Genomic DNA, 72,089 nt, shown 5'->3' on the forward strand with positions numbered 1-72,089 from the left:
GACCATGTGCATGGCTCCTGCACATCAGGAAGTTATTCGCTTTTTGGTACTGCATAATTTGCATGATGTGGTCGTGTTGGGGTTGCCATGGCTACAAACCCATAATCCAGTATTGGATTGGAACTCTATGTCGGTAACCAGCTGGGGTTGTCAGGGAGTACATGGTGATGTTCCATTTTTGTCTATTTCGTCATCCATTCCTTCTGACATCCCAGAGTTCTTGTCGGACTTTCAGGATGTATTTGAAGAGTCCAAGTCTGATGCCCTACCTCCGCATAGGAATTGTGATTGTGCTATCGATTTGATTCCTGGTAGTAAATTCCCTAAGGGTCGTTTATTTAATTTGTCCGTACCTGAACACACCGCTATGCGCAGTTATGTGAAGGAGTCCCTGGAGAAGGGACATATTCGCCCATCGTCGTCACCATTGGGAGCAGGGTTCTTTTTTGTAGCCAAGAAGGATGGTTCGCTAAGACCGTGTATTGATTACCGCCTTCTTAATAAGATCACTGTTAAGTTTCAGTATCCCTTGCCATTGATTTCTGACTTGTTTGCTCGGATTAAGGGGGCTAGTTGGTTTACTAAGATTGATCTTCGTGGTGCGTATAATCTGGTGAGAATCAGGCAGGGAGATGAATGGAAAACGGCATTTAATACGCCCGAGGGTCATTTTGAGTATCTGGTGATGCCGTTCGGACTTGCCAATGCTCCATCTGTTTTTCAGTCTTTTATGCATGACATTTTCCGTGAGTATCTGGATAAATTCTTGATTGTTTACTTGGATGACATTTTGATCTTCTCAGATGATTGGGAGTCTCATGTGAAGCAAGTCAGAATGGTTTTCCAGGTACTGCGTGCTAATTCCTTGTTCGTGAAGGGATCAAAGTGTCTCTTCGGTGTGCAGAAAGTTTCATTTTTGGGGTTCATCTTTTCCCCTTCTACTATCGAGATGGATCCGGTTAAGGTTCAGGCCATCCAGGATTGGACTCAGCCGACATCTCTAAAAAGTCTGCAGAAATTCCTGGGCTTTGCTAATTTTTATCGTCGCTTCATCTGTAATTTTTCTAGCATTGCCAGACCATTGACCGATTTGACCAAGAAGGGTGCTGATTTGGTTAATTGGTCTTCTGCTGCCGTGGAAGCTTTTCAGGAGTTGAAGCGTCGTTTTTGCTGTGCCCCTGTGTTGTGTCAACCTGATGTTTCTCTTCCGTTCCAGGTCGAGGTTGATGCTTCTGAGATTGGTGCAGGGGCGGTTTTGTCACAGAGAGGTTCTGGTTGCTCAGTGTTCAAACCATGTGCTTTCTTTTCCAGGAAATTTTCTGCTGCTGAGCGTAATTATGATGTGGGCAACCGAGAGTTGCTGGCCATGAAGTGGGCATTCGAGGAGTGGCGTCATTGGCTTGAGGGTGCTAAGCATCGCGTGGTGGTTTTGACTGATCATAAGAACCTTACTTATCTTGAGTCTGCCAAGCGCTTGAATCCTAGACAGGCCCGTTGGTCGTTATTTTTTGCTCGTTTTGATTTTGTGATTTCATACCTTCCGGGCTCTAAAAATGTGAAGGCGGATGCTCTGTCTAGGAGATTTGTGCCCGACTCTCCGGGGTTATCTGAGCCGGCGAGTATCCTCAAGGAAGGAGTCATTGTGTCTGCCATCTCCCCTGATTTGCGGAGAGTGTTGCAGAAATTTCAGGCTAATAAACCTGATCGTTGTCCGGCCGAGAAACTGTTCGTCCCTGATAGGTGGACTAGTAAAGTTATCTCTGAACTTCATTGTTCGGTGCTGGCCGGTCATCCAGGAATCTTTGGTACCAGGGAGTTGGTTGCTAGATCCTTCTGGTGGCCATCTCTGTCACGGGATGTGCGTGCTTTTGTGCAGTCCTGTGGAATTTGTGCTAGGGCTAAGCCCTGCTGTTCACGTGCCAGTGGGTTGCTTTTGCCCTTGCCGGTCCCGAAGAGGCCTTGGACACATATTTCGATGGATTTCATTTCTGACCTTCCCGTTTCTCAAAAAATGTCGGTCATTTGGGTGGTCTGTGATCGCTTTTCTAAAATGGTCCATCTGGTGCCCTTGGTTAAATTGCCTTCCTCCTCTGATTTGGTGCCTTTGTTCTTCCAGCATGTGGTTCGTTTACATGGCATTCCTGAGAATATTGTTTCTGACAGAGGTTCCCAGTTTGTCTCGAGGTTCTGGCGAGCCTTTTGTGGTAGGATGGGCATTGACCTATCTTTTTCCTCGGCCTTCCATCCTCAGACTAATGGCCAGACCGAACGAACCAATCAGACCTTGGAAACATATCTGAGATGTTTTGTTTCTGCAGACCAGGATGATTGGGTGTCCTTTTTGCCGTTGGCTGAGTTCGCCCTTAATAATCGGGCCAGCTCGGCTACCTTGGTCTCTCCATTTTTCTGCAATTCTGGGTTCCATCCTCGTTTCTCTTCAGGACAGGTTGAGTCTTCGGACTGTCCTGGTGTGGATTATGTGGTGGACAGGTTGCAGCAGATCTGGACTCAGGTAGTGGACAATTTGACCTTGTCCCAGGAGAAGGCTCAGCTTTTCGCTAATCGCAGACGCCGTGTGGGACCCCGACTTCGTGTTGGGGATCTGGTTTGGTTATCTTCTCGTCATATTCCTATGAAGGTTTCCTCTCCTAAATTTAAACCTCGTTTTATTGGTCCGTATAGGATTTCTGAGATTCTCAATCCGGTGTCTTTTCGTCTGACCCTCCCAGACTCCTTTTCCATACATAATGTATTCCATAGGTCGTTGTTGAGGAGATACGTGGCACCTATGGTTCCATCTGTGGAGCCTCCTGCCCCTGTTTTGGTGGAGGGGGAATTGGAGTATATTGTGGAGAAGATTTTGGATTCTCGTGTCTCTAGACGGAAACTCCAGTATCTGGTCAAATGGAAGGGTTATGCTCAGGAAGATAATTCCTGGGTTTTTGCCTCTGATGTCCATGCCCCAGATCTTGTTCGTGCCTTTCATGTGGCTCATCCTGGTCGGCCTGGGGGTTCTGGTGAGGGTTCGGTGACCCCTCCTCAAGGGGGGGGTACTGTTGTGAATTCTGTGGCTGAGTTCACTTCTGTGGTCACAAGTGGTATTGCAGTCTCTGGGCTTCCTCCCTCAGGTGTTTTGGTGAGCTCGTTGGCTGCCTTGCTATTTAGCTCCACCTGAGTCTGTCTTCCTTGCTCCTTGTCAATGTTCCAGTGTTGGATCTGAGCTACTGCATCTTTCCTTGGGCCTGCTGCTCTGCTAGATAAGTGCTTCTAGTTTGTTTTCTGTTTTTTCTGTCCAGCTTGCTATTAACTTTTGCTGGAAGCTCTGAGAAGCAAAGGGGTGCACCGCCGTGCTGTTAGTTCGGCACGGTGGGTCTTTTTGCCCCTTTGCGTGGTTTTCGTTTTAGGGTTTTTTGTAGACTGCATAGTTCTCTTTGCTATCCTCGCTCTGTCTAGAATATCGGGCCTCACTTTGCTGAATCTATTTCATTCCTACGTTTGTCTTTTCATCTTGCTAACAGTCATTATATGTGGGGGGCTGCCTATTCCTTTGGGGTATTTCTCTGAGGTAAGTCAGGCTTGTATTTCTATCTTCAGGCTAGTCAGCTCCTCAGGCAGTGCCGAGTTGCATAGGTAGTTGATAGGCGCAATCCACTGCTGCTTATAGTTGTGTGAGGATAGATCAGGTACTGCAGTCTACAGAGATTCCACGTCTCAGAGCTCGTCCTATTGTTTTTGGTTATTGCCAGATCTCTGTATGTGCGCTGATTACTGCACGCTGTGTTGCCTGATTGCCTGCCATAACACCTTTATCAATATCTGCATCAGCCCAGTACCTCTTATAAAGGATATACGGTATAGATGAAATCTGGGAACCTGTGTCCAGCAAAGCGTTGAGGGGAATTCCGTCCAGCACGATAGGGATAATGGGTCGTCCTCCGATGTACCTGTCGTGCCAGGGTGTTGGGCCTTGAAAGTTCATTCCTGCGAAGCGGCCCGCATTCCCAGGGGATTCCCGTTTAAATCACAATCTCGTGCAAAGTGGCCCGGCTGCTGGCAACGGCGGCAAATGGGCTGTCCATGGGCTGTCTTGTTTCACAGAATTTTATAAGATTGAGATGTGGAAATATGACATTTTAGTAGAAGAAATTAAATTTTTGTATTTGCTGCAAATTTGTCAGGTACAAAAGGGTTAATAGGTGAAATTAGGCCCCGCAATTTATTGCACAATTTCTCCCGAAGGCGGTGCTGTCCCATATGTTTTCAGAAATTACTGTTGGGCCACACATCAGGGCTGAGCAGGAAAGAGCGCTATTTGGCTTTTGGAGCACAGATTTAGTGTGTACCGTAATTTGTGGATGATATTTGTGGAGCCCCTAAAGCGCTACAACATCAGAAAAATCGCAAAAGTGACCCCATTGTAAAAATTGCACCTCTCAATGAATTATTCTACTGCTGCAGTGACTACAGTTATATGAAAACAGCCCATGATGCCACTCTTCAGAGGAGATTCAAACAGGAGAACAACTTGCAAGAGCTTTTCTCATGATTGCATACACCTGGCTATGAAGTTCAAAGCTCAATGAGGTTAGAAAACCAAAAAAAGTGCTTTAGTAAGTCAGTAAAAAGTAGGTAGGAGTATTTCAAACAAGAAAATGATAAGGGTGCCCAAACTTATGCACCTGTCAAATTTTGTTTGAATGCAGATTGCACATTTTCTGTTAGTACAATAAACCTCATTTCAAGGCAGAAACATTACTGTGTCCAACAGTTATTAGATATATGAAACGGAAATAGATGTGCAAAAAAAACAATTTTTATAAAACATTAAGCTTAAGATTAATAGGGGTGCCCAAACGTTTTCATATAACTGTATATTGTACCATCCATGCTGGGCATTTTTTCCAGAGAATTGCAAATATGCCAGTTTAGTGCCCATACATTGTGTCCCCATAAAGTGTAGAGCTCCCAAACATTGTAGCGCCCCCATACATTGTTCCCAACTTGCGATACTGGTGATACGCAACCCATAAATAGTTAATTGCTTTGTCTCCGCTACAATAATGCCAAATATGTGGCCGCTTACTGTGGTTTAGGCACAGTGGGGCTTGGGAAGGGGCGAATTTGAATTTGGGAGCACAGGATTCACTGGATTTTATTTGAGGGGCAGGAGCCATGTCACTTTTCCAGAGACTTTGTTCTACCAGTAACGTGTAAACCTCTATATTTCCAGTGACAGGTGACAGACCTGAGTGGGGGCTGGTTTTCTGAGAGATAAATTAGGGTTTTTATTGAAAAAATGTTAGGGTACATTATATTTTTCAATCGCTTCCAGAATAAGGCGGGAACACATTCTTGTGTTCTATGCTGAGCACTTACAATGGGGTTTCCGTGTAAATCCCACAAAAATGAGATACAGACGAAATCCCCAATGTAACCACTCACCATAATAAGGCAGATAGAGACACTTTGTACTCTGTTTCGCGTTTGCTCCGCTCAGGCCCGGATTTAGGGGGGCCCAAGGGGCCCGGGCCCTGGGCCACCCACCAAGAGGGGGCCTCCCACCAATATAAGAATAAATATCTCAAAACATGTAAAATACACGTCTCTTTGCTGTGAACCATTTCTAATGATAAGGAACATTGAACAAAAGAGAAACTATTGAAAGTGTAGGGACCTGGCTACGGTCCTACATCTCAGTGGCTGGCGCAGAGCGGCAGAGTCATGGCACCTGACCTGCGTCAGCATCCACTGACCTGCCTAGCCTAGCCAGACTTCCAGGACCCTCCCTGTACCTAATGCTTAGCTTATGGCATGCGGCAGCCTTCTCCAATCCCAACAGAAGCTTCTAGGCCCTTCAGCTATCAGATTAGATCAGATGAGAGTTTGTTCAGCTACCTTCGAAGAAGGAGGCGGAGCCTCGATGTCGGCGTGAGAAGAGGGTTCTCCACAGCGGAGCACGGTAGGACTTCACTCTGGATCTTCAGTCACTAAGATCCAGAGGTGAAGTGGTTCAGTTTTCACAGTGTCGTGGTGGGTGAGTATGATCTCTGTCTGTATGTGTGTCTGTCTGTGTATCTTTCTTGCAGCTCCTGTCCTACACAGGATATACTGTATGTACAGGTCCACACTATATCCTGCATTACAGTGTGTCTGTGTATGCTGTACGTATATAGTGTGGACCTGTTTACAGTATAGTGCTATGTATACACTTTATACAGCCCCTCAGCCTCTATTCTATATACAGCCAGCACAGCAACAGCCTCTGATATATACAGGTAAACAGCCTCTGATATATACAGCCCGGCAGCATCTTCTAATATATACAGCCCAGCAGCAGCTTCTAATATATACAGCCCAGCAGCAGCCCCTTATATATATATACAGCCCAGCGGTGTGAAGCAGAAGGACTGTTAAGACAAATGAATCAGCTTGAAATTGGTATTAACACTACTTTCTGGAATAATATCCTGCAAAGAACAGATGCTACTAGTAAAAATCTACAACATGCAGAACTTGGACTAAGCACTGCTGTGGCGTCACTGACCAGCTTAAAAAACTATGTTGCATCAAAGCGTAACTCCTTCAAAATTTATGAGAAGCAAGGCGAAGAGCTGTCTGGTTCATCTGAGTGTGTTCAGCCGAAAGCTCGACACAGGCCCCGAAAGGTGTGTCTCAATCCATTGGATTATGGCATACGGAAGAAGTACAACTCAGCCCTTCAGAAAAATACAGAACAGAAACTTTCTAGCCGATCATTGATCAGTTTATCGCTTCTCTTGACCAACGTCTTCAAGCATCTAAAGATATATTAAGCAAATTTAGCTTTTTTAGCCATCTGAAAGAACTGTCTTCAGATGAGCTTAAGGCCACAGAAGAGCAACTCGTCAGGCCTTATTCAGATGACTTGGACATTACATTTATCGATGAACTGTGTCAGTTTGTAACATTTGCCAATTTATTTACAGACAAGGAGCCAAAAGATATCAGCACTGAACTTTTCAAGTACAAGCCTATCATGGAAAAGGGTGTGCAGGACACTTTCCCAAATATTGAGATAGCTCTAGGGATATATCTAATTTTGATGGTAACAAACTGCAGTGGTGAGCGTTCCTTCTCAAAACTCAAATTAGCTGAAAACCGATTAAGGACAGCCATGAAGCAGGAACAACTTGTAAATTTGGCTATCATGAGCATCAAATTGGATTTTAGTGACATTATTAATGATTTTGCTGCACGAAAATCAAGGAAAGTGCTTGGATTGAAAAAAATTAATGATTTTACCTGAATTACTCTGCGTAAATGATTTTTGTAAATAAAATTGCGCTCGTTTCATTTTCTGTTTTTGTATTACATATTGCAACACCTTGAAAAATGGGCCTAACTCCAAAATGGGCCCCAGGCCACCCACCTTTTAAATCCGGCCCTGGCTCCGGTGATTTCTATGTTTTTTGTTGTGCACAGATCTGTGGTCGCCCACACTTGTGGACTAAAAAGCTGCGTAAAATGATGAGGCATCGCTGGAACAGAGATCAGTCCAGAGTGACTCCATCTGCGGATCTGCCTCATAAGTGAATGGTTCTGTCTGAACCACGGTTTTGGGGACATTTACACGGAAACCCCAACGTAAGCGCTCAGCAGAGACAGCAGGATATTCCAATTTTCCGAGGTAGAATGAACAAATAGAGTAGTAGTAGTAGTAGTAGTAGTACAAGAATAGATCTTATTTTTATTTTTGCGTGGTTAATCGTGTGGTATAAGTGGTAGCGCAAATTTATTCTTCGGACCTGTACGATACAGCGATACCAGATTTACAAATTTTGTTTAGGTTCTGCTGCTATCACAGTAAAAATGCTTCTTTATAAAAAGTATTTTTTTCTTTGTTTTTCGTTATATTTTACAAGCTGTAGCTTTTTTATTTTTAGTCACTTTTTGGGTACATAATATTTTTTGATTGCTTATTATTCAGATTTTTCAGACACAGAATTAACAAAAACCAGCAATTCAGTTTTTTTTTTTCGTCATTAACCATGTGATAAAAGCGATAAGACTTATTTTTCTGTCAGGTCGGTATGATTACAACGATACCAGGTTTATATACTGTATATACTCGTGTATAAGCCGAGTTTTTCAGCACATTTTTTTGTGCTGAAAACGTCCCCCTCGACTTCTAAACGAGTCACGGTACAGAAAGCGATGGGGGTGGGAGGGAGGGCGGCGGAGCAGCGGGTACCAAGAGCCAGCGCACACATCATACTCACCTACCTGCGCGCCCTCGGTGCTGGTACTGCTTCTCGTTCCGGCCGCTGGTGCCTGCAGCTCTTCCTATGCTCGGGGGTCACGTGGTACCGCTCATTAAGGTGATGAATATGGATGCGTCTCCACTCCCATAGGGACCATCACGTGACCGCTGAGCAGAGGAAGAGCTGCAGGCACCAGCGGCCGGAACGAGATGCAGTGCCAGCACCCAGGGCGTGCAGGTAGGTAAGTATGATGGTTTTTTTACAATAGGAAACATGCACACAGGGATAGGGAATAAAGAGGCATGCAAACAAGGACGGAACTGGGAGGCATGCATACGGGGACTGAACGGGGGAGGCATGCATACAGGCAGTAGCGTAGCTACCCGGGGTGCAGAGAGGGCCATCGCTCCGGGCCCTGCGCAGCCCACCCGGAGCTACACTACTGTAACTGTATAGGCATGTGTATAGCACGCTAATACAGTTACATTCTGCGGAAGAGCAGGGAGAATCGATCTCCCTGCTCTGCCGCTATGGGGCCCCTGAGTAGACAGGGGGCCAGAGACAGCAGTGGGCCCCCCGCCTGTCACAGCTGGTTCAACTGTATTAGCTACATGCCGATACAGCTGACCACATTGATAAGAGAAGGAGCGTTACGCTCCTTCTCCCATCATCCCCCTGTCAGCATCTGATGTCATCGATGCCGACACTGACAGGGGTCACGATGATGTCACTACCTGGTGCCCACTGTCAAGAGATGTGCGGGCGCTCAGAGCAGCGGAGGAACCAGGAAGAAGAGAGGTGTTTATTTATTTTATGGGGGCTGCCTTATCCTACAGAGTCTGCCTATGGGGGGCTGCCTTGTGCTATAGAGTCTGCCTATGGGGGGTGCCTTATACACAGAGTCTGCCTATGGGGGTCTGCCTTATTACAGAGTCTGCCTATAGGGGGATTGCCTTATTATGGAGTCTGCCTATGGGGGCTGCCTTATACTACCGAGTCTGCCTCTGGGGGGATGCCTTATGCTACAGAGTCTGCTATGGGAGCATTCTTATACTACAGAGTCTGCCTATGGGGGCTTCCTTATACTCCAGAGTCTGCCTATGGGGGCTGCCTTATTACGGAGTCTGCCTATGGGGGGGTGCCTTATACACAGAGTCTGCCTATGGGGGGCTGCCTCATTACAGAGTCTGCCTATGAGAGCTTCCTTATACTACAGAGTCTGCCTATGGGGGGGCTGCCTTATCCTACAGAGTCTGCCTCTGGGGATGCCTTATTACAGAGTCAGCCTATGGGGAGCTTCCATTAAACTACAGAGTCTGCCTATGGGGGGGCTGCCTTATACTACAGAGTCTGCCTCTGGGAGGATGCCTTATTACAGAGTCTGCCTATGGGGGGCTGCCTAATGCCACAGAGTTTACCTATGGGGTCTGCATTATTATAGAGTCTGCCTATGGGGACATGCCTTATTACAGAGTTTTCCTATGGAGGCTGCCTTATACTACAGAGTCTGCCTATGGGGGCTGCCTTATATTACAGAGTCTGCCTATGGGGGCTGCCTTATTATAGAGTCTGCCTATGAGGGGATTGGTCTGCCTATGGGGGGAGGCCTTATACTACAGAGTCTGCCTCTGGGGGGATGGCTTATTACAGAGTTTGCCTATGGGGGCTGCCTTATACTACAGAGTCTGCCTATGAGGGCTGCCTTATTACAGAGTCTGTCTATGGGGGGCTGCCTTATGCTAGAAAAAAATGAAGAAAAAAATGAAGATGGAGCGCACTTACCCAGGTAAAAACGTCACAGTTTATTCGGACATACAGCAAAACCAACAGGGAGGGGTGTGGATCAAAGACGGACGACGGCCGTTTCGTGCCCACGGCACTTCAACGGGTCCTAACTAAAAGGACAAACAAAAGCCATCAATTCAATTATTGTTTTTATTTTCTAGTTTTTGGTCAGTTCACAGCCGGGTAAAAATGTTAAGACAGATTTGTTCATCAGGCTGGTACAATTACAGTGATGCCAGATTTATACAATTTTTTTATACTTTGCTAATTTTACACACATTAAAAACAAAATTTAACAAAAACGATTTTATTTTTACATAGTCATATTCTGAGAGCTGTAACTTTTTAATTTTTTTTGCTGAATGAGCCATATTAGTGCTTGTTTTTTGCGAGACAGTTTGGCGTTTTCATTTATACATTTATATATTTATTATATATTTATTTTTTGCATATAACTTTTTGATCTCTTTATATTCAATTATTCAGTATGATGAAAAAGTGACATTTTTGGCATTTATTTTTTACTGTGTTCGCCATATGCAATATACAACATGCCAGTTTTACAGAGTGGGTCGTTCCCAATGCGACGATACCAATTATGTGTACATTTTTTATTTATTTTTGTTTATCACAAACACTGCATTTTGAGTGGCGATATGGGTTTTCGTGATTTGTGTGCTCTTTTTTGTTTATTTTTTTTACTTTTTTACATGCTTTATTGTACTTTTTTTTACTTTTTTACTTAGTCCCACTGTGGAACATACAGCTCTGGCAGAAAATTAAGAGACCACTACAAAATTTTCAGTTTGTCTGATTTTTCTCTTTATAGGTATATTTTTGAGTAAAAATGTAAATTGTTCTTTTACTCTATTAACTACTGACAACATGGCTCAGAATTTCCAAGCAATAAATTTTGTATTTTTTTTCTGACAAAGAAAAATGGCAAAAATAAAAAAAAACTGTGCTTTCAGTACATCTCTGACCTTTCCCGGCACCTGTGCACTGCAGTACTTTGCTCTGCCCTCAACAGGGCAGAGAAAGTACGCCTGCGCAGGAGCCGCAGCAGGAAGACAAGAACAGGACATCATCGCATGAAGATGGGAGGCACCGGACCCAGACCGGACCGCAGCGGGACCGCCCCTAGGTGAGTATAATATAACCTGTTTTTCTTACCTTTCGGGATACATCGGTGGCTTATCTACAGCATTACGGAATGCTGTAGATAAGCCCCTGATACCAGTGGCCTTAGTTTATAGGCCATTTTTGGGGTGACAGATTCCCTTTAATCCAGGTCTGGGAGTAGATACCTCAGGAGAACATGTGCCGCCTCATCAGGAGCATGCCCAGGCGTTGTAGGGAGGTCATACAGGCACGTGGAGCCCACACACTGCTGAGCATCATTTCCTTGTCTTGAGGCATTTCAACTGAAGTAGAATCAGCCTGTAATTTGATTTTCTACTTTGATATTCAGTACCATTCAAAATCCAGACTTCCATCAGATATTAATTTTGATTTACAGAGATCATTTTTATGTTTTATTGTTCTCAACACATTCCACTGTGTAATGGATAAAGATTTACAACTGGAATATTTCCTTCAGTGATATTTAGGATGCAGCACTAACTGCAGCACAGTTCCCTTTATTTTTTTGAGCAGTGTACTTCCTGATGGATGCCCGTCTGCGGGGTGACTGCGAAATATTGCACCTGATGAGGAGGGGGACCGTATAATGTAACCTTAGCAACAGAGCTTTAATGACAGATATCAAATTTATTTCTCCAGAACCCATGCCCCCTTGAAATCAAATTAATTGCTTGAAGATGGAGCTTGCGCAGCCCTCTGTAGAGAATCCGAAACCACACAAGCCTGGCTTGCCTATGGCACAACTCACTGGCCAACTCATGGATCTCCCGCCTTTTGCAATGTTGAGATGACCTGCCTGAGTGCAGCAGCTTCAGGAACTATCCAATGATGACGGCGAACGCCAACGGTAAGAGCTTGAATGGCGAGAACACCTTCTGCTTCTGGATGATCTTGAAGGATAGCGGAAATGATGCTGCAGCACCCCAGGGTCCTGGTCGTTTCAGTAATGTCATTCTTCCACCAGGGGGAGTGATGTTACGTCTGAAGGCAATAAAGGAGATCTCTTTGCCAGGTATCACAAACCACACACCACACTTCACACTCCTGTCCACCAGGGGGAGCTATGCTCCTTTTTAGTAGCGCACTCTTCACAATTAGGTGAAACTGGTGGTCTGTATAGGAAGTTAGGCAGAAGCGAGCTGGGCTTCACCTAGTGAGCTGCTATCTGAGATCCACTCAGGTAGTGGGTCCCTGGCAGAGGTGGGATCCTGTCAGAGGCCTAGACAGAAGGCCACGGAGCTGCGCCTGTCCCACGTGTGGCAGCATCCTAAGAAAGACATTGAAGGAGAATTGTATTGCAGAGAGTGAGAAACGAAGTCAAAGCAAAAGGAGAGGAAACCAGAAGGAGTTCTGCCCTGTAAAAGGCTGCCTCCTTTCTGAGGCGCAGGATCCGGTAGCCGGAACACCGAGGGAGTCATCGTCTCCAAGCCTGGCTCCAGAGACCGGCAGGACAGCTAATTCCATATTAGTTGCCCGACCTTTACCCAGGAGGCACGGTGGCAACTGTGGGGGCCGGGGCGTGCTAGAGTCCCTGTAAAAAGCCTCAGGCCATCAGTCATACGAGTTGTTCCTATCCATCTGGGGGACAGAGAGAAAGACATAACACCAGCATCAGTTGTGAGGACCTTATGAGAAGCTTAGCAGTAAGGTACTACAACATCCTGCATGCTGTGTGTTAGGGAGGGCTGATGAGTTCTCAAAAGCTCACTGCACTGGCAGTTTCCTCTTTTCACACCACTGGGTAGCTGCAGGGGAGCTAGGGCTGAGACGCTACGGTGGGCAGGGACACCGGGCTGACTGTTGGCCGCATGCACTAACCTACACACTTACCTACGCACTAGTTGAAGTATGGGGATCCGGAACACAGAGCTCTATAAGCAGGCTAGGAATGAAATCCTCTATCTGCATGTCTGCCTGCAGGTCAGCCGTCATCACTTTGTTGGCCATCAGTATGCAAGTGTGACATGCTCCACGCTCATTCGGCAGGTACCAGAGAACTGACTACAAAAAAAGCATGAGCGGGAGTTTATAATAGTGTGTACTGTACCACTTTCAAATGAACCAGCAGAAGGGTGGGGGGGATAACTTGGCATAGCAAAAAAAATTCTATAGCCCAGAGGGAGGGGAAGGAGTGCAATGTTAGGAAAACACCCCTCTGAGACTAGTGTGCACAGTTCTAATAACTAACCCTCACAATATCAACCATGAGGAAAAAGCAGGATGCGCTAATGTAAGGAAGGGAGGGGAAAAGGGAGAAAAAGGCATATCGCTTGACATTATGCAGTGCCTCAGCAGTCAAGGTCCCCTTTCCAATGCAGTTTGTGGTCCATAGAACCCCCCCATGTCCATCCCCTTTGATAAAACAAGCACGCGAAACGCGCATCAGGGGTTCGGGGGAAGGCTGTTGTAAGCCCGGACCTACGATGAGTAAGCATTTAACTCACTACAGCAGTATATGTTTGAGCAGCAGATGGGTGCACTTCATAAATTCCGTATAATTACTATTTTGTGATGTCTCTTGAGTACTTTTTTCTTGAGCACTCTAATGTGTTTGCATATTTTTCTCTGCTTGCCCAAGCCTCATGCTAGACCTGCAGCCTCTCCTCAGTATACTGGCATGTTTCCTCCTTTCCCTTACTGATTTTTGCATAATGTCTCATTGTGGTTTTGTCTGAAATTGATGTTGTTCAATGTACAAATAAAGGATATTTTGGTATTTTAATATATAGTGGTCCTTGCTGCTCTCTTCTTGTTGTTCATGGTATTGTTGGAGTGCTCCACTTTCGTAGTTTCATGATTATTATTGGGGGAGCTTAACTTTATCATGCTCCCAGGCTTTATATTTATAACGTGCTTTCGGATTATTGTATCTAAGTGTTTATTTATACCTGGGACAATATTGTACGTGCAGCGATTACATCCCTACCAATCACTTGTTTTTCTATTTTATCTTTTATTTAGGGAGTGATTGCTAAGATAGCAGCTACTTATAAGAAGCACAAGAAAGCTGTGCTGATCCATTTGTGTGAGGAGTGAGTTCTCGATGCGTCAAACAAAACCAAAGAGATGTTGATCTCTGCCTTGGTTGAGGATGATGCCAGGCACAAACACGATGTGGCCCCAGAACTCGGGACCAATGGAGCACATGGATGCCCAATTGTAGATCCTGTTCCAGAACTCAGAAGGGGCCAGCAGCAGCCATAGCTCACAGAGTGCAATGGACTCGTGCTTGCCACTCAATCTTCAGCAACTGGGACGATGTGATCCTCAAGTCCGCATTCAGCTCATGCCACAAGAATGCAAAGCAGAATGTGAGTTTGCTGAGCAACAGGCTGAGAAAGCCGAGTTGCAGGCCCAAGTTGAGAGAGACACACGAGAGCAAGAGGCTAAAAAAAAAACACCAACTAGAGTTAATCCGACTCCAGAAGGAGCAATCTACATCACTGAACACTGAGTCCAGTAATGTTAACACCTTTAAACCTGTCCCGAGCATGGACAAGTGTGCAGATCTGGGCACATTTTTGAGGGGGATCGAAAAGGCCTGCAGACTGTACCAGTTACCTGATGACCAGTGGGCTCGATAACCTCAGGATTTGAGGCAAAGCTCTGGAGGTGTTCGCCACTCCTTGAGATGAAGACTATGGACCATCAAGCAGCCCCTGATAAGGAACTATCGACTGACTCCAGAAGTGTACTGCAAAATGTTACAGACCCTTCAAAGTTGACCCCATGACAGCTACAGTGATATAGTGGACAGGCTCAGAACCATCTTCGAGCATTGGGTCCAGGGACTATCGGTTACAAACTTCTATGAATTGAAGAACCTGATGGTGAAGGAACAATTTATTCACCTTTGACCTGTGGAGTTGCAACACGCTGTAATGGGCCGGTAGGCAAAGGAGGTGGCCAAGCCTGCACAAATTGCCTATACCTATGAGGCCAACCATACACCAGAGGTGTACAAGTCAGCCGTCACCAGCTAGAACGGGGGTAAGCTGACAACCAATGCCCCTGTCAGCCAGCCCTTGCAGTCTTGCTCCATCTTCCAACTTGCATCTGACTACTGCTAGTGTTATACCTCTGACCGTACTGGACATATTAGCATCATCTGTTCAGAGAAGCAGAAGAAGAACCCCCACATCACACAGGCAATCTTGCTTTGCAAAGGCGTGTACTACGGAGCACAGAGAATGAATGAATCCAATATTGCGGCCAGCATGCAGCCAGTGGGTAAGGAAAGGGTGAATCAAACACCCGAAAATTCCGCCCATATGACCGAAAACCGGTCCCGCCAAATTCAGGTGACAGGTTCCCTTTAAGTCCCTTCTGGCTACCTCTAGCTAGGAGTTTAGGACTGCACTACCTCTAGATGCCAGACTTGAGGCGCTAAGTGATCTAACAAAGAAGCCTATCTCCAAGTCCAAGAAGGGATTATGAGAGATTGTGCTGTGAGGTGTGCTTGGGAGACAATCTGTAAATCAGTCTCTCAATCACGAATCTAAAAGGGGGAGGTGTCGTAGAGAAAAATTGTAAAATCCACAAAGACATCTCCGGAGAAGAGACACATCATTCTCACATTGAATTTCCAGATTAAATATATAAAATGTAATAGCTCCATTCCTCTTGCTCTGTACCCCGCACCCCTGAAGCACTACGCTAGCTGTAACGTGTGTGGTTAGTCCCAATGAAGAAGTGTGTCACTTTCAAACGTGTCAACCAATCAACCGTAATTCTACAGTTCTTGTCTCCTGCTCATCACTGGACCACTGGTAACACAGATTTTAACCCATTCATCTCCAGTCTCACAAGTTCCTACACATTGTGGGCTTTTGACTTCACAACCCCCTCACGTGAACAAAACTATTTTTTTTTTTTTCTCCCTGTTCCAACTCGGCTAAGACTCTATCACACTTATTCTCTTTCCACTTTCTTTTGCTCATTTTCAATCCCTGAATTTTAATATGAAGTCGTTCACTCTTTTGCAGCCATAACAGCTTCCACTCTTTCGAGAAGACTTTTTACAAGTTTTGGAGGGTGTTTGTGGAAATTTTTGCCCATTCATCCAGAAGAGCGTTTGTGAAGTCAGACAATGAGGTTAGACAAGAGGCCCTGGCTCAAAATCTCTGCTATAGTTCATCCTGAAAATGTTAGACAGGGTTGAGGTAAAGGCTCTGTGCGACCAGTCATTTATTTCCACACCAAACTCCCCCAACCTTGCCTTTATGCCTTGCTTTGTGCACTGTGGCACAGTTATGGGGAACAGAAAATGGCCTTCCCAAAACTGTTCCCACAAAATTAGAAGCTACAATTGTCCAATATGTTTTGCTTTGCTGAAGCATTAAGATTCCCCATTAATGGAATTAAGGGGCCAAAACTGATCCCTGAAAAACAGCCCCATAACATTATGAGTCCTTCACTAAATTTCATAGCTGGCACAATACAGTCAGGCAGGTAACATTCTCCTGGCATTTGCCAAACCCAGGCTCGTCCATCAGACACCAGTTAGAGCAGTGTGATTCATCACAGAACATGTTTCCACTCTTCAGGGTCTAGTGGTGGTGTACTTTAAAACTCTTCATATGGTGCTAGTCGCTGTGTTTGGTGATGTAACGTTTGCATACAGATGCTCAGCCAAGGAAGCCCATGCCATGAAGCTGACGGCCAGTTTTTCTGCTTAATTTTGTTACCAGAGGAGGTTTGGACACTGCAGTTATGGAGTAAGCAGAGCGTTGGTGACCTATATACTCTATATGCACTTGGTGACCCCTCTATATACATTCATATGGCTTAGTTATTGTGAATCCTAAATGCTTCAGCTTTTCAATAATATAGCTCACAGCTGATTGTGGTATATTTAGGAGGTAAGAACTGTCATGAACTGACAACGGTGACATCCTATTACAGGACCATGTTCAAATTCAGTAAGCTCTTTAGAAGGTGCTATTGGTTCCCAAAGGTTTGTTAAGACAGACTGCATGATGAGGGTCTGGATTATAAATGGGACTGAATTCAAGGATTAAGAGGTGTGTCCTAATACTTTTGTTCATATAGCATATCATATTAAAAGAAAAGTCCAACAAAGGTCAAACTTTTAAAACATTTCTACTCTCAAATGTAATAGACCCAAGTTCACTAATGTGTTCTGCATGGTGCTACAGTACAGTCTCGGGAGTGGAGTGAATTGTCCTCCATGTAACTCAACCACAGAAAGCTGGAAGAAAACAAAGAAAAACATTAAACTCCATTAAACCCTCTTCATGATTGAATATACGCAGTCATTGAAGGCCATCTCCATCCAACATACACAAAATATCTCAGGACATGAATCTGACCATTAAAATAATAACAGAACAACAATTTATACAAGTGCAGTCATTGGCCTTTGGGGATAGTAGTGACAAGCTTCTCTGGACTTCACATTTCATACTTTCCTTCTGTATAATGAGAAAAAAATGTAACAGGGAAGGTCACAAGTAAAATTAAAAGTAGTATTAGTTCAGCGCAATGTGGAAAATATCTTGGGACTGTCCCTACAAAAATAATTGCCACATTGGGACAAGCAGTGAGAAAAGTAGGTTGCTACGTATGGCTGAATTGGGAAGAAAGGAGCACATTGTATGACTGCACAAAGACAGGTTGTAAGGTGAAATGTCTGAAATACTCAACAACTTTGAATTCCACTTTTGTGCAAAGCCATAACAGCTATACCGCTCTACCCCAATGTCAACCTCTATTCCCCATAGCAGTGCAATCCATTTACCTCAGAAAAGTACTCAGTCAGTCTCCCCACTGCAAACATAGCCCTAAAAATTTTTTAATTATACGCCTTCAAGATCTGCACCCACCTGCCTCCTGTCCATTGACTCAGGAGACCTCCAAGGCTGGTCCTCCTGGAATAAATACACCTTGCCCAAAAACCTAATCCTTGGAAACCTGGAAACAGAATCCATTGATTTATCTGCAATCTTTATCTATCCAAGTTAATGTATCTCACTTGCATCATGCGTATCACAGGTTCAGCGCTCGCATCATTTAAGCCGTATGTTTAACGGATACACACTGCCACCAAAAAAGGGTATTGTGTAGGTGCACATTTATACTGCAGCCAGTAACAGATAAAACCTAGAATAAAAACAATAGATACCTTGCAGTAAGTAACTAAATAATAGTAATACATGTAAAACACATAGGGTACTTAGTTAACACTGTTTTGATCACAACAGCATAAAAGCCATCCCACCGCAACAAGGTGCACCCAATCAGTATGGTCCTTTTTATGCTGTTTTGATCAAAAATGTTAACTACAGTAAGTACCCTATGTTTTTACATGTACTATTACTAGTTTTTACTTCTTATTGCAGGGTATCTATAGTTTTTATTCTAGGTTTTGTCAGTTAATGGGCACAGTGTGAATGGGCACCTACATATTACACTTATATGGGTTTGCTGGCCCAGTATTTTGGTTTTGCCTTAGTGTCTTGTTCTTAATATATTTGGAAAAGAACCCACTCCCATGTGGCAGGTGCAAAACACAGTCAGGTCTAGGTCCTCCCCCCCACCCCCCCCATCTATTTTGAGGTCTGCTGGCACATAGTAAGGTGAGACACTAACGTTATAGTGACCATCCTGATTAGGTACACCTTGTCGCGGTGGGATGACTTTTATCCTTTTTTTATCAAAATAGTGTTAACTTGGTACCCTGTATTATTTACATGTGCAATTACTATTATGTATTTACTTACTGCAGCGTATTTAGTAATTGTTTTTATTCCATGTTCTATCTGAAACAGTGTAATGGAGCAGAATGTATATTATTCCATTCCTCCTGGACATATTCCCAAATTGTCCAACATGATAAAAAGAAGGAAAGGAGGCATTACTCTAAATAATTGTGCAAAAGGCGGCCGTTTATTAGCCCATGAGGAAACATTTTGGTTCCATTACATAACCTTTATGAAGCCAAGGATTCTGTAATAGAACCGAAACGTCGCCACATGTGCTGATAAAAGTCCACCTTTTGCACAGTCATATCGAGTGATGCCTCTTTTGCTTCTTCATCTGGTAATACCCGCTTCTCCCTGTTCGAATCAGTAAGACACAGGAGCCAAAACGCATCCCAATCCACCGCATATATCCATATCCCCAAAATCCTAAAATTCTCTAGTCTCCATCACAATATGATTGGGATAACTTGCCGTGTGGATGGATGCATTCCCTCCTGGATGAGCTGTCTTGCTTTTCTTATTTTATGCATATAAATAGGTGCTTGTGCTGTGAGTAAAGACTTGAGGCTGGGTGAGTAGGAGATGGGCTGGTCTAACTATATTTTTGTTATATGGGTGTGGGGAAAGTGTAGGGCACAAGCACACACCTATTTTTATTACCCTGTGTGTGTCACCGTCTGACTGGCAGCACGACAAAGGAATGTATCCGACACCATATATATATACAGTATATATATATATATATATATATATATATATACAGCTCTGGCAAAAATTAAGAGACCACTGCAAAATGTTCAGTTTGTCTGATTTTTCTCTCTACAGTTATATTTTTGAGTAAAATGTAAATTGTTCATTTATTCTATAAACTTCTGACAACATGTCTCCGAATTTCCAAGCAATAAATTTTGTATTTTTTTTTTCTGAAAAGGAGAAATGGTCAAAATTAAAAATAAAACAGTGCTTTCAGACCTCAAATAATGCAAAGAAGACAAGTTCATAATCATTTAGAAACAACAATACTAATGTTTTAACTCAGGAAGAGTTCAGAAATCAATATTTTGTGGAATATCCATGATTTTTAATCACAGCTTTCATGTGTCTTGGCATGCTTTCCACCAGTCTATCACACTGCTTCTGGCGCAAAAATGTAAGCAGTTTATTTGATGGCTTACGACTATCCATCATCCTCTTGATTACATTCCAGAGGTCTTCAATGGGGTTCAGGTCTGGAGATTGGGCTGCACATGACAGGGTTTTGATGTGGTGGTCTCTTAATTTTTGCCATTTGTGACCATAGTATCTGCTTTTGTGATTTTATGCCAGCAGACCAATTTTATGATACAGATAGATGTTGACATTCTAACATCAGGGGTTTACTATTATTTATCTCGGTCCCTAGATATGGATTGATGATATCATCAGATAGGTAAAGAGATGTAATTTACTATAAAGCCCCATACAGATTAGAGAGAAGTTAGCCTGCAATTTAATGTATATGGAGCCTTGGGACTCTCCTCCAATCCTTCTACCAAAATTTAGAATGCCAAATTTAAACTGGTTGTCTGGTGTAAACAAGATACCATATTGATCGTTGGAACACTGTGACCTGCACCAAACAGATTGAGGCACTTTTATCACATTTAGAATGGACCAGCAATGCGTGTTTTGACCTTTCACTATGAAGCTACCGGGAGCTGCGATTGTCTTTTTCTGACAGCCTTAAAGAAAATGAGTAGATTGAACATCCAGTTGGGCATCCAACGTGCTGATCCATTCTAATGGGAATAAATGTGCCTCACCAAAAATTCCCATTCTAATGATCAGTGAGGGTCTCAGTAGTCGAACCCGCAACTGATTGATAAGTGGGTAGGTGACAAAAAGGGTTGTCTGATGAAAACAAGTTAAGTCCCAACCCCCAGAAACTACTAAGTATAACCTCAAATGTCCATGTTTGGTTGTAGTACTGCCCATACAACACAATGTTGTCTACCAGAGGTGTCTGGCAGCTGCGATCTCTCCTCTTCCCATTGAAAAAACATGAACCCTCCACTCAGCCTTATGGGAGTTGGGGGACATATCTATTCATCTGATAGTTAATTAAGTTGTAAATCAGAAAGTTAGATAATACTTGCCTCCTTTGAACTGGATGAAAAGGGGGATTTGTGCACTACTCAACTGTCAGTCATCCAGACCACCCCAAGTCTGCAGGAATGTGCAAACGCCCAGTCATACATTACATGCATTCAGAGTATGAGTCAAATTCCAGGATATTCTATCATTATATCAATAACAAGCCTGTATATCGATATTTCCACGTAAGTATTTCCAAAAGGAGAAATCAGTTCTATTAGGTTGCTTTTACAGTGTATACTTTTGCAGCAAATTTGTTTATTTCTACTATACATCTATGAAAATCAATCTATCTCCATGGTTACAGACTACGAACAAAAATCTGTGTAGTCTGACATTACAGCTACTTGGTGAATCGCTCTGCAACTCATAAAGGAAACCTGTCAGCAGGATTTAGGCCGGCAATTCACCGCCAACCTGTTATCCAGGTTTACTGACAAGTTTACAATGATGATGTTCTGTCTTCAGGCACATTAGGAAAAAGGCTGAAAAATAACTTTGATCGCTATATTTAAAAGGCAGTAAGAAGCCACATAGGTGGAGCCACTCACCCGAACAAGCTTGACTGATGTCCCAAAGGCCATGTTCGTCATCACAAGCCACTTCCAATGGCATCCGATGCATGAGCAGGGAAGGGACGTGTTCTAAGAGGTACTTCTTAACGCCTTTTCAGTGCTGCATTCAGTTATTTTTCTCCCTTTTACCTCATCTGCCCCAAAAATCACCATCCTGATTAGCCAGCTGATGGCGGCTTGAAAGCTGAAATCTTCCTGACAGGTTCGCAATAAACCGCCAGCTGGTTAAAAAGTGGAAGGGGAAAAAGTCTTGTAGTAACACACGACTGTAGGATTAGACTATGTAGAGTTTGTTTATAGTCTGTATTCTTGGAAACGCATCTATCTTCTTAGGAGCTGTACACATAAAACAGCATATTTAGCATATTTTTGTAATCAAGATTATTTGCATAGTGACTTCATCTCTTAGTTCAGATGGACAAGAGTCAACAGCAAAATTGAAAGCTAAATTGGACACACGCTTTAAAGTTTCAACAACAATGCTATGGAAATTTATCATGTAACACAACACAAGATTTCAACCAAACTCATTTTACTTTTCCATGGAGAGACCACTCTGAGATTAAGGCTAGGGTCACATGACAGTGTAAAAGTATTCCATTCTCATCCAGAAAAGTGGGACGATTGTTTTTCTCACTTGTCATCCGTATGTGATCCATTTTTTTTTTACAGTAGAAGCTATCAATAATTACAGGACCATTTATAGTTTTCTATATTCTAGAATTGCAATGTATCTGTAAAAACCATATGCCATACAGGGGCATATGACTTTTTCTCGCACCCATAGACTTCAATCTTTAAGTCTCATCTAATTACAGAGACAAATTGCAGCATGCTGAGATTTTTTTCACAGACAGATTCTGTCAGTAAAAAAAACAAAAAAAAGTCCATCTGCCCCTCCTCATTGAATAGCATGGGTCAGTGTGCCATCCGATAAAAAATTGACTGCAGAAACCTGCATGTTGTCCCCTCATAACTAAATGAATGACCAAAGATACATCTTATTGTGGCCTAGTAGCTAATTGAGACCAATCACAGTTCAACTTTAATTTTCAAAACTTTATTAGAAAACTGTAGCGTGGACTATGATTGGGTAATTCATGAGGTCCGATGGCATTTATGGAGAAATAAGTCCAATCTATTTCGTTGCACTGAAATATAAAAGAGTATAATGAAGAGTATATCTATATTGGTAACAGAGGTAGCAATTGCATTTTCACTTTGTTGCCTGAGATAACCCATGGGCTCCTTTGCCACATAAATAGCCACCAGTATTATACATGACACATGGTAACCTGAGGTCCTGTTACACTTTTTGCATTAGGGCTCAGAAGTTTTTAGCTGGTGAAAGCCCTTTAGAGCACACACTGTAGAGTGTCTAACAATCTAAGAAATAAAGACCTTCACAACGCTTGAAAATCTGCTGCTTATTTAGCACAACGCAATATTTTAATTTGCATTCACACATGAACATCCTCATGCCACCCTCCAATTAAATCTGAAATTTTATCCCATCCTATTTCATACATTTCCCAAAAATATTACAAAAATAAGTTAAAATTGCCTCATTAATTCTCATTAAATATGACAAAGTCGCTTTATGTGGTGGAATAAAGACTGTCAACAAACTTATACAAAATCATTGAACTTTCATTGAAACGTAGGTTCCATTGGACATACAGTGTCTCATGCATCTCAAGAGTCCTGACGTTCTCCATTACACCGTGCTTACAATAGCATGACTCGTTCATGACTCGGGTTGGTCAGAATGTCTTCAAGAAGGAAATTCTGGATCTCCTAGTGATAGATCTTACCATATCCAGGCAAGCTGAGGAATCAGGTCACATAAGATGTGTTGGTATCGTGGATCTGATATCCATAATCATTTTTTTCCATCTTATGGCAATCCATAGGCTCTCTCTTTATGGGCTTTGGGGAGATATTTGTCCTTCAAAAATATGTTACAAAATTGTTCTTTTTACCAATGCCACTTAAATAAAGTCTGTAGCCCAAATACAAGACATAATACACCCTCTTAGCCAAAAGCTTAAAAGGGTGATATGATGTTTACTCCATCTGAACTAACGTCAATGTCTCTGTCACTTAATACACTGTATTAGGCGGAGGTTGGTGCAAGGCGTTGGGAGGCTGTAGATGAGGTCCTGGTTGGTTTTGTTGATTATACCATTGGTTATAGTTCTCAAGATAGCTTGGGGAGGAACAGTGAGGAAGACTTTGCTGCTGAGGGGTTCTGCTTCTACTATGGTCCCACATAGATGGTGATGAGGGAGAATTGCAAGCCATTGAATCACTGTTGTTTGGGCTATGCTCCAATCCGGGACCCTCACCATTCTTGTAAAGCTTCTTGAATTTTGACCTGCGGTTCTGGAACCAAATCTTAACCTGAAGAGCAGAAGTGAGAAAATAAATTATTAGATTACTGCAAGTTATGAAAACTTGAAGAAATATTTTCTTTTGAAGTATTTTGTATGAATTTACTCTAGACAGCTGAGAATTTCAAACATTTTAAATGCCCATTTCATAATTGTATTTTATATGATATTTTTTATAGTATTTTCTAAAATTCTTAGTTCATACAATGGAAGGTCCACCTCCCCTAAGTGGATACATCTCAATAAAGTGTACTCGGAAGTGGAGCACTATATTTGGTAAAGACTGATAGGTACCATCACCGACAGCTTGATTTCTTAAAATTCACAGAAAGCAAAAGAATAAGGCTTATGGACTTTAGGCTGTCTTGGCCCTTTGTCAAAGCATGATGCTATTGAAATATCGCTTACAAATGTATTTCCTAAGTGATGCTCCAAACTCTCAATTTTGTAATAACGACATATTCTGTAATGACCATCTCTACCTCAAAAATCAACTTGTCACAAGAGATCTAACAGAGAAGAGATATTCTTCACAGGTATCTTTGTATTTAACAATGAATATGGGGCAACATGGAGGTTTTAGGTTTTTTTGACCATGGGAAATATCTGCATGGAATTTGTATATTCCTTTTGATTGATGTAACCCCACAATAATGGCTTCCTATGAAGTTAGACCTTGTTAAGCATTGGATAAAAACATAAGTGGATACATATAGTGGCCTAGGCATCAGGTAACACTGACCAAATTGGAACTGAAGGATCAGCAGACTGTCTTTAAAGCCCTTTTTTCTATTTGGACAGACCTCTAGACACTGACAGACCCTGTATATGTATTCAGTTGGTGTTCATGTGTTTCTGAGAAGTGTTTTGCTTTCTCTCTAGATCCTTCCTACCCCCACACTCGCTCTACACCTCTGTCCCGATTTTCCCCCGCCCTGTGACTCATCCCAAGCTCTTCTCCAAAAGGACCAAACCCAGTTTCACAGCAACATTGTGTTTTGTAAATTGGTATGAGGAAGCCTCAGGATACCACCTCCCTGACCATAAACACCCCACCCTGACATCTCCCACCCTTTACGATACCTCAGTTGACTTTTTTTTACAAAAAAAAGGACATGAACAATATTCAGTATACAAGTAGGTAATCTTAGTTACTCACTTGCACACATTTTCAGCTATTTTCCAAACAATTAGACCAGAATTAATCAAAATTGTTGTGCAGTACTGCTATTTATTAATCGAAATCTGCCAGCAATTTTTTTCCCCAAAAAATTGGTCAGTCATCAACTTGAGTGCCAACAAAAATCTGATAGTCTAAAGGTACCGTCACACTCAGCAACTTTGCAACGAGAACGACAACGATCCGTGACGTTGCAGCGTCCTGGATAGCGATCTCGTTGTGTTTGACACGCAGCAGCGATCTGGATCCCGCTGTGACATCGCTGGTCGGAGCTAGAAGTCCAGAACTTTATTTTGTCACCAGGTCGGCGTGTATCGTCATGTTTGACATCAAAAGCAACGACGCCAGCAACGTTTTACATGGAGCTAACAACCAGCGAGAACGATAAGTGAGTCGCCGTTACGTCACTGGATCGCTCCTGCATCGTTCTGGAGTTGCTGTGTTTGACGTCTCTACAGCGACCTAAACAGCGACGCTCCAGCAATCTAGTTTAGGTCGGCTCGTTGTCTATATCGCTGCAGCGTCGCTGAGTGTGACGGTACCTTTAGACCATCAATATCTATGAGTTCTGAGCCACATGATTATCATCAAACATTAGACAAATGTTGAGCTCAACAGGATTAGTCGATCATCTGATGTGCACACAGGTCTCCGAACTCTCTACTGAATCAATTACTTGGGATAGATTAAAACTGGTCCAAAACATCATATCACCACTCTGAGGAAGTACTAAATTTCAGTATCAAAAATATATTTTGACATTGTTTAGCTGGGCACAGCCAGTGGAGGACACAGCTCTAATGTCCTCTGGGATCCACTGGTGCCACCTGTTGCACCCCACCAGCCATGTTTCTACACCTGGTAACATACTTATTTTGTATAGGCTTCATTGCTCCTATGTTAGAAAGACCGTCTAATTTTAATGACACCATTGTCAAAAACATTTCTTCTAAACAATAATTATTTTCTCCAGAGGTAGGCCTCATTTACATATTAGCATTTTGATCAGTATTTCGTCAGTATTTGTATGCCAAAACCAGGAGTGTTGCCAAAACACAGAAAAGGTGTCAGTCTTTCAATTATAGATTTTCCCTGTAAGTTCCACCGACGTGTGAATGAGGCCGTAAGTTGTAGTAGTCACTTAGCCCCTTCTAAATCAATAGGGGAACATTTACATTTAGCCAAGCAAACATGTAACTGAATAGAGGGATGATAGTAACAGTCATGTCTGTGACTCGTCCTTGGTTTATCGCCAATAAATCAATAAATGTACTTAAATTATAATGTCATTTGGATTTTTTTCATTCTGTGCTTAACTTTACATTTTCTTTCAAATCTGTATAATTAAAAAAAAGTCTTTCTCTTCGCATTTGTGTTTTGAAAAATCAGATTAATAATTCAGACATCAGTTCGAATGGATCGAGTTTTGGAACTACTCAGTCCTAGTCATACTAAGGATTTAAGGCAGCATAATAGGGGTCACTATTATTTTTTTTGTGGTTGAGGGAGGGAGTTATTTACAAAAAAAGATAGCAATAAGAGTCAATTAAAGGAACCCTCTGGGCAAAACTGATAAGCTTCTTATGCTGCAAAGGCCTGAGGGGTTGGCAAATAACTCAGTGACTCAAAGTACACCAAAGAGAGAGTCCATGTGTCTTGCTCTTCTGTCTCAGACCCTATTTTAGGAATAATATAGTGTATGCATTCTGCTTGGAGTGTTTTTATTTTATAGGGAAAAAATAAAACAGTACTTTTTCAGTCGTCAACTATGCACGTTTGTATCATGCTAGGATAATGATATTCTCCAGTTAGCTGTGCCAGAATATTGTTCTCCATTTTTTTTATACAACACCCATCAAGTAACCAGCACCGTTTATTCTTGTGCCTATTTTACTTTTATGTATAGGATTGTTACATACTCCATTGTGTTACTACATATTTGATCAAGACCAAGGCTCTTCAGATGTATCTGCATGTCATGGTGCCACACTCTTATCTTTCGGAATGTCATGTGGCCCTACTTGCCGGTACACAGCCTTATTTATTGCCATGTTGCATGGTATGTTATTTTATACTCTTGCTTGTTGTTACCTGTGTCTGTGTTAGTCCCAGCTCAGCCGCCAGTTCTGCTCTCTCAGGTAACGCCAAGTACTGGGCCTTCTGAAAACGTCTCTGGAGTGCTGCCAGCTGGTAACTAGAGTAGATGGTCCTGGGCTTTCGGACCTTTTTTGGTTTTCCGTTGACCATTCGCACCTCTGTTTCTGGTTCCTCCTTTATGGAAACTACAAGGAAGATGTAGGGCATTTGAGAATTGAAGCAACAGATTCTTGTTGACTCTTCAAACTCTACCAATATATGGTATGTACATATAGTTGACCTCACCATGCAACCTTTAATGTCTATGGGTCAAATGGGCCCATCTACTACTACTTTTCAAGATGAGCGTTAGGACAAGATAAGTGCCACCTAACCTATTACAGTTGATCATTGTCTTAAAAAAATGAACAACCTACTTTATATTCTCTATATATCTATACTTATATACTCCATTGCTTACATCTCAAAGACTTTTGGTTCTTTGGTCTAGTTACTAGTTATTGTACCTTATACAAATTCTAACTATGCACGGGTTATATCAGAATAAAAAGTCTCATCTTCTTCATATTGCATATTTTATTTCTTCTCAAGTTGTTCTGAAATCCTCCATTCATTCTCTATATATCTTAAGGAACGACCACCTACCAATCTCCATTACTAATACATCTCTCTATGCATTTCTGACTTATGACAGCTCAATATCACCTGCCACTTTCTGTATAGCTGGTATTGTAGCATACTTATTTGATTGTGCTTTAAATACATAAATCATATGTTTGGGCCGTCAGAAATCCTTACTTTATACAAAGTTAAGTGATACACTTAATTTAAAGTGTGGGGCCTCCTATCTATTTATGGCTGTTTAGACCCTTTGTGTCCTAATTGACCCTGCCTGTCTTGAATATTGTTCAAGTACTACGGGTTATTGTCTCAGTATATCTTAGGGGCACATCTGTCTACCATCTTATCTCAATTTTGAGCTTATACAGTTTTGCCTTAGGCATATGCCTAGCAAGCCTCAATGGTGAATACACATCTGATATTAGTCCAAAAGACCAAAACCATGGAGTCTACATAGAGATTGAGTCCTCTTCCCTCTGCAAAGTATATTGTTTGACATCTATTCTTTAGCAGGGTCTACTGATCAAAAGGCTCTTGAAAAGAGGGGGTATAACAGCAAATAAAACCCTAAAGGTACCTGGGATATCCTAAATATCTCCAATTTTTGTAGACAGTAAACTTTTGTAATTCTCAAAGTTTTTGATCATATTATGTGGAAAGACGTGAAAAGATTTGCGTTTATTTAAAAAGATATATTAAATCTGTGCCATGTCATATAACCACCTCTGTTCACCACGGTAAAACATTGATTAGATATTGACATGAAGCCACTATGTGGGAGAAGCATTATAGCGATGCTCTATAGATAAGCTTCATTAGGCTTTATGCATCCATTTATGACCATCACCCATAACCAAAGGATAATTTAACATTTTGTATAAAGGCTGCGCCAATGTCTGCAGAAGGTAGAAAATGACTCAAGGTGCAATTTTCATGGTAAAGCAAACATGAAGGGCAATAGGAACCCAAATTATTGTCTTACAGATGTCTCATGGACAGAAATTGAAGGGTCATCCAGATATCCCAGGTATGCATGGATCCTATAAGTTAATGATAACACTGAGAACCAAAATACTGGTAGAGACAGACAGCTTAGTCATAGACAGCCCGGATATAAGTAGCGACAGTCAACCCGCCTAACTTTAGCCAGAAACAGACAGTCGGGATATAAGAAGATCAAGTCAGGCAGCTTGGTTGTCTTCAACGTTTTGCACACCTTAGATGTACAGTAGATAGACAGACAGCCTGGATATAGGTAGACAGGTAAACATGAGCTTGGGATTAGAGAAGAGACAGGAAGGGAGGGACGTGGTGCATCACAGAATATCTGCAGTAAAGGTAGAAATGCACCCTGATTAAAGCGGCAGACAGAAAGGCAGCAAGAGCTCTATAAGCCCCTCTTCTCCTAAGCTTCTGTCAGTCACACACGGAATGGAACCTTTAAAATGATGAAAAACGTCATTGATGTAACGATGATGTCTCATATAAAGCCAACTAAGCTTCTCTGAAAAATATCCCAAAGATCTATAGCTTAAATTTTCCCCCATAACTGAATAAAGTAGAAATTAATATCCATTAATACATTTTTTTAGCCATAATAACAATAAAGAATTAGTAATTGACTAATGCATTAAATTTTAATTAATAGAAACAATTTTATGTGAAGCATCTTTAAAAAAGTACAACACATTTGAAAGATCCTTGTTGGCGTTACCTGTCAATGTGTAAGGATTTTAAATTATTTACAATTTATAGAGGATTTTATAGATAGGGATTTTATGGATAGGCTGTGCTGTAATATTCTTTTCCCAATGGCTTCAATAAGAGAAGATTACAGTAGAGCAAACCTACTTTTACATGGTCTAGATCATTGTACAGCAGTTGCAACACTACAACTCCCAGCATGACTTGACAGTTTATGGCTGTCAGGTCAAGCTTAGAGTTGTAGTTCTGCAACTGCTGATGATCCGGTTGGAGTCCACTGATCCAGACCAAACCTGAAACTATTGGCAAATGTTAAGTGTCCTTGTACCGTCTGGGTCCACATGTCGCTTAAATCTATTATATTTTCACATAAGTTATCACTTCATCCCATATAAAAAAGTACAGGAATGCCGACGATCCCAAATCCCTAGATCAGAGCCTGATGTGCTCCAAGTTTAATAATTGGGCAGAATGATGACTATAGTAAGGGAATAGTGCACAATGGACCATGCGCAATGTTTGACCTGATGTTGATCACTGTCTTCTTGTGTCTTAGTCTTTCATTTCTTGCATTTTAGCCTATACACTCTCTATACCTTTCTTTCGTTTCATCCTATGTGACTATTTATTGTCGTTTTTCTTCTTTTTTTTTTATACTTTTTGCCTATTTTTTTGCCCCTTCCTCCCTAAGCCTTTTCCTGACGTTCTCTGTTCTTCCCTGTGGGCAGCTTCTTGTTTGCCCATCTTTTGTACGATGCCCTATGACAATGCCCTGTCATTACTCTGCATCTTCTCCCTTGGTGTTCTGTCCTCGGGTCCTCTCCTTCTTGGGGTCCACATTTTGGCCCTTCCTCCCTTTATATGTCCCATAGCCCAGTCTTATTGCTATCATCGTACACCTTCTCTATTCCTCCACTACTTCTAAAGCCTTGACATAATATCGATACCTTTTTCAAAAAGATATAGCTGAAGTGTTTTTTTCCAACAATGTATTATATGCTATCTCTAGTTTTACATAGGACTGCAGGTACACATTCTGCATTATTTTGTGTTATTTCTAGTACCACATAGGGTTGTTGCATTATCAAAACACATAGAGATGAAACTTATGTTAACTGACAACTTGAGTTCTGCTACATCACAAGAGAGTATTTTAGGCTGTCATCTAATGTCAATACATATAAAGGGGTAGGTGTCAGCACCCATCTCTACATACCTGACTCTGGAGCCGGAGGTTCTCGGTAATGTCCATAGGAGCGGTATCCACCTCCATACTGATACTCGTCCTTGGGCATAAAGCCTTCAGATCCCACTAGCCCACTCAGGTTGAATTGAGGATGATGGTGGTAGTTGTACGGATTGAGTGACTGAGAATACCCCTGGCTCTGGTAGTATTCGTGTTGGCTGGCGGCCATCGGACCACTGTAGTAGCCCATGTCCGTGGCAGTGGACTCGGGTAAGGTGGGTGAGTCCTTGGAGTGGCAACTCAAAGAGGTGCTCAGGTCGGTTAATACGGCCATTTTCTTCTCATAGGTCCCACTCATGTTATGTAAGAAAGATGAGAGATCCCAACAGACCTTCACACACACATCCCTGCCGAGCCCTTATGCACTTCTCCCAGTACAATAAAACCAAACCAAAGCTCCACAGACCAGTTCTACTCCATAATTATAGGGTAGAGAAGGGAGGGTCTCGCATTCCTATTGGCTCCAGGAGGAAAGCCTTCCAGGCAAAACAGATTTCTAAACCAGCTCTATATTTATGGCTCAGCTTCATGTCAGCGCAAAAAGGAAAAAAAACACACCAATACACATGCACATATATATATATATACATATATACACACTGTATTCTGCAGTGCAAATGTGCACATAGAGTGGCAACACGTTACAGTGCTGCGGGGGCTGCAGGAAACCTCTGCCTAAATACACACTGTGTCCAAGAATAAATGAACTGAAAGATGTAGCAGAGCCGGAGTTGTTTAACTGCCCCTTTTTTTGGTTTATGGTGAGTTATGGTTGGCCTGCAGTCCTATATAAAAAGTACGCAACATTTTATTTCAGCATGATCTTACCGACTCGGCTCTAGTACATTGTTGCTGAAATGAATATTTCCATATTTAGAGGCACACATATATGTGGATCAATACACACCTAATAGCATATATAAGTGTATTACTATAAATATATACAATCAGTGATGAATCCATCATTTGATAATCTGGCAATTGTTTACAGTACAGAATAGGAGCAATTAATATACAGCTTCAATATCGCTCCATGTACGGGCCCCACCTGGAACCTTATGTAATTATTTATTAGACTTGCTTATATAGCGCTATCATACTCCGCAGCGCTTTACATGCACTATTCACACTGTCCCCATTGGGGCTCACAAGCTAAATTCCCCATCAGTATGTCTTTGGTGGGTGAGAGGAAATCAAGGAACACACAAACACGGGGAGAACATACAAACTCCATGCCGATGTTGTCCTTGGTGGGATTTGAACCCAGTGCTGCAAGGTAACAGTGCTACCCACTGAGCCACCCTGCGGCCTTGTAGATACATGTGGGTGATCATGTTGTGACCCTGATCCGTTGCCAGACTATAAACTCGTTTACTGTCCATACATTTTTTTTCTGCCTCGTTTAGAAAAAGACTGAACAGAGAGAACCAATGAAGACTTTCCGATAATCATCAAATAATACAGAATCTCTGAAAATTTGCACCTTTAAAAACCTACTTTTATGGTATGTTCACAGGTAACAGTATTTGGTGCAGACAGTTCTGGCAGGAAAAATATTAAATAGGTGCTTTTCTGCAGTGTTTTGATGCATTTTTTTACCTGCGTTTTTGGTGCCGATTTTTCCCCACTCATTAATATGGGAGAAATCTGCAGCAAAACGCTAAAAGAATTGACATCCTGTAGACTTAATTCAACGTGTGCCTGAGACTTCAGGATTCTCATTCCCTTCAGGTTTCCTGACAAATTTGCATTGAAAAAAACACAGGAAGAACGCAATGTGTACATGCAGTCAAATACTTTACAGTGTGTGATGTGTGTGATCTTAAGTGAAGCTGGGGGGGGGTGCACATATTTTTGCACAGGAAATAGTATGCTCACAGCAGTGTCATGTGCCGAGGCAGGTTAGCCACGAGAGCGGGTATTGTCTATGTACATGACTTATTTTAGCATATGAATGGTATGTACAAGGGTGTTCATGTTATTGAGCCAGACCTCTTCACTGTAAAAATGGCTGTAGGGCTATAGAGGTCTCCATGGACTCCACTGACAACATTCTGGGAGCGTTGTGAAATGCAGACATAAGTGCATGAATATCCACTGCACAACTATACTCACACATATAATGTGGGACACTTATTACTCATAATACCGTGAAAAAGCAATACTGTCGGAGAACAAATTCTTAAATTTCTTCAACTTGGATAAATGTCCAATTCTATTTCAATTGATGACTTACCGTTTTGTGTATACAGCGCCTATTCTGACTTTTGCATCTCCATGAGAATAGAGTACAAGCCCCCCCCCCAATCCTGCAGTAATGTGCTACCTTGCTCCATACCCCTCTTTTACCTTCTGCATGTTAGCAAAACAAGGGGTCAGGTAGAAGAAAAACAACAAATGATTTAGAAATCTGACTACAGAGGGTTTGTTTGTAGTCTGTAACCATGGAGACACATAAGTCTGCTGAGGAGCTGTATAAGCAAAATGGTAAATATTCATTTAAGACTACATAGTTGGAAAGTAGGATCAAAGGGAAATTACAGAGTGATTTTTTTTAACCCCTTTCTGACCTCGGACGGGATAGTACGTCCGAGGTCAGAAGCCCCGCTTTGATGCGGGCTGCGGCGGTGAGCCCGCATCAAAGTCGGGACATGTCAGCTGTTTTGAACGGCTGACGTGTGCCCGCAATAGCGGCGGGTGAAATCGCGATCTGCCCGCACCTATTAACTAGTTAAATGCTGCTGTCAAACGCAGACAGCGGCATTTAACTACCGCTTCCGGAAGCGCGGCAGGAAATGCGCACATCGCCGACCCCATCACATGATCGGGGGTCAGCGATGCTTCTGCATTGTAACCATAGAGGTCCTTGAGACCTCTATGGTTACTGATCCCTGCTAGCTGTGAGCGCCACCCTGTGGTCGGCGCTCATAGCACACCTGCATTTCTGATGATCGCTGCTATGTAGCAGAGCTGATCTGATGATCGCTGCTACGTAGCAGAGCCGATCCAGTTGTGCCAGCTTCTAGCCTCCCATGGAGGCTATTGAAGCATGGAAAAAGTTAAAAAAAAGTTTAAAAAAATGTGAAAAAATTAAAAAAAATATAAAAGTTTAAATCACCCCCTTTCGCCCAACTCAAAATAAAACAATAAAAAAAAAAAGCGAACCTACACATATTTGGTATCGCCACGTTCAGAATCGCCCGATCTATCGATAAAAAAAGCATTAACCTGATTGCTAAATGGCGTAGTGAGAAAAAAAATTGAAACGCCAGAATTAAATTTTTTGGGTCGCCACTACATTGCATTAAGATGCAATAAAGGGCGATCAAAAGAACGTATCTGCACAAACGTGGTATCAATAAAAACGTCAGCTTGGAACGCAAAAAATAAGCCCTCACCTGACATCAGATCACGAAAAATGGAGACGCTACGGGTATCGGAAAATGGCACAATTTTGTTTGCTTTTTTTGTTAGCAAAGTTTGGAATTTTTTTTTTCAGCACTTAGATATAACGTAACCTAGTCATGTTTGGTGTCTATGAACTTGTAATGACCTGGAGAATCAAAATATCAGGTCAGTTTTAGCATTTAGTGAATCTAGTGAAAAATCCAAACAAAAAACAAGTGTGGGATTGCACTTTTTTGCAATTTCACCGCACTTGGAATTTTTTTTCCCGTTTTCTAGCATTTTACGAAATGGTAAAACCATTGATGTTGTTCAAAAGTACAACTCATCCTGCAAAAAAAAAGCCCTCACATGGCCAAATTGATGGAAAAATAAAAAAGTTATGGCTCTGGGAAGGAGGGGAGTGAAAAAAGAACACGGAAAAACAGAAAATCCCAAGGTCATGAAGGGGTTAAACAATTGACGGATCCACCAAAATGTATGACTTTTATCTGCCACAATCCTGGTGCCCAGCTCTTAGTGAATTCCGACCAACATATTCACATGTATTTCCACTAAGCAGAAAAGCTTACAATCTCATGTTCCTACTTCAAATATGGGCAATACTACAGTCATGGACAAAAATTTTGAGAATGAGACAAATATTAATTTTTCCAAAGTCTACTGCTTCATTTTTTCTAATGGCAATTTGCATATACTCCTGAATGCCAGAGTGATCAGCTTAACAGCAATTACTGTACTTGCAAAGTCAATATTTGCCCAGAAAATGAACTTTAACCCCCAAAACACATTTCAACATCATTGCACTCCTGCCTTAAAAGGAGCAGCTATCATCGTTTTAGTGATTGATCCATTAACACAGGTGTGGGTGTTGATGAGGACAGGGCTGGCGATCAATCAGTCATGATTAAGTATGAATGACGTCACTGGACACTTTAAAAGGAGGCTGGTGCTTGGTATCATTGTTTCTCTTCAGTTAACCATGGTTATCTCTAAAGAAACACGTGCAGCCATCATTGCACTGCACAAAAATGGCCTAACAGGGAAGAGTATCGCAGCTACAAAGATTGCACCTCAGTCAACAATCTATCGCATCATCCAGAGCTTCAAGGAGAGAGCTTCCATTGTTGTCAAAAAGGCTCCAGGGCACCCAAGAAAGACCTGCAAGCGCCAGGACCGTATCGTAAAACTGTTTCAGCTGCGGGATCGGACTACCAGCAGTGCCGAGCTTGCTCAGGAATGGCAGCAGGCTGGTGTGAGTGCTTCTGCACACACTGTGAGGCGGAGACTCTTTGAGCAAGGCCTGGTTTCAAGGAGGGCAGCAAAGAAGCCACTTCTCTCCAGAAAAAACATCAGGGACCGACTGATATTCTGCAAAAGGTACAGGGAGTGGACTGCTGAGGACTGGGGCAAAGTCATTTTCTCTGATGAATCCCCTTTTCGATTGTTTGGGACATCTGGAAAACAGCTTATTCGGAGAAGAAGAGGTAAGCGCTACCACCAGTCTTGTCTCATGCCAACTGTAAAGCATCCTGAAACCATTCATGTGTGGGGTTGCTTCTCAGCCAAGGGAATCGGCTCACTCACAGTCTTGCCTAAAAACACAGCCATGAATAAAGAATGGTACCAGAATGTCCTCCAAGAGCAACTTCTCCCAACCGTCCAAGAGCAGTTTGGCGCCCAACAATGCCTTTTCCAGCATGATGGAGCACCTTGCCATAAAGCAAAGGTGATAACTAAATGGCTCATGGAACAAAACATAAGGTACCGTCTCACAGTGGCACTTTGGTCGCTACGACGACACGATCCGTGACACTCCAGCGTCGCTCCATTATCGCTCCAGCGTCGTAGACTGCGGTCACACTTCACAATGCACGGCGCTGGAGCAATAATTTCATGGCGTATTTGCGATGTAGGATCAGCAGAGGAGGTGGAGAATATCGTGCACACCTTTGTTACACGATGCGATCATGCCGCCACAGCGGGACACTTGATGACGAAAGAAAGTTTCAAACGATCTGCTACGACGTACGATTCTCAGCGGGGTCCCTGATCGTAGTAGCGTGTCAGACGAAGCGAGATCGTAAGTATATCGCTGGAACGTGACGGATCGTGCCGTCGTAGCGACCAAAGTGCCACTGTGAGACGGTACCCATAGAGATTTTGGGTCCATGGCCTGGAAACTCCACAGATCTTAATCCCATTGAGAACTTGTGGTCAATCATCAAGAGACGGGTGGACAAACAAAAACCAACAAATTCTGGCAAAATGCAAGCATTGATTATGCAAGAATAGATTGCTATCAGTCAGGATTTGGCCCAGAAGTTGATTGAGAGCATGCCAGGGAGAATTGCAGAGGTCTTGAAGAAGAAGGGTCAACACTGCAAATATTGACTTGCTGCATTAACTCATTCTAACTGTCAATATAACCCATTGGTACTCATAATATGATTGCAATTATATTTCTGTATGTGATATAAACATCAGACAAACACTAATAAAATCCAGAGGGCAGCAGATCATGTGAAAATATAATTTTGGTGTCATTCTCAAAAATTTTGGCCATGACTGTATGTAATGAAGAGCGACATATACACCATGTTCCAAATTATTATGCAAATTATATTTTTCTCTGATTTTCCTAAATGGTCGATGCAAATGACAGTCAGTCTAATAAAAGTCATCACCCGCTAGAGTATACATCGAATTTTATTGAAGAAACCTCCCAATGATAACTGTATAATCTCAAAAATGAATAAAAACTCAAAATGTGCTGTTCCAAATTATTAGACACAGTAGAATTTCTAAACATTTGATGTTCTAAAGAATTGAAAATGCTCATTTGTTGAATTTGCCGCATTAGGAGGTCACATTCACTGAACAAAAAAGCTATTTAACTCCAAAACATCCTAACAGGCCAAGTTACATGTTAACATAGGAACCCTTCTTTGATATCTATCACCTTCACAATTCTTGCATCCATTGAACTTGTGAGTGTTTGGAGAGTTTCTTCTTGTATTTCTTTGCATAAAATCAGAATAGCCTCCCAGAGCTGCTGTTTTGATGTGAACTGCCTCCCACCCTCATAGATCTTTTGCTTGATGATACTCCAAAGGTTCTCTATAGGGTTGAGGTCAGGGGAAGATGGTGGCCACACCATGAGTTTATCTCCTTTTATGCCCATAGCAGCCAATGGCTCAGAGGTATTCTTTGCAGCATGAGATGGTGCATTGTTATGCATGAAGATGATTTTGCTCCTGAAGGCATGTTTCTGCTTTTTATACCATGGAAGAAAGTTGTCAGTCAGAAACTCTATATACTTTGCAGAGGTCATTTTCACACCTTCAGGAACCTTAAAGGGCCCTACCAGCTGTTTCTCCATGATTCCGGCCCAAAATATGACTCCTCCACCTCCTTGCTGACGTTGCAGCCTTATTGGGACATGGTGGCCATCCACCAACCATCCACTACTCCATCCATCTGGGCCATCCATGGTTGTTCGATACTCATCAGTAAACAAGACTGTTTGAAAATTAGTCGTCATGTATGTCTGGGCCCACTGCAACCATTTCTGTTTGTGAACACTGTTTAGGGGTGGCCGAATAGTAGGTTTATGCACCACAGCAAACCTTTGAAGGATCCTACACCTTGAGGTTTGAGGGACTCCAGAGGCACCAGCAGCTTTGTAATGGCTGTTTAGCAGCTGCTCTCTTAATCCGATAAACTTGCCTGGCAGAAACCTTCCTCATTATGCCTTTATCTGCATGAACACGTCTGTGCACAGATTCAGCAACAAATCTCTTAACAGTACAATGATCACGCTTAAGTTTTCGGGAAATATCTAACATTTCCATCCCTTGACCAAGGCATTGCACTATTTGATGCTTTTCAGCAGCAGAGACATCCTTTTTCTATCCCATGTTACTTGAAAACTGTGGCCTGCTTAATAATGTGGAGCATCATTTTTAGGCTGTGTGCACACGTTGCTGTTTTTCACGTTTCTTTCGCTTTTTTCCGATAAAAATGCTATAAAACCGTAAAAAAAACAGCATACAATAAGCATCCCATCATTTAGAATGAATTCCGCATGTTTTGTGCACATGAAGGGTTTTTTTCTGCGCAAAAAAAACGCATAGCGGTAAAAAACGCAGCATGTTAATTAATTTTTTTTGCGGATTTCCCACTACAAAATGCATTGGGAAATGTCCGGAAAAAACGCATCAAAAACGCACCAAAAACGCGGCAAAAACGCACGCAGATTTCTTGCGAATTTCTTGCAGAAAATTTCAGGTTTTTCTCAGGAATTTTCTGCGAGAAATCCTGAACGTGTGCACATAGCCTAAGGGTATGTTCACACGTTCCTGATTTCCATCCTTTTTTTTTTTCAGGACTGAAACCGCAGCTCTTTGCAGAAAACGCAGGTCCTTTTTTTGGTGCTTTTTTGGTGCTTTTTTGGTGCGTTTTTTGATGCGTTTTTTTATGCAGTTTTCTATGCAGAATCTGTGTGTTTTCTAGGAAGTTTTTTAGGGTTAAAATGGCTGAAAATACCCTAACCCTACCCCTAACCCTACCCCTAACCCTAACCCTAACCCTACCCCTAACCCTAACCCTAACCCTAACCCTAACCCTATTCTAACCTTAGTGGAAAAAAAAAAATTCTTAATTTTTTTTATTGTCCCTACCTATGGGGGTGACAAAGGGGGGGGGGTGTCATTTACTATTTTTTTTATTTTGATCACTGAGATATAACCTATCTCAGTGATCAAAATGCACTTTGGAACGAATCTGCCGGCCGGCAGATTCGGCGGGCGCACTGCGCATGCGCCCGCCATTTTGCAAGATGGCGGCGCCCAGGGAGAAGACGGCCGGACGGACACCGGGAGGCCGGGTAAGTATAAGGGGGGGAGATTAGGGCACGGGGGGGGCATCGGAGCACGGGGGAGGGCATCGGAGCACGGGGGTGGGCATCGGAGCATGGGGGGGTGGGATCGGGGCAGCCACACTCCGCCCACGCACTTCCGCCCGCTTCCCCGCACTTCCTGCTGCAGCGGTTCGGCACCACAAACCGCAATAAAACCCGCAGATATATTTTTGATCTGCGGGTTTTACTGCGGGTTTGACCTCACAATGGAGGTCTATGGGTGCAGAACCGCTGCGGCTCCGAAAAAAGAAGTGACATGGTACTTCTTTTTTACCGCGGCTATTCAGCGCGGCTTTTTTTCCCGATTCCCGCATCATGTGCACAGTGGTTCCTGTTTTCCATAGGGTACATTGTACTGTACCCTGCATGGAAAACAGCTGCGGAACCGCAGCGGCAAAAACGCTGCGGTTCCGCAGAAAAAAACGCACTGTGTGAACATGGCCTTAAGTAGTTTTCCTTTAATTAGAATCACCTGGAAAACTAATTATCACATGTGTTTAAGATTGATTTCAGTGATCCAGGGATTCACTGAAAACCAGGGATTCAAGCTTCAGGAGGCTAATTTGCATATTCCAGGTGCCTTCTGGGAGAAGCGAAGTCTCCCTAAGCTAGAAGATCGTTGGATACAGCCGGGACCAGCTGCTTCGAAAGCATCACCAAACCAGGGATTCAAGCTTCAGGAGGCTAATTTGCATATTCCAGGTGCCTTCTGGGAGAAGCGAAGTCTCCCTAAGCTAGAAGATCGTTGGATACAGCCGGGACCAGCTGCTTCGAAAGCATCACCAAACCAGGGATTCAAGCTTCAGGAGGCTAATTTGCATATTCCAGGTGCCTTCTGGGAGAAGCGAAGTCTCCCTAAGCTAGAAGATCGTTGGATACAGCCGGGACCAGCTGCTTCGAAAGCATCACCAAACCAGGGATTCAAGCTTCAGGAGGCTAATTTGCATATTCCAGGTGCCTTCTGGGAGAAGCGAAGTCTCCCTAAGCTAGAAGATCGTTGGATACAGCCGGGACCAGCTGCTTCGAAAGCATCACCAAACCAGGGATTCAAGCTTCAGGAGGCTAATTTGCATATTCCAGGTGCCTTCTGGGAGAAGCGAAGTCTCCCTAAGCTAGAAGATCGTTGGGTACAGCCGGAACCAGCTGCTTCGAAAGCATCACCAAACCAGGGATTCAAGCTTCAGGAGGCTAATTTGCATATTCCAGGTGCCTTCTGGGAGAAGCGAAGTCTCCCTAAGCTAGAAGATCGTTGGGTACAGCCGGAACCAGCTGCTTCGAAAGCATCACCAAACCGCGCGCCTTACGGCGCGCGAATTTTTGCCTGTAGGACATTATTGCAAGAGAGCTTGGCTGAGTAGATTACACAAGAAGGAAAACACACAGCAATTCAGCAGGATCTAGGAGCAACATGGCAGATGTGACAACCTACATGGTGAGCTGCAGCATGTGCTACATGTTCACAGATCGACCAGAAGAAGAATCCAATTTCACCTGTCAGAAGTGTAGACTAGTGGCCCTTTTAGAAGAAAAGGTGCGGGGTCTGGAAGAAAGAATAGCAACTTTGAAACTCATCAAAGAGAATGAAGACTTTCTAGACAGAACAGAAGCATCTCTACTGGTCACAGAAGGTGCAAAAAGTGTCAGAGAACCTCCAAAAGCAGATGAGTGGAAGCATGTGACCAAAAGAAGCAAGAAGACCATGGAGAAATCACCAACCACACAACTGAAGAACCGATATCAAATCTTTGTAGAGGATGAAGATGGCACACCTAAGAATGAAGCAATACCAGCAAGCAAAAAAGAAAAGGGCACACAGCAACAAGTGACAGCAAAAAGTACAGCCAAGAAGCAACGAAGAGTGGTGGTGGTGGGAGACTCACTACTGAGAGGCACCGAAGCAGCCATCTGCAGACCGGACATAACTGCAAGAGAAGTATGCTGCCTTCCAGGTGCGATGATCAAGGATGTGACCGATAGGATACCAAAGCTCTTCAGCTCCAAGGACGTCCACCCATTTCTTCTGATACATGTTGGCACCAATGACACGGCAAGGAAGGACCTACCGACAATCTGCAAGGACTTTGAAGAGTTGGGGAAGAAAGTAAAGGAACTGGATGCACAGGTAGTTTTTTCTTCTATCCTTCCAGTAGACGGGCATGGCACCAGGAGATGGAACAGGATCCTTGATGCAAACAACTGGCTAAGACGATGGTGCAGACAACAAGGATTTGGATTCCTGGACCACGGTGTGAATTACTGGTATGATGGACTCCTCGCCAGAGACGGACTACACCTCAACAAACCTGGGAAACACACATTCGCCAGAAGACTCGCTACACTCATCAGGAGGGCGTTAAACTAGAAGAAGAGGGGACGGGAAGAAAAACATTAGACTCGAACAAAGACGACCCAGGAAAACATACTCAGAAGGGAGGTAAGAACATTTCTAAAACAATCCACAGTGAGGAGATTGGAACAAAACAAAATCCTCTAAATTGCATGCTCGCAAACGCCAGAAGCCTGACAAACAAGATGGAAGAACTAGAAGCAGAAATATCTACAGGTAACTTTGACATAGTGGGAATAACCGAGACATGGTTAGATGAAAGCTATGACTGGGCAGTTAACTTACAGGGTTACAGTCTGTTTAGAAAGGATCGTAAAAATCGGAGAGGAGGAGGGGTTTGTCTCTATGTAAAGTCTTGTCTAAAGTCCACTTTAAGGGAGGATATTAGCGAAGGGAATGAGGATGTCGAGTCCATATGGGTTGAAATTCATGGAGGGAAAAATGGTAACAAAATTCTCATTGGGGTCTGTTACAAACCCCCAAATATAACAGAAAGCATGGAAAGTCTACTTCTAAAGCAGATAGATGAAGCTGCAACCCATAATGAGGTCCTGGTTATGGGGGACTTTAACTACCCGGATATTAACTGGGAAACAGAAACCTGTGAAACCCATAAAGGCAACAGGTTTCTGCTAATAACCAAGAAAAATTATCTTTCACAATTGGTGCAGAATCCAACCAGAGGAGCAGCACTTTTAGACCTAATACTATCTAATAGACCTGACAGAATAACAAATCTGCAGGTGGTTGGGCATTTAGGAAATAGCGACCACAATATTGTGCAGTTTCACCTGTCTTTCACTAGGGGGACTTGTCAGGGAGTCACAAAAACATTGAACTTTAGGAAGGCAAAGTTTGAACAGCTTAGAGATGCCCTTAATCTGGTAGACTGGGACAATATCCTCAGAAATGAGAATACAGATAATAAATGGGAAATGTTTAAGAACATCCTAAATAGGCAGTGTAAGCGGTTTATACCTTGTGGGAATAAAAGGACTAGAAATAGGAAAAACCCAATGTGGCTAAACAAAGAAGTAAGACAGGCAATTAACAGTAAAAAGAAAGCATTTGCACTACTAAAGCAGGATGGCACCATTGAAGCTCTAAAAAACTATAGGGAGAAAAATACTTTATCTAAAAAACTAATTAAAGCTGCCAAAAAGGAAACAGAGAAGCACATTGCTAAGGAGAGTAAAACTAATCCCAAACTGTTCTTCAACTATATCAATAGTAAAAGAATAAAAACTGAAAATGTAGGCCCCTTAAAAAATAGTGAGGAAAGAATGGTTGTAGATGACGAGGAAAAAGCTAACATATTAAACACCTTCTTCTCCACGGTATTCACGGTAGAAAATGAAATGCTAGGTGAAATCCCAAGAAACAATGAAAACCCTATATTAAGGGTCACCAATCTAACCCAAGAAGAGGTGCGAAACCGGCTAAATAAGATTAAAATAGATAAATCTCCGGGTCCGGATGGCATACACCCACGAGTACTAAGAGAACTAAGTAATGTAATAGATAAACCATTATTTCTGATTTTTAGTGACTATAGCGACAGGGTCTGTTCCGCAGGATTGGCGCATAGCAAATGTGGTGCCAATATTCAAAAAGGGCTCTAAAAGTGAACCTGGAAATTATAGGCCAGTAAGTCTAACCTCTATTGTTGGTAAAATATTTGAAGGGTTTCTGAGGGATGTTATTCTGGATTATCTCAATGAGAATAACTGTTTAACTCCATATCAGCATGGGTTTATGAGAAATCGCTCCTGTCAAACCAATCTAATCAGTTTTTATGAAGAGGTAAGCTATAGACTGGACCACGGTGAGTCATTGGACGTGGTATATCTCGATTTTTCCAAAGCGTTTGATACCGTGCCGCACAAGAGGTTGGTACACAAAATGAGAATGCTTGGTCTGGGGGAAAATGTGTGTAAATGGGTTAGTAACTGGCTTAGTGATAGAAAGCAGAGGGTGGTTATAAATGGTATAGTCTCTAACTGGGTCGCTGTGACCAGTGGGGTACCGCAGGGGTCAGTATTGGGACCTGTTCTCTTCAACATATTCATTAATGATCTGGTAGAAGGTTTACACAGTAAAATATCGATATTTGCAGATGATACAAAACTATGTAAAGCAGTTAATACAAGAGAAGATAGTATTCTGCTACAGATGGATCTGGATAAGTTGGAAACTTGGGCTGAAAGGTGGCAGATGAGGTTTAACAATGATAAATGTAAGGTTATACACATGGGAAGAGGGAATCAATATCACCATTACACACTGAACGGGAAACCACTGGGTAAATCTGACAGGGAGAAGGACTTGGGGATCCTAGTTAATGATAAACTTACCTGGAGCAGCCAGTGCCAGGCAGCAGCTGCCAAGGCAAACAGGATCATGGGGTGCATTAAAAGAGGTCTGGATACACATGATGAGAGCATTATACTGCCTCTGTACAAATCCCTAGTTAGACCGCACATGGAGTACTGTGTCCAGTTTTGGGCACCGGTGCTCAGGAAGGATATAATGGAACTAGAGAGAGTACAAAGGAGGGCAACAAAATTAATAAAGGGGATGGGAGAACTACAATACCCAGATAGATTAGCGAAATTAGGATTATTTAGTCTAGAAAAAAGACGACTGAGGGGCGATCTAATAACCATGTATAAGTATATAAGGGGACAATACAAATATCTCGCTGAGGATCTGTTTATACCAAGGAAGGTGACGGGCACAAGGGGGCATTCTTTGCGTCTGGAGGAGAGAAGGTTTTTCCACCAACATAGAAGAGGATTCTTTACTGTTAGGGCAGTGAGAATCTGGAATTGCTTGCCTGAGGAGGTGGTGATGGCGAACTCAGTCGAGGGGTTCAAGAGAGGCCTGGATGTCTTCCTGGAGCAGAACAATATTGTATCATACAATTATTAGGTTCTGTAGAAGGACGTAGATCTGGGGATTTATTATGATGGAATATAGGCTGAACTGGATGGACAAATGTCTTTTTTCGGCCTTACTAACTATGTTACTATGTTACTATGTTACTATGATCCATTGAGCCCTGAGACACAATACCATCCTTGACTTTATTTGAAAAACAAAATAATTAAATCTTTATGACGCTTAAATCCAATTTGCATAATAATTTGGAACACGTTGTATATACGACGCCCGTTGGGAGCGGATGTATAAAGCGAGCTCAAGATGGCAGAGTACTGATGGATTGCCAGGGTTCTGCTGAAAACTGCGGCTGCCTGTGGCTTGCGTTCATAGGAGAATGAAATTTCTGAAATAATGCAGTATATAGTATAAGTGATCAGACGATTGTAGGTTCTAGTAATAAGCTAAAAAAGTATTCATAAAAAAGAGCATAAAAATTCAAAGCACCCTCTTTTAGCGCTATTAAAAATAAACATTAAAAAAATTAATATATTTGGTATCGCCGCGTCCATAAACGTGTAATAACAATCTATCAAATATAAAATTAATTAATCTAATTCATAAAAAGTGTAAGGAAAAAAATCCAAATTGCCCTTTTTTTGTGTGGTTGCTACTCAGCACAAAAATGCAACGAGGCTCAATCAAAACATCGTATCAATAAAAACATCAGCTCAGGGCACAAACAAAAGTCCTCACCCAGCTAAATCAATCAAAAACTCTAAATGTTTCCGGTCTCGGAAAATAGCGACACAAGCAGTTTTTTTTTTAATTTCAGATTTTTTTTTTCACCAATTAAATAAAAGAAAAATATGCAAGTTTGGTATTGCTGTAATCTCATTGATCTGGAAAATAATGTGAGTACATCATTTTTAGTGTACAATGAACTTCATAAAAAAAATAATACAAATTGAAGAAGTGCTTTCTTGGGTTTTTGTTTTTTTTTGCAATTTCACTAAACTTGGATTTTTTTTCTGTTTCCCATTACATCCCATGTGAAAATGGATAGTGTCATTGACTACATATAGCTATGTCGGCAGAAAAACAAAAAAGGTATAGCTCTTGTACAAAGGCAACGAAAAAGTATAAAAATAGAAAAAATAGTGAAATATGAAACTATGGAAGAACTGTAGTGGACATGACTCCAAAGATCTTTGCTGCAACATAGCTATACTATGAAATCTGTAAGAAGTCTCCTCTCTTTGGGTTTGCTGCCCTCTAGTGGTAGAAGTACTCCATAACACAGATCAACCTAACAATTCCTTCCGATACATAATAAAACCCGGCATACTAGACGCGAAAGTCAAATATCCATGGTTATAATTTCATCTTTTAAAGGTTGAAAGCAGACACAAGTCCATTGAGTTCAACCTATAGCCTAACTTCCAATATTGGTGTCCAGGAGAGGACACATTGGAGAATAGAAAAGAAATCACTTAAAAGGCTTGTACCCATCACCTTGAAAAAAAATGTCCGATTTCGGACCAGAAATGTCAGACGAGTGTCATGCGAGTGTCATGTACTTTTCATGCGAGTACAATCTGATTTTAACACCTAGCATCCGATTTACATCCAAATGCAGTGCGATTTTAACATGAGCTTTTACATAGAGTAATTCTCTGTGATTTACACATAGCTTTCAAAGGAAATATTCTTCAAGATGTATATATAGAGAGAGATAGATTAGATAGACGGATAGATAGACAGACAGACAGATAGATAAATACAAAGAGATATATATATATACTAGATGGTGGCCCGATTCTAACGCATCGAGTATTCTAGAATATGTATTTATGTATGTATATAGCAACTAGATAGTATATAGCACAGGCCACATAGTATATAGGAGCCATGTAGTATATAGCAGACAAATACTACGTGGCCTGTGCTATATACTATGTGGCTGCTATATACATACATATTGTAGAATACCCGATGCATTAATACAGGCCACGCAATATATAACAGTGGTCACGCAGTATATAACACAGCCACGTACTATATAACACAGCCCATGCAGTATATAGCAGCCACGCAGTATATAACACAGGCGACGTAGTATATAACACTGGCTACGCAGTATATAACACTGGTCACATAATATATAGCACAGCCCACGCAGTATATAGCAGCCACGTAGTATATAACACTGCCCACGCATAATATAGCAGCCACGTAGTATATAACACTGCCCACGCAGTATATAGCAGCCACGTAGTATATAACACAGGCCACGCAGTATATAACACTGGCCACATAATATATAGCACAGCCCACGCAGTTTATAGCAGCCACGTAGTATATAACACTTCCCACGCAGTATATAGCAGCCACGTAGTATATAACACTGCCCACGCAGTATATAACAGTGGCCACGTAGTATATAGCATGCAGTATAGAACATAGCCCACATAGTATATAGTACAGCCACGTAGTATATTACACTGCCCACGTAGTATATAACACTGCCTACATAGTATATAACACTGCCTATGTAGTATATAGCAGCCACGCGGTATCTAACACAGCCCACGTAGTATACAGCAGTGTGGGCACCATATCCCTGTTAAAAAAAAATAATTAAAATAAAAAATAGTTATATACTCACCCATGGGATCCAGCGAAGCTCCGGCGATATGCGCACAGCTGCCGCCATCTTCCGTTCACAGGATGCATTGCAAAATTACCCAGATGACTTAGCGGTCTCGCGAGACAGCTAAGTCTTCTGGGTAATTTTGCAATGCATCGCCAGGAATGGAAGATAGCGGCAGGCGCGTGCGGCTCGGCGGACTACGGAGGGTGAGAATAGCAGGTTTTTTGTTTTTTTATTATTTTTAACATTACATTTTTTTACTATTGATGCCACATAGGCAGCATCAACAGTCAAAAGTTGGGGACACACAGGGTTGATAGCAGCGGTTACGGAGTACGTTACCCGTGGCATAACGCGGTCCGTTACCGCTGGTATTAACCCTGTGTGAGCGGTGACTGGAGGGGAGTATGCGGGCGCCGGGCACTGACTGCGGGGAGTAAGGAGCGGCCATTTTCTTCCGGACTGTGCCCGTCACTGATTGGTCGTGGCTGTTTTGCCGCGACCAATCAGCGACTTGGATTTCCATGACAGACAGAGGCTGCGACCAATGAATATCCATGACAGACAGACAGAAGGACAGACGGAAGTGACCGTTAGACAATTATATAGTAGATACAGTATATCTACTATATAATTGTCTAAGGGTCACGTTCGTCTTTCTGTCTGTCCTTCTGTCTGTCCTTCTGTCTGTCTGTCACGGATATTCATTGGTCGTGGCCTCCGTCTGTCATGGAATCCAAGTCGCTGATTGGTCGTGGCTAAATGCCCACGACCATTGCCACGACCAATCAGCGACGGGCGCAGTCCGGCGGCAACATGGCCGCTCCTTCCTCCCCGCAGTCAGTGCCCGCTCCATACTCCCCTCCAGTCAGCGCTCACACAGGGTTAATGGCAGCGCTAATGGACCGCGTTATGCCGCGGTGTAACGCACTCCATTAACGCTGCTATTAATCCTGTGTGACCAACTTTTTTACTATTGAGGCTGCCTATGCCTATGAGGGGGACTCGCCCCCCACAAATGACATGGGTTCCACCTATGATTCATAACCAGTAAAGGCTAGGCAGACAGCTAAGGGCTGATATTAATTGACATGGCCCCCTCTCAGACTAAAAACATCAGCTCTCAGCTGCCCCAGAAAAATTACATCCATAAGATGTGCCAACTCTGGCACTTAATCTAAAGGAAATCTACCAATCCCAAAGTTTGAATACAGCAGGGTAGAAATGGTACTAAATTAAACTAAAATTTAACCTTTAATATTAGTAATTAAAACCAATTTTTGACAAGAACAGCAAACCAGACACTACTTACAAACAATACAAGCAAAAATATACACCCAAAATTGCGTATTCCCCTTTCATGGGTATATCAAAAATGTTTACTCAAATGAGTTCCTAAACCTTAGTCTCTCAACCAGTAGACTCATACAATTTGAGCAATATCATAACATAGCAGTGACTTTTGGCCCCATGCGATTAATCTCTATATTCTAGGTAAACAGAGAGTGTAGCTGTACTACATAAATGCCACATATTGCATAGTTGCCATAATCATAAATTAAAAAAAAGGCATCTGCTTAAAATAATGGAACAGTCTCACCCAGATTCATATGCATAGATTCCTCCTGGTCTCTCGGACAGTTCCAAAAAAGATGCTTTTATTAATCCAAAAACAGTGGGGGAACGGGTGTGCATCAATCCCCGTAGAATTCAAAACCCACCAACAGGATCTTCAAGCATCAAAAGTTATCCCCGTGGCCTCCCAACGAATTTCATTTTCTCAAATCATCAGGGGAGGAGAATTAACTAAATAAATAAATTGCCATATAGCACAGTCCCTTAGTATATTGTTATGACCTGGTGGTCAGGACAATAATGGACCTGGTGGTTAAGAGCACACGGAATGACCTGATAGTTACTGATAATAAGGACGAGTTCTGAGACGTGGGAACTCTGCTGACCGCAATCCCTAATCCTATGAAACACACTAGAAATAGCCGTGGATTGCGCCTAACGCTCCCTATGCAACTCGGCACAGCCTAAGGAACTAGCTAGCCCTGAAGATAGAAAAATAGAGCCTACCTTGCCTCAGAGAAATTCCCCAAAGGAAAAGACAGCCCCCCACATATAATGACTGTGAGTAAAGATGAAAATACAAACACAGAGATGAAATAGATTTAGCAAAGTGAGGCCCGACTTACTGAACAGACCGAGGATAGGAAAGGTTACTTTGCGGTCAGCACAAAAACCTACAAAAAGACCACACAGAGGGCGCATAAAAGACCCTCCGCACCGACTCACAGTGCGGAGGCGCTCCCTCTGCGTCCCAGAGCTTCCAGCAAGCAAGACAACAATAAAAAATAGCAAGCTGGACAGAAAAATAGCAAACCAAAGAAATACAAGCTGGAACTTAGCTTCTGCTGGGAAGACAGGTCACAAGAACGATCCAGGAGTGAACTAGACCAATACTGGAACATTGACAGGTGGCATGGAGCAAAGATCTAAGTGGAGTTAAATAGAGCAGCCAGCTAACGAATAAACCTCGTCACCTGGGAAGGAAACTCAGAAACACCCACCAGAGGAAGTCCATGGACAGAACCAGCCGAAGTACCATTCATGACCACAGGAGGGAGCCCGACAACAGAATTCACAACAGTACCCCCCCCCTTGAGGATGGGTCACCGAACCCTCACCAGAGCCCCCAGGCCGACCAGGATGAGCCAAATGAAAGGCACGAACCAGATCGGCAGCATGAACATCAGAGGCAAAACCCAGGAATTATCTTCCTGACCATAACCCTTCCACTTGACCAGGTACTGGAGTTTCCGTCTCGAAACACGAGAATCCAAAATCTTCTCCACCACATACTCCAACTCCCCCTCAACCAACACCGGGGCAGGAGGATCAACGGATGGAACCACAGGCGCCACGTATCTCCGCAATAACGACCTATGGAACACATTATGGATGGCAAAAGAAGCAGGAAGGGCCAAACGAAATGACACAGGATTGATAACCTCAGAAATCTTATACGGACCAATGAAACGAGGCTTAAACTTAGGAGAGGAAACCTTCATAGGAACATAACGAGACGACAACCAAACCAAATCCCCAACACGAAGTCGGGGACCCACACAGCGCCGGCGGTTAGCGAAACGTTGAGCCTTCTCCTGGGACAATGTCAAATTGTCCACCACATGCGTCCAAATCTGCTGCAACCTATCCACCACAGTATCTACACCAGGACAGTCCGAAGACTCAACCTGCCCTGAAGAGAAACGAGGATGGAAACCAGAATTGCAGAAAAACGGCGAAAGCAAAGTAGCCGAGCTGGCCCGATTATTAAGGGCAAACTCAGCCAACGGCAAAAAGGACACCCAATCATCCTGATCAGCAGAAACAAAGCATCTCAGATATGCTTCCAAAGTTTGATTAGTTCGTTCGGTTTGGCCATTTGTCTGAGGATGGAAAGCCGAGGAAAAAGACAAATCAATGCCCATCCTTGCACAAAAGGATCGCCAAAACCTCGAAACAAACTGGGAACCTCTGTCAGAAACGATGTTCTCCGGGATACCATGTAAACGAACCACATGCTGGAAAAATAATGGCACCAAATCAGAGGAGGAAGGCAATTTAGACAAAGGTACCAAATGGACCATCTTAGAAAAGTGATCACAAACCACCCAAATGACCGACATCTTTTGAGAGACGGGGAGATCCGAAATAAAATCCATAGAAATATGCGTCCAGGGCCTTTTCGGGACCGGCAAGGGCAAAAGCATCCCACTGGCACGAGAACAGCAGGGCTTAGCCCGAGCACAAGTCCCACAGGACTGCACAAAAGAACGCACATCCCGTGACAAAGACGGCCACCAAAAGGATCTAGCCACCAAATCTCTGGTACCAAAGATTCCAGGATGCCCAGCCAACACTGAACAATGAATCTCAGAGATAACTCTACTAGTCCATCTATCAGGGACAAACAGTTTCTCCGCTGGGCAACGGTCAGGTCTATCAGCCTGAAATTTTTGCAGCACCCGCCGCAAATCAGGGGAGATGGCAGACAAAATTACCCCCTCTTTGAGAATACCCGCCGGCTCAGGAACACCCGGAGAGTCAGGCACAAAACTCCTTGACAGGGCATCAGCCTTCACATTCTTAGAGCCCGGAAGGTACGAAACCACAAAATCAAAACGGGACAAAAATAACGACCATCGAGCCTGTCTCGGATTCAACCATTTGGCAGACTCAAGATAAGTCAAATTCTTGTGATCTGTCAAGACCACCACGCGATGCTTGGCTCCTTCAAGCCAATGACGCCACTCCTCGAATGCCCACTTCATGGCCAACAACTCACGATTACCAACATCATAATTACGCTCAGCAGGCGAAAACTTTCTAGAAAAGAAAGCACATGGCTTCATCACCGAACCATCAGAACTTCTTTGCGACAAAACAGCCCCTGCTCTAATCTCAGAAGCATCAACCTCAACCTGAAACGGGAGCGAAACATCTGGCTGGCACAACACAGGGGCAGAAGAAAAACGACGCTTCAACTCCTGAAAAGCCTCCACAGCTGCAGAAGACCAATTGACCACATCAGCACCCTTCTTGGTCAAATCAGTCAACGGTTTAGCAACAGTAGAAAAATTAGCGATGAAGCGCCGATAAAAATTAGCAAAGCCCAGGAACTTTTGCAGGCTCTTCACAGATGTCGGCTGAGTCCAATCGTAAATGGCCTGGACTTTAACAGGGTCCATCTCGATAGTAGAAGGGGAAAAAATGAACCCCAAAAATGAAACCTTCTGAACTCCAAAGAGACACTTTGACCCCTTCACAAACAAGGAATTCGCACGAAGGACCTGGAACACCATTCTGACCTGCTTCACATGAGACTCCCAATCATCCGAAAAGACCAAAATATCATCCAAATATACAATCAGGAATTTATCCAGGTACTCTCGGAAGATGTCATGCATAAAGGACTGAAATACTGATGGAGCATTGGAAAGCCCGAATGGCATAACCAGGTACTCAAAATGGCCCTCGGGCGTATTAAATGCTGTTTTCCATTCATCGCCTTGTTTAATACGCACAAGATTATACGCCCCTCGAAGATCTATCTTGGTGAACCAACTAGCCCCTTTAATACGAGCAAACAAATCAGACAGCAATGGCAAAGGATACTGAAATTTTACTGTAATGTTATTAAGAAGGCGGTAATCAATACAAGGTCTCAAAGAACCATCCTTCTTGGCCACAAAAAAGAACCCTGCTCCTAACGGTGATGATGACAGGCGAATATGGCCTTTCTCCAAGGATTCCTTTATATAACTCCGCCTAGCGGCGTGTTCTGGCACAGATAAATTGAACAATCGGCCCTTAGGAAACTTACTACCAGGAATCAAATTAATAGCACAATCGCAATCCCTATGAGGAGGTAGGGCACTGGCTTTGGGCTCATCAAATACATCCCGATAATCCGACAAAAACTCTGGAACTTCAGAAGGAGTGGAAGACGAAATAGGCAAAAATGGAACATCACCATGTACCCCCTGGCAACCCCAGCTGGACACAGACATAGATTTCCAGTCCAATACTGGATTATGAACCTGTCGCCATGGCAACCCCAAAACGACCACATCATGCAGATTATGCAACACCAGAAAGCGGATATCCTCCTGATGTGCAGGAGCCATGCACATGGTCAATTGGGTCCAGTACTGAGGCTTATTCTTGGCCAAAGGCGTAGCATCAATTCCTCTCAATGGAATAGGATACTGCAAGGGCTCCAAGAAAAAACCACAGCGCCTAGCAAACTCCAAGTCCATCAAATTCAGGGCAGCGCCTGAATCCACAAATGCCATAACAGAATAGGATGACAAAGAGCAAATCAGAGTAACGGACAATAGAAATTTAGACTGTACCGTACCAATGGTGGCAGACCTAGCGAACCGCTTAGTGCGCTTAGGACAATCGGAGATAGCATGAGTGGAATCACCACAGTAAAAACATAGCCCATTCCGATGTCTGTGTTCTTGCCGTTCAGCTCTGGTCAAAGTCCTATCACATTGCATAGGCTCAGGCCCATGCTCAGATAGTACCGCCAAATGGTGCACAGCTTTACGCTCACGCAAGCGTCGATCGATCTGAATGGCCAAGGACATAGACTCATTCAGACCAGCAGGCATGGGAAATCCCACCATGACATCCTTAAGGGCTTCAGAGAGACCCTTTCTGAAGATTGCTGCCAGGGCACATTCATTCCACTGAGTGAGCACAGACCACTTTCTAAACTTCTGACAATATATCTCCGCTTCATCCTGACCCTGACACAGAGCCAGCAAGATTTTCTCTGCCTGATCCACTGAATTAGGTTCGTCATAAAGCAATCCAAGCGCCAGGAAAAACGCATCAACATCACTCAATGCCGGATCTCCTGGCGCAAGGGAAAATGCCCAGTCTTGAGGGTCACCACGTAACAAAGAAATAATGATCTTTACTTGTTGAACAGGGTCACCTGAGGAGCGAGGGTTCAAGGCAAGAAACAATTTACAATTATTTTTGAAATTCAAGAACTTAGATCTATCACCAAAAAACAAATCAGGAATTGGAATCCTAGGCTCTGACATCGGATTCTGAACCACAAAATCTTGAATGTTTTGTACCCTTGTAGTGAGATTATCCATCCAAGAGGACAGACCTTGAATGTCCATGTTTACACCTGTGTCCTGAACCACCCAGAGGTAAAGGGGAAAAGAGAGACAAAACACACTTCAAAGAAAAAAAAATGGTCTCAGAACTTCTCTTATCCCTCTATTGAGATGCATTAGTACTTTGGGCCACCTGTACTGTTATGACCTGGTGGTCAGGACAATAATGGACCTGGTGGTTAAGAGCACACGGATTGACCTGATAGTTACTGATAATAAGGACGAGCTCTGGGACGTGGGAACTCTGCTGACCGCAATCCCTAATCCTATGAAACACACTAGAAATAGCCGTGGATTGCGCCTAACGCTCCCTATGCAACTCGGCACAGCCTAAGGAACTAGCTAGCCCTGAAGATAGAAAAATAAAGCCTACCTTGCCTCAGAGAAATTCCCCAAAGGAAAAGGCAGCCCCCCACATATAATGACTGTGAGTAAAGATGAAAATACAAACACAGAGATGAAATAGATTTAGCAAAGTGAGGCCCGACTTACTGAACAGACCGAGGATAGGAAAGGTTACTTTGCGGTCAGCACAAAAACCTACAAAAAGACCACGCAGAGGGCGCATAAAAGACCCTCCGAACCGACTCACGGTCCCAGAGCTTCCAGCAAGCAAGACAACAATAAAAAATAGCAAGCTGGACAGAAAAATAGCAAACCAAAGAAATACAAGCTGGAACTTAGCTTCTGCTGGGAAGACAGGTCACAAGAATGATCCAGGAGTGAACTAGACCAATACTGGAACATTGACAGGTGGCATGGAGCAAAGATCTAAGTGGAGTTAAATAGAGCAGCCAGCTAACGAATTAACCTCGTCACCTGGGAAGGAAACTCAGAAACACCCACCAGAGGAAGTCCATGGACAGAACCAGCCGAAGTACCATTCATGACCACAGGAGGGAGCCCGACAACAGAATTCACAACAGTATATAGTGTACTCACTAATTCTGTATAACACCGTCTTTAGTTACATAGTTTCCTCTTTTATAATGTATTACATCGTCCCTTATTATGTACCATTTTCTCTAGTTATATATGGTGCCGTCCCTTATTATATAGCTTCCTCTGCTGTTATGTACAGTCAACAACAGAGATAAAGGTGGAAAAAATGTCCACAATTACAAAAGTAGAAACAACTTTATTAATAAAAACTACACTTGCGTTTATGACCTATCTTTACCCCAGTGTGTGGGCTCTCGCTAACTATGTGGTGATGAACTTTGCTGCCTGTTTCAGTCTTGTCCCTGTCTGATACCTTTTGTATGTAGTTTTTATTAATAAAGTTGTTTCTACTTTTGTAATTGTGGACATTTTTTCCACCTTTATCTCTGTGGTTGTATGAATTTCTTGGTGGGTCCTTATTGTCCTACAACGTAGGTGAGAGTGCCTCTAACTTATTACACTGGTAGTTACGCTGAGTGATTATGAGGTATCCCTCCCATTGTGTGAGTTTATCTGTTTGTTGTTATGTACAGTGCTGTCTCTTACATACTGTATTCTTGTTAATTTTGTTATTCACAGCACCCTCTTTTATTACATAGTCGGCTCTCTTTTTAGATATAAAATGACTGTTGATGGAGTTGCTGGTGACCAGACGACCAGTCCATCAGCTCCTCCATTAGAAAAGAAGCTATCCCATGCTCCATCAGCAATCATTGCATTATATAGCTAACAAGAGAGGACGGTATGTAATAAAAAACAGGGCTCTATATAATCCAATATGTAAGGGACGGTACCGTACATAACAAGAGAGGGCACTTTATAATAAGGGACGGCAATATACATAATAAAGGAGATTATGTAATATATATACACATGATTGTGTGTGCGGCTATATATACATATATATATACAGTATATATACTGTATATACATATATATATATACAAAAAAAAGAACACAGCATCACATGTGCATGAATCTAGGCCATGTGAAAACACAGACAGACATTTAATATAGATTATACTTCTCAAAAAAAAAAAATTTTCACAAATTTTTTCCCCCCAATTTTTTTTTCAGAAAACTTACAGTAATGGATGAAAATGAAGGTTCTTAGCGCATAAATTGGCCAATTCATGTATGCCCATAAACCACAGCAAGTTGACCTCCTTCTGATGGGTCCTACTCTACTGTTCAGGCCACTTTTGGGCCACCAGCCTACAACTATGGACAAACATGTCACTCTCGGGTAAAAGCCTACAATTTATGGGCAGGTAGAGCTGATTACGGCCACCTGCAAGGTCAATGGGAGGAGTGCAAGATCAGTCTGGAGGCAGCCATCATCCAGTAACTAAATAGAGAAAAAAAAAACAACCAGCACTCCTAATGTAAACACGTGCACGACGCATAACTTCATCATATAGACAAAAAAAGAACACAGCAGCACATGTGCATGAATCTAAGCCATGTGAAAACACATGATAACACAAAAAAAAGATGATACTAGGTCGAACAAATACCGTATCAAAAAACACTTTATTAATAGTCAATAAAACACGAACAACAAGTGAAAGAGAGGTGATACATAGTGGCGACACCTACGAGGGCATTGTAAAAATAGCAGGAGGCACATACTCAGGATATGTAAGTCTACCAAACCTAATAACTCATTTATCAATTAGTGCCCATAAAGTCTAATATACAACAAATCAAAAAAAATGATGAAAAAATACTAGTGGTACAAAAGTAATAATAAGATGATAATAATAATAATAATTGGTAGGAAATTTTGTCTGCAGGCAGAGGCCAGAAAAAATAACTTTCAACCACCGTAATATAGAAGATCACTTTCAGTACAATCATAAACAGTTTAAATAGAATATAGGACTAGTGGTAGAGACAAAGTCCCAAATCAGGCCATAGCATAACATAAGCTGCCGCACAAAATTACCCACCGCAACGTAGACTGTCAATCCTGGGGACGCGCCTCCGCCCCAAAGCGCGTTTCGGAAAAAAAACCTTCGTCAGGGCACATAGGGTTTTGTTTCCGAAACGCGCGTCAGTGTGAGCGCTTTGATAATGTTTCCCACTGCACTCTCTCTGAAATCACTGTAATTTGCTTGGTCTTCCAGACCTTATCTTGACCTTCACTGTGCCTGTCAATTGCCATTTCTTAATTACATTTCAAACTGAGGAAAGGGCAACTTGAAACCACTTTGCTATCTTCTTATAGCCTTCTCCTGCACCATGTTCATTTTCAGAATGTCAGCTGCTTAGAAAAACCCATGGCTGCTGCTTTTTGGCACAAGGTTAGAGGAGGCTAGGTTCTTATAAAGTTGATAAATTTGCATCACTTGGTCTTTATGCAGCGCCCCAGAGTCCTGGTTGTTGCAGTAATGTCGTTCTTCCACCAAGGGGAGTGATGTTACGTCTGAAGGCAATAAAGGAGATCAGCTTACCAGGTATCACTAACCCCACGACACACTTCACACTCCAGGCCGCCAGGGGGAGCCATGCGTCTATCTATTAGGGCACTCCTCATGATTAGGTAAGACTAATAGTCTGGACAGAAGGTTAGGCAGAACAAGGAAGATGCAGACTGAGGTCTGCGGAGAACGAGGGTTCACGGAGCTGTGCCTACCTCACGTGTGGCAGCATCCAAAGAAAGAGACATCTGAAGGGAATTGTCTTGTAGTGAGTGAGAAACGAAGTCATAGCAAAGAAGAGGAATATCAGAGGAAGACCAGCCAGGAGCAGGCTGCTTCCTTCTGAAGCGCAGAAGCCAGTAGCCAGAACACAGAGGGAGTAAGGATCTCTATGCTTTACTTCAGAGACTGGCAGGACAGTTGATTCCACGTTGGCTGCCCGACCTTATATCCAGGAGGCACGGTGGCAACTTGTGGGGGCTGGGGTGTCGTAGGGTCCCTGTAAAAAGCCTCAGGCCATCAGTCATACGGGTTTGTCCTATCCATCAGGGGGACAGAGAGAAAGAGACATTACATCTACGATAGTTGTGAGGACCTCCCCGAGTTGCTCAGCAGGGAGGAACTACAACACTCAGGTGCTAGAGGAAGGCTACTGATTTCCACCTAGATAAGGGGGACTCTGGAATTGCCTTCAGACCGGCCGGACTCTGCCTGCCCTGTGGTCTGTGCTCTGGACTGTGGACACTGAAACCTTCAGTAAAGGTAAAGAGACTGCAACCTTGTGTCCTCGTTCTTTATTGCGCCTCACACCATCCATCATCTACACTCTGGGTAGCCCTGGGGACATACTTCACCTGTGGGAAGGTATACTATCTAGCTGCCATAACATCACCCCAGCAGACCCCTAAGCAGCGTCGGTCACCCTGACCGAATACCACAGGTGGCGTCACGAACATTATCCCTTTAAAGACCTTTCCCCCATTTCTTAACGGATGTCCCCTAGGGCCACGGACCGGGTCAGCCACCGTGACATCCCCGACAAGAACCGAAGGGCCCGGTACCGAGTACCCCAAAGCCCTACTGGGGGCGCTCCATTTACAAATGATGATAGTAAACAAGCCATAACCCTAACAGGCTAATTAAGGTCTGAAACCTTGGTCAAAATTATCTGAGCACACAGATCTCCAAAGGTGTCCAAACTTTTGCATCACCCAATTTTTCTTTTTGTAATCTTTAAAATGTAAAAGATGAAAATATGTATTTATTTGTTTTTCCAAAGATACAAAGGAAATGTGTTATCTTTAACTTTAGATTCTTTAAAAATCATTTCATCTTCAACTTGCTTAACTGTTCACGATAACAGTAATTTTGACCAGGGGTGTCCAAAAGTTTACATGCCACTGTGTATTTATGAGATCTGTATAACCCCATCACCACCGATTGTCAGTTTTCTGTCTATGCACAGTGACCAGAAAGCTGACAATCAGTGGTGTGGGCGGGGTAATACAGAGCTCAGCATTCAGAGAATTGGTAGATCTGTAGCAGAGAAAACATTTTATCAAAACTTCAGCAAGCAGCCCAGTGATGCATCATTGTAATCAGGGCCTCTACCCTTACATTATGCTGCTCTCAGATGGGGTAGCAAAAACCTGGTAACAGATGCCCTTTAACCGTTACGACATACAGTTGAAACCAGAAGTTTACATACACTATATAAAAAGACACATATGCATGTTTTTCTCAATATCTGACATGAAATCAGAATAAACCTTTCCGGTTTTAGGTCACTTAGGATTACCATAATTATTATTATTTGCTAAATGCCTGAATAATGAGAGAGAGAGAGAGAATATTTTAAGGCGCTTTTATTGCTTACTGCAAAGTTAAAAGTTTACATACACTAAGATTACTATGCCTTTAAACAAATTTTGACTGCCCATATGATGATGTCAAGTGTTTGGAAGCTTCTGATAGGATTCTTGACAACATCTGAGTTAACTAGAGACACACCTGTGGATGTATTTTTGATGCACACCCGAAACACAATGCTTCTTTGTGTAGCATGATGAGAAAGTCTCAAGAAATCAGCCAAGACATCAGGAACAGAATTGAGGACTTGCACAAGTCTGGCTCATTCTTGGGTACAATTTCAAGATACCTGAAGTTGCCTCATTCATCTGTACAAACATTTATGTGCAAGTATAAACAAGATGGGAATATCCAGCCATCATACCGCTCAGGAAGGAGACGGGTTCTGTGTCCCAGAGATGAACGTGCTTTGGTCCGACATGTGCATATCAACCCAAGGACAAAAACAAAAGATCTTGTGAAGATGATGATGGAAGTTGGTAAGATTGTGTGTTTATCCACAGTGAAACGAGTACTGTATCAACATGGGCTGAAAGGACACTCTTCAGGAAGAAGCCATTAGTCCAAAAGAGACATAAAAAAGCCAGATTAATGTTTGTAAATGCACACAGGAACAAAGACCTTAATTTTTGGAGACATGTCCTGTGGTCTGATGAAAGAAAAATTGAACTTTTTGGGCATAAGGACCATTATTACGTGTGGAGGAAAAAAGAAGAAGCTTGGAAGTCTAAGAACACCATCCCAACTGTGAAACACGGGGGTGGCAGCATCATGTTGAGGACTTGTTTTTCTACAAGAGGGACAGGGCACTTCACAAAATAGATGGCATCATGAAAAAAGAAGTTTTTGCGGCAATACTGAAGCAACACCTCAAGACATCTGTAAGGAAGTTAAAGCTAGGCGGAAATGGGTCTTCCAAATGGACAATGATCGGAAACATACTGCCAAATGGTAACAAAGTGTCTTAAGGATAACAAAGTCAATGTTTTGAAGTGGCCATCACAAAGCCCTGATCTCAATCCTATTGCAAATTCATGGGCAGAGCTGAAAAGGCAGGTGCGAGCAAGGCGGCCTACAAAATTGGATCAGTTACACCAGTTTTGTCAGGAGGAATGGACCCAAATTCCAACCAACTATTGTGAGAATCTTGTGGAAGGATATTCAAAATGTTTGACTCAAGTCATTCAGTATAAGGGTAATGATACTAAATACTAATAAATTGTATGTAAACTTTTGACTGTGCTGTAATAAAAATGCCTTAAAACATTCTCTCTCTCTCATTATTCTGGCATTTGGCAAATATTAATGACTATGGTAATCCTAATTGACCTGAAACTGGAAAGGTTTATTCTGATTTCATGTCAGATATTGATTAAAACATGCATATGTGTCTTTTTATATAGTGTGTGTAAACACTCTGGTTTCACCTGTATGACATACAGTTACGCATATGTCAGGTCTTTAACTTTGATGCAGGCTTGCAAGCAAAGCACGTGTCCGGGTGATAATAGCTGATTTATTTAGCCATTGTATGCCTCTAACAGCAGAGGATAGAGCAGAGCACTGCCAGAAGCTGTTAACCTGTTAAATGGAGCTGTCAATCTCTGATGAAGCAAGCTGTGTGAAACGCATTGGTCAGGTACAGGTTGGCCAGGCACTTGGAGTCCCTGTTTACTTTAGTTGGTTCCATGCAATTGACCATGCTGGAACATTTTTAAATTATATTATATTTTGGGTGCTTTTCTTTGTTGTGTGTGATTCCAGGCACTACTTTATATATGTTGGTTGTCTGGCATTTCTATCTTCTTTTATGCATTTTGATTATAGCTGGCACCTATCTATCTATCTATCTATCTATCTATCTATCTATCTATCTATCTATCTATCTATCTATCTATCTATCTAAACAAAAAAGGAAAGCAGCACAAAATAATAATAAGAAGTGATATTTAATTGCCCATAATGGCAATGCTTTGGTCCATATGTGAACCTTTCTCAAGTCTTCCCACATATGGACCGAAACGTTGCCATTATGGGCGATTAAATATCACCTTTTGTAGTTATTTTTGAGTGCTGCTTTCTATTTTTTGTTTATTTGTTTATCTGTAGGATTATTTTTTGCCTGGGAAGTCCATTCCACTACATACTCTCCTATATACAGTTCAAACCAGAAGTTTACATACACTATATAAAAAGACACATAAGCATGTTTTTCTCAATATCTTTCACATTTTAGGTCAATTAGGATTACCATAATGATTAATATTTGCCAAATGTCAGAATAATGAGAGAGAGAGAATGTTTTAAGGCATTTTTATTACTTATAGCAAAGTAAAAAGTTTATATACGTGTCATTAATATTTGGTACCATTGCTCTTAAAATAAATCACTTGGGTCAAACTTTTAGGATATCCTTCCACAAGCTTCTCACAATAGTTGGTTGGAATTTGGGTCCATTTCTCCTGACAAAACTGGTGAAACTGATCCAGGTTTGTAGGTCGCCTTGCTCGCACCGGTCTTTTTAGCTTTGCCCATAAATTTTCAATAGGATTGAAATCAGGACTTTGTGATGGCCACTCCAAAATATTGACTTTGTTATCCTTATCCCCTTTCCGACATTGGGCATAATAGTATGCCGATGTCGGACTGCCTCCCTTTAATGTGGGCTCCAGCAGTGAGCCCATATCTTTTCTGGCACATGTCAGCTGTTTTGAACAGCTGACATGTGACTCTAACAGCCGCAGGTGGGATTGCAAACCACCAATGGCTGTTATCCTGTTAAATGCCTCTGTCAACCACAAGCGCAACAGAAATCCCGCCCATCGGTGACCTCATCACGTGATTACGGGTCACCGATGAGTTGGCATGACAACCAGAGGTCTCCAGCAGACCTCTATGGCTGTCACTGTCAGATTCTATGCGCGCCGCCTGGTGGTCAGCTCTCATAGCAAGTGAACAATTCAGCTACATACAGGCGATCTGATCATCGCCTATATGTAGCAGAGCCAATCAGATTATGGCAGCTTCTAGTCTCCCATGGAGACTATTGAAGAATGATAAAAGTAAAAAAGAAATGTTTTTTTAAAATACTAAAAAAAAACTAAAAAATGTAAATGTTCAAATCACCCCCCCCCCCATTCACCCCATTGAAAATAATACAATAAAAAAATCAAACATACCTATATATGGTATCTCCGCATTCAGAATCACCCAATCTATCAATTCAAAAATAGAATTAACCTGATAGCTAAATGGCGTAATGAGTAAAAAAAGTCAAAATGCCAAAATTACGTTTTTTGGGTCGCCACAACATTTCATTAAAATGCAATAATGGGAGATCAAAAAAATCGTATCTGCACCAAAATGTTATAATTAAAAACATCAGCTAGGTTTGCAAACATTAAGCCCTCACCCAGCCCGAGATCACAAAAAATGGAGACACTATGGGTATCGGAAAATGGCGCAATTTTTTTTTAAACAAAGTTTGGAATTTTTTTTCACCACTTAGATAAAAAAAAGAACCTAGACATGTTTGGTGTCTCTGAACTCGTAATGACCTGTAGAATCATAGTGGCAGATAAGTTTTAGCATTTAGTGAACGTGAACATGAACATGGTAAAAAAAATAAACAACAACTGTGGGATTGCACTTTTTTTGCAATTTCACAGCACTTGGAATTTATTTCCCATTTTGCAGTACATGGTTTGTTAAAACCAATGGTGTCGTTCGAAAGTACAACTCGTCCCACCAAAAACAAGCCCTCACTTGGCCATATTGACAGAAAAATAAAAAAATTATGGCTGTGGGAAGAAGGGGAGCAAATAACAAAAACGCAAAAATGAAAATACGTCCGGGGGTTAATGGGTTAAGCCATTTTGTTACCATTTTGGCAGTATGTTTTGGGTCATTGTCCATTTGGAAGTCCCATTTCCGTAAATAGGGTCACTTATCAGGGTCTGCTGTTATGGCACTTCAGAGGCTCTGCTAATGTAATATGGCACCCCCAAACCATTTCAGCAAAATCAGCACTCCAATAAGGCAATCTTTCTCTTCTGAGTTTTGTATTGTGCCTCAGAACCAGTTTTCGATCACATATGAAGTACACACGTGGTCAAAATTGTTGGTACCCCTTGTTTAATGACAGAAAAACCCACAATGGCCACAGAAATAACTTGAATCTGACAAAAGTAATAATAAATAAAAAAAAATCTATGAAAATTAACAAATGAAAGTCAGACATTGCTTTTGAACCATGCTTCCACAGAATTAAAAAAAAATAAAACTCATGAAATAGGCCGGGACAGAAATGATGGTACCCCTGCAAATTAAGTCATTTGAGAGTTAAAAATGCTCACTACACCCCTAGATAAATTCCTAGAGAGGTGTTTCCAAAATGGGTTTATTTATGGGCGGTTTCTACTATTTTGGCATGTCAGGGGCTCTTCAAATGCATCATGGCATCCCCCATCTGTTCCAGCGAAAATGGTGCTACAAAATTCAAATGATGCTCCTTCCCTTCCAAGCTCTGCTGTGTGCCTAAAAAGTAGTTTTCTACCACATATGTGGTATCGTTGTACTCAGGAAAAATTGCACAACAAATTATGCAGTCCATTTTCTCCTTCTATCTTTGGAAAAATTAAAAATGTAGGGCTAAAGCAATACTTTTGTGGAAAAAATGTAATTTTTCATTTTACGTCACAATGTTATAAAATTTTGTGAAGCACTTGTAAATTCTAGATGCTCACAGTGCCCATACATGAATTCCGTAAGGGGTGTAGTTTCCAAGATGGAGTCATTTGTGTAGGGTTTCTGCTGGTTTGGCATGTCAGAGGCTCTTCAGCAGCAATATGGCATCTGCAATCTATTATAGCAAACATGGTGCTTCAAAATGCAAATAGCGCTTCTTCCCTTCCAAGCCCTGCCATGTGCCCAAATAGAAGTTTCTGACCTCATTTTGAGCATTCTCATACTCAGGAGAAATTGCTAAACAAATTGTGAGGTCCGCTTTCTCATGCTACTCTTGTGAAAATTAAAAATTTTGGGCTAAAGCAACAATTTAAAATAAAATCTTTCCTTTTGATGTTCCAATGTTTTTTTAAAAAAGTAGCCATTTTCCTAGACCCATAGCATCTCCATTTTTCGTGATCTGGGGCTGAGTGAGGGCTTATTTTTTGCGCTTCGAGCTGTTTTTATTGATTTCAATTTTGATGTAGATATGATCTTTTGAATGCCCATTACTGCATTTTAATGCAATGTTGCGGCGAACAAAAAAATGTAATTCAGGCGTTTTTACTTTTTTTCTTGTTACACTGTGTGCATGTTGCAGGATGCAGTGACTTAATGGAGGCAGGGCAAAGGTTAACAGATTAACAATTTAATTTGGTACAATGGTGAGGCTCCTCGCAGGGAGATAACAGTTAAAGAAACTTGATTCCAGCTCACCCAGTTGCTCTATGCTCATCCACCTGGGGCTCAGACACCACCTTGCCCTGGCCTCACATCAAGGAAAATAGAAAAAATTGGAGTCCGGCTCAACAGGACTGGATTTTCCATTTATTTTTATTTTTCAAAAGAAATGATAATGCATACAATAGAAAAATGTACATGGTCGACATGACCCAGTCGACGCGTTTCGACTGCACTAGGCAATTTTACTCATGACTCATGAGTAAGACTGCCTAGTGCAGTCCGGCTCAACATCATTTTTGCACAAACAGAAGGGTATAAGGAGTGTATCCAGTTGTACTGTGCACTCGGTTGTTGTACACCCAGACCAATTCAGCTACATACTCAGGCCATCATACTTTCTGATCTTCTTCCAATGTTCTCAACATGAATTTGCATCCGGTTGAAGCGATCACAGGCTCCATTCCCCTGAGGATGATAGGGCGTTGTCCTGGACTTCTCAATCTGGTACAGACTATGTAACTCCTCCATCACTCAACCTTGAAAACAGGCGCCTTGGTGGGAGTAAAATCTCTTCGGGCAATCGTACACCCGGACGAAGTCTCGGCAGATAGCCTGTGCAGCAGTCTGATCCCGAGTCAGAGTCACCACAGCGAACTTGGTAAAGTGGTCGATCATCACTAGACAATGTTCATACCCAAGATGAGCTGGACCAACCAGTCGATCATCAGTAACTCCAAAAGGGCAGAAGTCCCGATGGTCTGTGTGGGGTATCTCTGCTCCTGGGGTTTAGCCAGCTCCCAGCTCTGACATTGCTGACAGGCCTCTTCGACAGCAGTCTTCAGTCGGGGGTGATATACCAACTTCTGCATCCACTGGAACGTCTTCTCTGGGCCAAAGTGAGCTCCTCTATTAGGGGCCTCAATAGCCACTACACAGATCAATTTCCCTGGGAGCACCACTTGCCAGGTGATCCCCAACTCTCGTACCAACTGCACTTTTCTATACAGCAAGCCATCCTCTAATTGGAGACTCTCCCACTGCTTGAGAATCTGCAGAGTCCCCGGGGACAGACCGCCTCTCTCATGTCGGCTGGGGAGTCGCTTCAGGGCCACCCACTGTCTCACTTGGGTGAGTTCCCTATCTTTCCATCATCCCGAGGTTGTCCCAGCACTTGATCTCCAGATGCCTCTCTGATCTTTCCCTGCATTGCCACCAATGACCTGGTGAGGTCCCGAAAACCAGGAATCTTTTCTGCCTCCAACTCTCGCGTCCAGGTCACTCATGAGTCACTCTTGACAGAGCATCAGCATGCGTGTTCTCGGCTCCTGCCCCATATGCGATCTTGTATCGACACTTCGCCATGTGGACCACCCATCTTTGTTCCAAGGCCCCCAGTTTCACTTTTCCAGGTGGGCCAGGGGATTGTTATCAGTTCGCACCAAGACTTCAGATCAGGACAAGTATTCGGCGAACTTTTCGGTCATCGTCCACACTAATGCCAGCAATTCCAACTTGAAGGAACTGTAGTTATCCGGGTTCTGTTCTGAATCGACTCATGTAGGCAATCACTAGTTCCTTCCCTTCCTGCATTTGTGATACCGTGGCCCCCAGACCATGTAGACTTCCATCGGTATGTAGAATGAAGGGCTGGGAGAAGTTTGCAAAGACGAGAATTGGGTCCTCAGTCAAGGCCATCTTCAGGGCTCGGAAGGCTTCTTCCTGGCTAACTCCCCACTGAATGGTTCGATTCTTTGCACCAGACGACACTCCTTTTAACAGTTTCGGCAGCAGATTAGCGATGTGAGTGAAATTCTTCACGAACCTTCGGTAGTACCCAGTAAGCCCCAGAAAGGCCCGAGCGTCCTTCATGGTCTTCAAGGTGGGCTAGTCCTGTACCACTGCTATCTTCTCGCATGCAGGTCTCATCCCTTCAGCGGATACGATGTTTCCCAGGTACTCGATCTGCTTACGGAAAAGGTGACACTTTTGGGGCTTCATTTTCAGGCCGTGCTTCTGTAGTCGACTCAACACTTGTTACAACCACCGGAGGTGTTCTTCGAAGGGGGCTGTATAGATAATGATATCATCCAAATTGTAGCTTCAAAGTTCAGATCCCCAAACATCCTTTCATCAGTCACTAAAACATCCCTGGAGCGATAGTCTGGCCGAAGGGCATCCGATTGAATTCACACAATCCCATGGGCAATATGAACGTTGTCTTCGGCCGATCGTGTTCAGCCATGGGCACTTGCCAATAGCCACTGGCCAGATCCAGAGATGAGAAATACTTTGCCTTCCCCAAGGCGGACAGCAGCTCCTCAATTCTAGTTAGGGGGTAGGAGTCCCACACCGTACAGGCATTCAGTCACCAATAGTCAACACAGAAATGCAGGGTCCCATCCTTCTTTCAAACTAGAATTATTGGAGCTGCTCACAAGCTCTGATTCTCCCGTATGACTCCACTCTGCAGCATGTGTGCCAACATTTCTTTCACCTCCTTGTACATCTGGGGTGGAATCTGCCGATATCTCTCCCAGATCAGTGCGGCACTTCTTGTGGGTATCTCGAAGGTGATGGCTATAGTGCACCCGAAGTCATCTTCATGATGGGCGAAGACATCCTTGTAATGTTCCAGTACAGTTTCCATCTGTTGCACCTGTTGCTGTGAGAGTCCCGTCAATTCAGCCTACATCTCTTCCTGGATTCGACACCCTTCCATCATACTTCCAGGCGGGTGCTCTGGGGTCATGGTAACTGCTATAGTCCATGGATCTCTTTGTTTTACAGCCAACTGGATGGCCTCTGGCTGCATGAATTCTTCCGGCATGCCCAGCACCTGTGCCACTTGGGCGAGAGAGTAAGATTATCTTCCCCCACGTTGACACACCACACCATCACATTACCGTCATGGACGATAGCTAATGTCCGAGCAATGAGGAGTCCCGAGGGTATTTGGTCCATTAAGGTTGGCTCTATCTGGACTTCCACCCCTTCGATGGGTGTACAAGCTTGGGCAGTGTGAGCACAGTTTGACCAGGCGGTAGAATGAGTTTAGCAGCGGCAGGGACTATCACATTTCCTAAAACTTTCCCTTCACTCGACATTTCTTAGGCCTGAGCAACCCGCATCAATTGTTGAAACACATTCCTCTGGGGGGTTCGTGGGCTCCAGAAAACCATCTGGTGACTCGCTGATCAAGAGAGTCCTGAGTTGTTTCGGCACATTCATCCCCAAAATCACTGCATGGCCATTGCCAGGGTTTCTGGAGGTCAACACAACTAGTTTCCGGCCCACATCTTTGCCGCACACTGTAATTTGCATCTAGACCACTGATGCGATCGGGATGGGCAACTGATTGGTCGCTGTTAACTTGATCACTGGGTCCCACTCGGGCCGCATCATCTCAGGAAAATTACATCTAAAATACGTTTCTGGCATGGTGGTCACCAGGGAACCGGTATCAACTAGACAGTGGATAGCTCGACCATCCATTTCAGCCCATATAAGGGGGCTCAGGGAAATTAAACTTTCGGGACTGCCTTCTCTCCTCCTTGGCTGTTCAGGCTCCAGACAACGTCCCCCGGCCACGGCGCCCACTAGTTTAACGGTTGCTAGGTAAGTGGCTGCCCCCGTCTTGCGCACCCTCGGGCACAGTGTCAAATGTACCCACACTTGAAACAGGTCGGTTTTCTCTCTGCTCAGGATTGCCTTATTTCCTGGCTAGGCACAGTGGGTGAGACTCAGGGTCATTCCTGCTTCTGGATGGATTTGGATTCCTTCTGGAATTCTCTGGCCCATCCTGGCTCAGCCGCGGGTGATGTGGGTACCTCCCTGCTCCGTACCTTCCTTCATAAGGCTGCTATCCCCTGCTCCTGCTCTCGCGCGCGCGCTTCCACCCTGATTTGTAAGAAAGTCAAGCGTGGATTAGTATGCAAGGTGCTCTCGCAAAGCTTGCTTAAGCGGCACATCCCTGAGGCCTTCTATAAGTTGGTCTCTCAAGATCACATCAGGAGACCCAACACCCACATCATTCCGCTTGGCGATCACCGCGTGCACCTCTTGTAATGCTTTCATGTATTGGGTTACGGATTCCCCCTCCCTCTGAATGTGGCTAAACAATTGCATAAGCAATTCTCCGACATCTGTGGGGTCCCCATGCATCTCCTCCAAAATTTGCAACACCTTGGTGAAAGTGCTCCGCTCATGCAGGGGCCGAAACATTATTGAACATCTAGCTTCTCCATCCAGGGCCATCACAGCAATCTTTGCTTGCATAGCGGAGGTCATAGGGTGCATCCTCAGGATGCCTTTAACTTGTTCAGTCCAGTCCCACAGCAGTGAATTGCTTCCTGTAAACTTTGAGGGATTGCTGAGCATGGCCCCCAGCGGTAGGCTGGCACTTTGGGCACCCATGACTGCTTGTTCTGCTGCCTCTGCGCCCGTGGACTGCATCCTGCCAATTACACCAAATATAAGCAGGTTGCGGGATGCAGTGACGCAATAGAGGCAGAGCAAGGGTTAACAGATTAACAATTTAATTTGGTACAGTGGAGAGACTCCTCGCAGTGAGATAACAGTTAAATTGTAAGAGAAAATTATAATGTAACAACAGTCCAGTTATCAAACTTATCGTGTCCTTAGGTTCCTCAGCCGCAGATGATCCATTGCGGGTTGTAGTACCGGCAACGGCCGCCATAGTGTCCTCAGATGGGGTTCCAAAACTAACGGTCCAACTTCTGGCGGCAATGGGCGGTCTCCATTTTTGCCCATTGAGCCCCTAGTCTATAGGCCGATGCGCACTGTCCAGCAGAGGGGACAACAACTTAATGTCTTGTAACCGGCTCACGTTCTCCTGCACAAGGGCAGTCTTACCCTCGTCCGGGCGCACAGCGCTTCCCACTCTCACTACCCCACTGGAGTGTTCAGCAATGCGTCGCGGTGCTGCTGCCCTGGGTGTGGAGTGCGCTGCTCACCCTCCTGCACTCTCCCTGATGGCGGGAAACTAGTCTGCTCTGTTTTCTGTCTAAACAGGCCCCACTCCCCTGGTAATGGGGCTTGTCCGGTCCCCTATTCCTTTTCCTGGGCAACAGGGGACACAGCCTTGACAGTTCCGGACCCGGCTCAATAAAGGTACCAGCAGCCTGATCTTCCTCCTTACAACGCCATTTACCCATCGGATTAATTCCTCTTATATATTGATAGATCGGGAGATTCTGATTGCGGCGATACCAAATATGTTTTTTTTCTTTATTGTTTTATTTTGCATTGTGTGAATGGAGGGTGATTTGAACTTTTGTATAATTTTTATTTTATTAATATTTTTAAAAACATTTTTTACTTTTTACTTGTTTCAATGGTCTCTGACAAACTAGAAGCTGTGGTCATCTGATTGCTTGTGCTACACAGAGCAGGGCTTCAGCCCTGCTCTATGTAGCAAAAATGCTCACAAATTGAGAAAGATCATGCCCATACAGATGGGAACATCCCACACCGTATGTAAAAATTCAATGTTTTATTGGTAGAAAAAGTGACACACAGCACAGAAATCATTAAAAACATTTAAAAAATACAGAAAAGATACCTATACAGAAACCATGCCCTGATATAGGGGCATGGAAAAATATACCACAAATCCCCAGAGACCTCAATATAGAAATACGTATATACACTGTATGTATAATACAAATAAACAATGACTCCAAAGATGGCTCAAAAATGCTCAATATTAATCTTTATCTGCACCAAATAGTGAGGAGCAGATGGTTTACCAAATCACAGTACCATATGAATTTTATAAAAAGTACTACTCGGATACCAACAAGGAAATGCAGTGAAGGACATAGAGATGCAAATAAATGAGGGATATAGTAAAAAAGTGCCCAAGCCTTATACTAACATGTCCTAGCTTCCATGGTCCGGAGGCTTAGAGAGCGAAGCCAGCACTGATGGTGGGGGACAAGTGGTGTAAGATAGGATCCTATTAATATTGAGCATGGGCATGACCTTTTCTCAATTTTGTTTATGTCCCCTTTTCCAAGCCCAGGGAGAACTCTCCTATTTAAACTGATATGCGGTGCCCTCCTGTTTCTTTATTTAAAAATGCTCACTTGCTCATATCAATCTGGCAATACAACCACAGGGGTCTGCTGCAGACCCCGGGTTGTCATGGCAACGCATCAGCAACCCGCAGTCATGTCATGTGACACGGGCACTGATGGAAGGGATTAGTGACACGCTTCCGGACCGAGTATATTAAATGCCGCTGTCAGAGATTGACAGCGACATTTAACATGTGAACAGTAGAGATGGGCGGACACCTGGATGTTTGGGTCCCCCAGGTTGGGCCAAACAGTTACAAAAAGCTTGGGTTTGGGTACCAGAATAGTACCCGGACCCGAACCAGGACTCCATTCACTTGAATGGGGGGCCCGAAGATCCAGTGTTTGCCACGCTGTCATGTGCATAAGAGCGTGGCATTTCAAAAACCTGACCTGCACATCCAAACATAGACTGAGTGTGAACAGGTGCTGAACCCAGAGTCGCCAACTCGTATATAGTTAAATAAATAGGGCAGCACACTGCAGCGCCAAAACATGCAAACTTGAAAAAACGAAATTAGAACTGCATTACTGCACTAGAAATATGAAAAATGAGAGCTTTTAGCGCACAAAAATGGCCAATTTTATGTGTACCTCGTAGCCACGTTAAGGCATCTCTCTTATACGAGGTCCTACGTTTGACCTACCTCACTGAGAATAAACGTCTCCATCTGAATGGGTACATGTAAAAACCTCTTCTTGGACTCAAATTCTCTCTCTATGTGGAGGGGTATTGGACCTACTATAATTAAAACACCTGAAGCTAGGAGGCGGGGAGTGCACGATCAGAAGGCTAGAGAATACATTTCAAAAACCTGACCTGCACATCCAAACATAGACTGAGTGTGAACAGGTGCTGAACCCAGAGTCGCCAACTCGTATATAGTTAAATAAATAGGGCAGCACACTGCAGCGCCAAAACATGCAAACTTGAAAAAACGAAATTAGAACTGCATTACTGCACTAGAAATATGAAAAATGAGAGCTTTTAGCGCACAAAAATGGCCAATTTTATGTGTACCTCGTAGCCACGTTAAGGCATCTCTCTTATACGAGGTCCTACGTTTGACCTACCTCACTGAGAATAAACGTCTCCATCTGAATGGGTACATGTAAAAACCTCTTCTTGGACTCAAATTCTCTCTCTATGTGGAGGGGTATTGGACCTACTATAATTAAAACACCTGAAGCTAGGAGGCGGGGAGTGCACGATCAGAAGGCTAGAGAATACATTTCAAAAACCTGACCTGCACATCCAAACATAGACTGAGTGTGAACAGGTGCTGAACCCAGAGTCGCCAACTCGTATATAGTTAAATAAATAGGGCAGCACACTGCAGCGCCAAAACATGCAAACTTGAAAAAACGAAATTAGAACTGCATTACTGCACTAGAAATATGAAAAATGAGAGCTTTTAGCGCACAAAAATGGCCAATTTTATGTGTACCTCGTAGCCACGTTAAGGCATCTCTCTTATACGAGGTCCTACGTTTGACCTACCTCACTGAGAATAAACGTCTCCATCTGAATGGGTACATGTAAAAACCTCTTCTTGGACTCAAATTCTCTCTCTATGTGGAGGGGTAT

The 72,089-nt window shown here is 42.9% G+C and overlaps 1 protein-coding gene across 1 annotated transcript; it reads right to left on the reverse strand.

Moving 5' to 3' along the window:
* Nucleotides 1-23,012: 23,012 nt before the first annotated feature.
* DLX3 (distal-less homeobox 3) lies at nucleotides 23,013-31,241 on the reverse strand. Its single transcript, XM_069751443.1, has 3 exons — nucleotides 30,812-31,241; nucleotides 27,265-27,455; nucleotides 23,013-24,003 (listed from the first exon to the last, which is right to left on the reverse strand). Exons 1-3 carry the CDS (start codon nucleotides 31,137-31,139, stop codon nucleotides 23,704-23,706), a joined length of 819 nt encoding a protein of 272 aa, XP_069607544.1. The 5' UTR covers nucleotides 31,140-31,241; the 3' UTR covers nucleotides 23,013-23,703.
* Between the last annotated feature and the right edge of the window lie 40,848 nt (nucleotides 31,242-72,089).

Source organism: Ranitomeya imitator, chromosome 2, assembly GCF_032444005.1.
Source record: "Ranitomeya imitator isolate aRanImi1 chromosome 2, aRanImi1.pri, whole genome shotgun sequence".
In the NCBI taxonomy this organism is placed as follows: domain Eukaryota; kingdom Metazoa; phylum Chordata; class Amphibia; order Anura; family Dendrobatidae; genus Ranitomeya; species Ranitomeya imitator.

Coding starts and splice junctions, on each gene's coding strand:
- DLX3 (XM_069751443.1), bottom strand. CDS start 31,139: ATGAGTGGGACCTATGAGAAGAAAATGGCCGTATTAACCGACCTGAGC. Junction 27,456..30,811: donor ACCTCCGGCTCCAGAGTCAG/GTATGTAGAGAT, acceptor TCTTCCTTGTAG/TTTCCATAAAGGAGGAACCA. Junction 24,004..27,264: donor TGGGACTAACACAGACACAG/GTAACAACAAGC, acceptor TCTGCTCTTCAG/GTTAAGATTTGGTTCCAGAA.